The sequence below is a fragment of the Glycine soja genome, chromosome 17, assembly GCF_004193775.1.
Source record: "Glycine soja cultivar W05 chromosome 17, ASM419377v2, whole genome shotgun sequence".
NCBI lineage: Eukaryota > Viridiplantae > Streptophyta > Magnoliopsida > Fabales > Fabaceae > Glycine > Glycine soja.
In genome coordinates this window covers 20,411,989-20,484,077 of record NC_041018.1, presented here as the reverse complement: position 1 = coordinate 20,484,077, position 72,089 = coordinate 20,411,989, and the positions used below count along the sequence as shown (strand labels likewise).

The 72,089-nt window shown below is 35.3% G+C and overlaps 2 protein-coding genes across 3 annotated transcripts; both read left to right on the top strand.

The window, feature by feature from the left end:
• The first annotated feature begins 37,969 nt into the window (after nucleotides 1–37,969).
• Nucleotides 37,970–39,070, top strand: LOC114391543 (ATP-dependent DNA helicase PIF2-like). Its single transcript, XM_028352537.1, has 3 exons — nucleotides 37,970–38,123; nucleotides 38,326–38,544; nucleotides 38,637–39,070. Exons 1-3 carry the CDS (start codon nucleotides 37,970–37,972, stop codon nucleotides 39,068–39,070), a joined length of 807 nt encoding a protein of 268 aa, XP_028208338.1.
• Nucleotides 39,071–43,614: 4,544 nt separating this feature from the next.
• On the top strand, nucleotides 43,615–49,026 carry LOC114392232 (probable disease resistance protein At5g66900). 2 transcript variants are annotated; one of them, XR_003662266.1, is made up of 7 exons: nucleotides 43,615–43,871; nucleotides 43,995–44,651; nucleotides 45,479–45,882; nucleotides 46,147–46,505; nucleotides 46,783–47,009; nucleotides 47,133–48,463; nucleotides 48,539–49,026. XR_003662266.1 is itself a non-coding variant. In XM_028353283.1 (6 exons), exons 2-6 carry the CDS (start codon nucleotides 44,036–44,038, stop codon nucleotides 47,957–47,959), a joined length of 2,433 nt encoding a protein of 810 aa, XP_028209084.1. In that variant the 5' UTR covers nucleotides 43,615–43,871; nucleotides 43,995–44,035; the 3' UTR covers nucleotides 47,960–49,026. The 2 variants fall into 2 exon arrangements, 1 of the variants encoding a protein (XP_028209084.1); XM_028353283.1 differs by having other exon boundaries at nucleotides 47,133–49,026.
• Nucleotides 49,027–72,089: the final 23,063 nt, after the last annotated feature.

Below are 72,089 nucleotides of genomic sequence, written 5' to 3'. Positions count from 1 at the left end.
CCTCGCGCTCAGCCCAGGAGGGTTCTGCTCAGCGGATGGCTCGGTAAGCCAGAAGATTGGCTTAGCGAGAAGGTGAAAATCAGCACTTCACAAACTTGCCTAATTAACCTGAAATTGAGAGAAAATGATTATTAAACACACAAAATAGAATTACTAAGTATTTATTACCTATCTTTAACTAAAAGAACTTATAAATTTGATACAAAATAACCATAAATTGGAGGAGTTTGATACAATTTACACAAGTTTTAAACACAAAAGTTAGTCATATTCACCAACTAACACATGCCACTAATGCTTAACAGGGACGGGGAGTCCCGTTTCTCATTCTACTGGTAGTCTGATCCCACCAAGTTCAAGTTGTATGACGAGGATCTGTTGACCCTTGTGGAGAGGGTCAACAAAGCAATATTAGAGCAGTTGTCGGCCTCACTAGAAATGTGGACCATCTTTTCTCTTCCGTCAGTGAGCGATCCTCTCGTTGCCTTAAATGGTAAGTGTTAGATCAAGTGGCCTCAGAATAATTAAGAAGGGGGGATTGAACTAATTATTCCTAAACCTTTACTAATTAAAAATTTACTCTTCTAAGGCTTTTACTATGTTGTTAAGTAAATGAAGAACAGAAAAGAAACTTAACCAAAAGTAAAAGCTGAAATTAAAGTGCACAGTGGAAATTAAAAGAGTAGGGAAGAAGGAGACAAACACACAAGAGTTTTTTTATCAAGGCCGTACCCGAATCAAATAAACATGAAAATGCAGTAACTAGGAAGTCATCCTAGGTCGTTTCCCAGCGAGCAATGATAGACCAAATGTTCATAATATACTTGCAGTAACAGTAACGATTAGAGGGGTTGTTTGTTTTGTGAAATAAAGAACAAGCAAACTAGAATACGAAATTAATAGTATTGAAAATGGGTTGTTTCCTCTGATTCAAAAGCCACTCTTTTGTCCTAGGTTATGGAGAATTCGTCCCTAACAGTTAACCACTTAATCCAACCCTATTTTAATTTACTAAGCAAAAACCAACTTAGGGTTGTCAATACGTGATTAGGCAACACATACACCAATTAACCCTTCGTCCATTAAGCATGAACGCAAGTTAGGCTGCGAGGCAATTAATCGAACATGAAGCATGCACAGATTAATATTAACAAATGTGGGTTAATTGGTGAAGGGAAAACTGCCAGGAAGCTACATTTTAAACAGAACCTCGAAGAGAGTTGAGCTTCATCCTCAGAAGGAAACAACACCAGAAAACTTAGCCTTCCATAGATTCAATAAAAGCATAAAACGTAAATGAAACTAAAAGCAGAAACATAAATGAAGTAGAAACGTAAATGAAAGTAGAAGAAGAAACAAGAACGAAATTGTAATTAGAAGCAGAAAATAGAAAATTGCATTACGTGCACAGTAGCCTTAGAACAGAAAAAACGTAAAACCATAAACCCTATGCTCTGAATAATAGTCTAACAGAATGGCCTTGCACGAATCCCAAGGCTACTATTTAAAAGAGTCACTCAAAGTCACTAGACCCTATTACATTATTCTAGCCCAAAACGAAATAAACACTGAACCACATAAAATAAAATTGCAATCTCCTAATTAGAAATTAACTAAGGTAAGCGCTGTTTTATTTGCCCTCTTCAAGTCCACAACCAAAATCCGGATTAAGCCCAATGTTTCATTAATTCCTGAAATTAGATTAAAAACATCAAATTAGCTGAATGAGCCCAAATAATAAAACTGTCTAATTAATTTGACAATTAAGACTAATCAGTAATTAAAATGGTGCGAAAAGGGTTTAAGAAATAGAAGAAAATGATGGCACATCAAAATCCCCCATATTTAGCCTTTTGCACTCCTGGGCAAAATGAAACAAAGAACAAAATCCAAGGATATCAAAGAGAGACAAACAAAAACATTCACATATTTCTCAATGAACATCAAGGAATGAAAGGAATGGGTAACATCTAACATAAGGAGATTCGAAAAGTCAAGACATTCATGAAAATCATCCAAGCAACCCAATCATGGCAAAAAAGTTAATTAGCTCAAGAATGAAAAGTGATAAAGCCTCACAAGATATATGTTCTATCTCTCAAGTGTCTACTCAAGTGTCTAGACTACTATTTACCCTCAAAGCACCCATGAAAACCAACACCACATAAACTTGGCAAGATTCTAAAATTGACAATCAACCCATAAACACAAGCACATGAGGATCAAAAGGTCTTTTAAGGTTGTAATGGGGCCAAGGACAAGGTATGGAAAAATATGGAATAAGTGGCAAAATCCCAAAGGAATAGAGGAGCAATGGGGAATAAGTGCATATTAAGAAAAAAAAATAAGAAGAACTAAAGATAAAATTTAAACATAAAGAGAAGAACCAAGAGTCTCATCATTCTTTTGCCAATTAAGATCTTATTCACTCAACTTTATTGCTTTTCTTTTTCTTTTTTGATTTTTTTTTACTTTGTAGCATTTGAGAAACAACATCTCATTCAGCATGTCCAACATTTAACCAATATACAATGTACATCAAGTATGGCCCAAAATACATCATGAAGCATAGCCAACAAAACATGTTATCCAATGAAACAAAAACCCCCCACACTTATTCCTAAAACAATTCCAAAGCTCCAAAATTCCTTAAGGATATGGTGATATCATGGTTTTTCACTTAAGGCTTGTAGTGAGCTTCAAAACAAGGAAAGGGAAACAAGGCTCAAAAGGGTTAACAAAGGAATTAATTCAAGGTAAGTCCATTTGGCTAGAAGCTTATAAGAACAAAATTGCCTCAATCATTTCCAAATATGCATGTGAAATAGGAAGCATCATCAAGAATCAAGCCAAGGCTATTGTGCAAGCAATCAATGGGGCAAAACACACCAAATGATTATGATGAAGGATGGCTCAAATTCTCACAAAGGTAAACTCGTCGTCACTTTCAAATTAAGCTTTCAAAACTATCATGACATGTAGAGGAAAAACAAGGATTTCAAATCACAAAATGTCAAGAGGCTTTTTTTTTTCAAAACAATTACCCATTTCTTGAACATATCCTATAATTCAAAGAAAAACATGCAAAGTCGTACATGCACACAGAATCCAAAATATTAAACTAGAAACCCAACAAAACTAACAACATTAACAAATTAACACAACTAACAAATTAACAAAACCGACAAAACTAGCAAAAACCAAAGAACACTACCCCCCCCCCCCCCGATACATAAACAACACATTGTCCTCAATGTAGGATAATTAAAAGATTAAAAACAATTAAACCATCAAATAGAATTGGACAAGTGTAATAAAAGCAAAGAAGGAGATGGGAAAAGAAGAACTCCCTAAGTTATGGTGGAGGAAGAGTAGGGTGGAGTAGTCTCTTCCACCACTACGTCCACTAAAGAAGGGTTTGTGAGGAATGGCTTAAGTCGGTGTCCGTTGACCTTGAAGCCCTTGTTTGTGGAGTCGCTTTTGATCTCAACTGTACCATAAGGAAAAACATTAGTAACAACAAAAGGACCAATCCACTTAGACCTCAACTTACCACTCATGAGCCCAAGCCTAGAATTATACAATAACACTTTTTGCCCAACCATGAAGTCCTTCTTAATTATCATGCTATCATGGAACTTCTTGGTCTTTTCTTCATAGAACTTGGCATTCTCGTAGGCTTCTAGGCGAATCTCATCTAACTCACTCAGTTGCAACTTTCTTTCCTCACCAGCTTGATCCATAAAGAAGTTGCAAGTCTTCACTGCCCAGTATGCTTTGTGCTCAATCTCTACTAGAAGATGACATGCCTTTCCAAAGACAACCTGGTAAGGAGACATTCCTATGGGTGCTTTGTAGGCAGTCCGATGTGCCCAAAGAGCATCATCAAGCCTGGTACTCCAATCATTCCTGCTTGGCTACACAATCTTCTCTAAAATTTTCTTGATCTCCCTGTTAGAAATTTCTGCCTATCCATTGGTTTGGGGGTGGTATGGTGTGGATACCCTATGTACAACCTCGTACTTTTTAACCAAGGCATGCATTGTTCTGTTGCAAAAAAGGGTTCCTTGATCACTAACGATTGCTTTAGTTACTCCAAACCTGCAAAACAGATTAGATCTGACAAAATCTGCAACAACCTTAGCATCATTAGTTCTAGTTGGCTTGGCTTCCACCCATTTTGAAACATAGTCAACTGCAAGGAGAATGTAAACATAGCCAAAAGAGACAGGAAAAGGGCCCATGAAATCTATACCCCAGACATCAAACACCTCACAGAATAGCATAGGTTGTTGAGGCATTTGTTGTCACCATGTAAGTGTACTTCTTACTCTCTGACACTGCTCACAATTGTTGCAAATCTTCCACGCGTCTTTAAAGATGGTGGGCCAATAAAAGCCACAATCAAGAACTTTGCGAGTTGTCCGTTGAACACCCAGATGACCTCCCGATGCGGAAGAATGACAGAACTTCAGGACTGAGTCAATCTCATGATCTGGAATGCACCGTCTAATTACCTGATCACTGCACAATTTCCACAAGTAGGGGTCATCCCAAATAAAATTCTTAGCATCACTTTTAATTTTATCTTTTTGGGCCTTAGATGCTAAGGGAGGAAAAACAGAAGCAACTAAATAATTGACAATGTTAGCAAACCAGGGAGTAGAAAGAGAATCAGAAATACTATACAGTATATACAAATGATCATCCGGGAAATCATCCCGAATGGGGGAATCCGCATCAGACACGCGTTCGATCCGACTCAAATGATCAGCAACTAAATTTTGTGCTCCGCTCCTATCACGGATCTCCAAGTCAAACTCTTGGAACCAGAGCATCCATCGGATCAACCTAGGCTTAGAATCAGCCTTCTTCAACAAGTACTTTAGAGCTGCATGGTCAGTATAAACAATAATGCGGGTACCAAGCAAATAAGATCGAAATTTTTCAAGAGCAAAAACTATGGCTAGCAGCTCTTTCTCAGTAGTAGTATAATTCGCTTGGGCAACATCTAAAGTCCTTGAAGCATAATATATCACCTTGGGCAATTTATCAATTTTCTGAGTAAGGACAACCCCTAATGCATAATTTGATGCTTCACACATGAGCTCAAAAGGGGTTGTCCAGTCGGGTGCCTGGATGATGGGGGTGGTAGTCAGTGCTCTTTTAAGGCAATCAAAAGCCTCTCTGCATTTATCATTAAAGTCAAACTCCACCTCCTTTTGCAACAAGTTGGATAGTGGGAGGGCTACTTTGCTAAAATCTCTTATAAAGCGCATGTAGAATCCTGCATGACCAAGAAAAGATCACACCTCTCGCACATAAGAGGGGTAAGGCAATTGTGATATAACAGAAATTTTTGCAGGATCTACTTCAATGCCCTTATTGGAAATAATGTGGCCTATAACTATACCTTGCTCAACCATAAAATGACATTTTTCAAAATTTAGAACAAGGTTAGTTTCAATGCATCTATTCAAAACCTTTTCCAGACTATCCAAACAGACATCAAAAGAGGATCCATATACAGTGAAATCATCCATAAACACCTCTATGCAATTTTCTAAAAAATCACTGAAAATACTGATCATGCACCGCTGGAAGGTACTAAGGGCATTTCACAGGCCGGAAGGCATCCTCCTATAGGCAAAAGTGCCGAAGGGGCAGGTGAATGTGGTTTTTTCCTGATCCTCATGAGCAATAGTGATTTGCATATAACTAGAAAAACCATCAAGGAAACAGTAGTGAGATTTACCTGCCAGGCGTTCAAGCATCAGGTCAATGAATGGCAGGGGGAAATGGTCCTTTTTGGTAACCTGGTTCAGCTTCCTATAGTCGATGCAGACTCTCCAACTATTCTGCACCCGAGTAGGAATCAGCTCCTCCTTCTCATTTTTTATCACGGTGAGGCCGGTTTTCTTCGGGACTACCTGGATGGGACTCACCCATTGGCTGTCGGAGATAGGATAAATTATTCCAGCTTGCAAAAGCTTGGTTATCTCCTTCTTCACTACATCAAGAATCACTGGGTTGAGTCTTCTTTGTGGCTGTCTTACTGGTTTAGCTCCATCCTCTGAATTTATTCGATCCATACATGTGGATGGGCTAATACCAGGAATGTCCGCCAGGGTCCAGCCTATAGCATTCTTATGCTTCTTGAGAACATATAACAACTTCTCCTCTTGCTCATCAGCAAGGGATGCAGATATAGTTACTGGAAAACTTTTTCTATCATCCAAGTAAGCGTATTTTAAATTTGATGGCAGAGGCTTCAGTTCTGGTGTGGCCGGCTGGATAATGGTAGAAGGAGATGGTTTCTCAGCATGTACCTCATAAAGAAAGTCAGAGGTATGTGTACTCCCTGAAACATGGTTAGTTCTATCTTACTCTATTAAATCAATCTCAAGAGGTAAAACACCACCAGACATGCAATCAATATCAATTTCAGATTCACTCTCAACATCAAATTCAGACCTATGATCAAGTACAATTTCAGACTCAATGCATGAAGAGTGAGAGGCATGCAGATTAGAATAAAGATCAGTCATGTATTCATCAACAACATGGTCAATTATTTCAACACGAAATACAGAAAGATCTTCAGATGGGTGTTTCATAGCATCCAAAATATTAAAATGAACAGTTATATCACCAAACTCCATAGATAGTGTGCCTGCATATACATCTATCTTAGTTCTAGCAGTTTTCATAAAGGGTCTACCTAGAATGATGGGGACTGATCCTTGAGAAAATCCCTCCTCCATATTCAAAATATAAAAATCAACAGGGAAAATCAGTTCACCAACTCTAACTAAGACATCTTCTATGAAACCAATAGGATAGGCAACACTTCTATTAGCTAAATGAATTACCACATCAGTTGACTGCAAGGGACCTAGAGATAGAGAATTAAAAATAGATAGAGGCATAACACTAACAGAAGCTCCTAAATCTAGCATGGCATTGTCAAACTTACTATTTCCTATAATACAAGGTATGCTGAATATACCTGGATCTTTACATTTTTCAGGGATTTGGGGGACAAATTTACCAATCAATGTGGAGACATTTCTGCACATGCTAATTCATTCACTTCCTTTAAGCTTCTGCTTATTAGTGCACAGCTCCTTCAAGAATTTAGCATATCTTGGAATTTTCTTTATTGCATCCAGCAGAGGTATGTTTACCTCTACTTTTCTAAATGTTTCCAAGATCACTTTCTCTGCCTCCTCCATTTTTTTGTTGGGAACTGCTCTTGGAGGGAATGGAAGAGGGATATGCTGCTTCTGCAAATCAGAATTACTAGTGGAAGATTCACCTGCACAGAAATTGTTAGGTAACTTACTCTTTAAATTTTATGGAGTAGAGTGAAGTTGGGCAGGTTCATTTACGGATGAGGAAGGTGCTACTGGTTGAGGTCCTTGACACTGCTTTCCCGACCTCAATGAAATGGCACTCACATTTTTGGGATTCTGGACAGATTGAGAAGGCAGCTTGTCAGAATTCTGGGACTGTTGTTGATTTAATTGTGTAGCCAATTGTCCCACTGGTTAGTTAAGCTCTAAATGGAGGCTCTGGTCTCTTGTTGAAACTGCATGTTTTGCATAGTCATTTGCCTCAGCAGTTCTTCGAGGGAAGGTTGCGAAGGAGCCTCAACTATTTGTTGTTTCTGGGGCTGTTGCTGTTGTTGGACTGGTGGAGGAATGTATGGTCAGCTTGGGCCAACAGCATTTTGGAAGGAAGGAGCAGGCTGCTGTTGTTGTTGTTGAGGGCTAGACCATCTGAGATTAGGGAGATTCCTCCATCCGGGATTGTATCTGTTGCTAGAGAGGTCATAATTGTTCTATTGTGGTTGATTTTGCTGCTGAGGTTGAGGAGGTCTATTGTAAATGTTTGCAGCATAAGCTTCAGGCTGCTCAATTGCTCTAGGTTGCTGCATGGAAGGGCAAAGGTCTGTATGGTGGTCAGCAGAGGAGCATAAACCACAGACTCTTGCGACAGGTACAGATTTCTGATTCAAGGCCAGCTGGGTTACCAAGTTAACCAAGGCATCTAGTTTACCTTCAAGCTTCTTAGTTTCAGATGATGCAGATGAGTTTGTAGCTACCTCATGCACTCCTCTAATGACTATAGCATCATTTCCGGCGCTAAACTGCTGGGAGTTGGAAGCCATCTTCTCAATTAAATTTTTGGCTTCAGCAGGGGTCATGTCTCCAAGGGCTCCACCACTGGCCGCTACTATCATACTTCTCTCCATGTTACTGAGTCCTTCATAAAAATATTGGAGAAGAAGTTGCTCTGAAATCTGATGGTGAGGGCAACTGGCACATAGTTTTTTAAATCTCTCCCAGTATTCATACAGTCTCTCCACTGAGTTGTCTAATACCTAAAATATCCTTTCTGATGGTCGTGGTCCTGGAAGCAGGGAAAAAATTTTCTAAGAATACTCTCTTGAGGTCATCCCAGCTCGTGATGGACCTTGGAGCAACGTAATATAGCCAGTCCTTTGCCACTCCCTCTAAAGAATGAGGAAAGGCCTTCAGAAATATGTGATCCTCTTGGACATCTGGTGGTTTCATGGTGGAGCAGACAATATGAAATTCTTTCAGGTGTTTGTGTGGGTCTTCACCTGCAAGGCCATGAAACTTTGGAAGCAAATGGATCAGTCCAGTTTTAAGAACATATGGGACATCTTCATCAGGGTATTGGATGCACAAGCTTTCGTAGGTGAAATCAGGTAAAGTCATTTCCCTTAGAGTCCTCTCACGGGGTGGAGGTTGTGCCATGTTCTCAGAATGTTCAAAATCAGAATGCTCAAAATCAGGATGTTCAAAATCACCAATAACAGAATGCACAAACTCACCAGTAATGGAATGCTCAGGATGATCAAAAGGTACAAAATGATGCCTAACTAATCTATGAAATGTCCTATCTATCTCAGGATCAAAGGGTTGTAATTCAGATGCATTGTCTCTAGTCATACACTACATTCAGCATGCACAACTAGTTGCCTTCTCATGTAAACAAAGGTGTAGGTTTGAACTACAGCTACCCTCAAATGATATCCAAATGACCTGAAATTTTGTGAGCAACTTTATAAAATGATGAGAAGATAGCACATAAAATTTCAAACAAAAATTCAAAGTCTAACTATGGAAGCTAAAAATGGTAGGTTAAGAAAAATAAGTGAATAAAACTTGAAAAATAAAAAAACTTTTGACAGAATCACTTTTTTTGGATGATGGAGACCTCAGCCAGCCTATGGCAGGTTGCCACGGTGTAGGAAATTTTTTTCTACCCCAAATACATATATAATAGGCGATTCTGATAACCGGAGCAAAAGTTATGGCCGTTTGAAGTTTTGACAAAAATAAAATTTGCTACTTTTTTGGAACTTTCAAATCTGACCAAACTAAAGGCTCTAGCTATTTTGCCTACAAAATATAGATTAAAATAAGTTACCACAAAAAAATTCAGCCAAAAATAACAACTCTAGCTACTAAAACAAAAAATCTCAAATAATTCAGCAAGGGTGGTCGCTAAAATCCGTCGCTAAAGGATTTCCACTACTACTCTGTTTTGCCGCAAGCAAAAGTGGTCGCTAAATTTGTCGCAAAACACTATTCACAGCAAAACACCCAAAACTGAAACAGGGGAAGCGCTTAACAGAAAAACTAAAATAGAACACACACTAAACAAAATATCAAGACACTAAACAACACTAACACAACACTAACAATTAAACATAAAACATGAAATAATTAAACACTAACACGACACTAGCTATTATGAACCTTTGGACACTGCTCCCCGGAAACGGCGCCAAATTTGATCAAGGCCGCACCCGAATCAAACAAACATGAAAATGTAGTAACTAGGAACTGATCCTAGGTCATTTCCCAACGAGTAATGATAGACCAAATGTTCATAATATACTTGCAGTAACAGTAACGATTAGGGGGGGTTGTTTGTTGTGTGAAATAAAGAACAAGCGAACTAGAATACGAAATTAATAATATTAAAAACGGGTTGTTTCCTCTAATTCAAAAGCCACTTTCTTGTCCTAGGTTATGGAGAATTTGTCCCTAACAGTTAACCACTTAATCCAACCCTATTTTAATTTACTAAGCGAAAACCAACTTAGGGTTGCCAAATCGTGATTAGGCAACACATACACCAATTAACCCTTCATCCATTAAGCATGAACGCAAGTTAGGCTCAGAGGCAAATAATCGAACATGAAGCGTGCACAGATTAATATTAACGAATGTGGGTTAATTGGTGAAGGGAAAACTGCCAGGAAGCTACATTTTAAATAGAACCTCGAAGAGAGTTGAGCTTCGTCCTCAGAAGGAAACAACACCAGAAAACTTAGCCTTCCATAGATTCAATAAAAGCAGAAAACGTAAATGAAACTAAAAGCAGAAACATAAATGAAGCAGAAACGTAAATGAAGCAGAAACGTAAATGAAAGCAGAAGAAGAAACAAGAACGAAATTGTAATTAGAAGTAGAAAATAGAAAATTGCATTACGTGAATAGTAGCCTTAGAACAGAAAAAACATAAAACCATAAACCCTATGCTCTGAATAATAGTCTAACTGAATGGCCTTGCATGAATCCCAAGGCTGCTATTTAAAAGAGTCACTCAAAGTCACTGGACCCTATTACATTATTCTAGCCCAAAACGAAATAAACACTGAACCACATAAAATAAAATTGCAATCTCCTAATTAGAAATTAACTAAGGTAAGCGCCGCTTTATTTGCCCTCTTCAAGTCCACAACCAAAATCCGGATTAAGCCCAATGTTTCATTAATTCCTGAAATTAGATTAAAAACATCAAATTAGCTGAATGAGCCTAAATAATAAAACTGCCTAATTAATTTGACAGTTAAGACTAATCAGTAATTAAAATGGTGCAAAAAGGGTTTAAGAAATAGAAGAAAATGATGGCACATCATTTTTATACTGGTTTGACAACAACCCGTGCCTACATCCAGTTCCCAAGCGACCTGCGGTCCTTGAGATTTCTTTTCCAACCTTGTAAAAATCCTTTTACAAGAAAAGATCCACAAGGGATGTACCCTCCCTTGTTCTCTTTGAACAACCTAGTGGATGTACCCTCTCTTGTTCTCAATCAACAACCCAAGTAGATGTACCCTCTACTTGTACCATAAAGGATGTACCCTTCAATGTGTTAAGACAAAGTTCTCAGGCGGTTAAACCTTTGAAACTTTTTTAATGGGGATACAAAAGAATTCTCAGGCAATTAGTCCTTTGAAATCTTTTGTATATGGGAAAGGGAAGAATCCAAAGAATTCTCAGACTGTGTCGTTTTGAATTCTTTGACAAGGGAGAAGGGAGACACAAAAGAATTCAGGCGGTTAGTCCTTCGTTCTTTTGGAAAAAGGAGAAGAGAGACACAAAAAGAATTCAGGGGGTTAGTCCTTGGCGAATTCTTTTTGGCAAAGGGAGAAGAGATTCAAAAGGATGAATAGCACAAGTTTTCAAGGTTTAGAAAACCAAAAAACTTTGGAAAGCTTTTGGCAAAAGGAAGAAGAAGAAAAAGTTCAAAGAGACTCAGAAATCAATGTGGAAAAAATTGCTTGTGTAAAGAATGAATTGGAAAAGATTGATGTCTGAAAAGCAAAACAAAGCATTGCTTTTATAGACTCTTCATGTCTGGTCAAGAGAACCATTAGAAGAGTTATGACCTTTAGAAAAACTTAAAACCAATTTGAAAAAGTCAAAAACTATTTGAAGAGTTACATCTTTTGATTTGTTCAGAAACTATCATTGGTAATCGATTACCAAATCAATGTAATCGATTACACAAAGCTTTTTTGTGAAAGGATGTGACTCTTCACATTTGAATTTGAATTTCAATGTTCAAACACACTGGTAATCGATTTCCAAAACATTGTAATCGATTACAACATTTTGAAATCAATTGGAACGTTGTAAATTGAGTTGAAAGCTTTTCTTGAAAACCATTTTTCTACTGGTAATCGATTACAATAATCTGGTAATCGATTACCAGAGAGTAAAAACTCTTTGGTAAAAGGTTTTGAGAAAAATTCATGTGCTACTTAGTTTTTGAAAAACTTTTTAATACTTATCTTGATTAAGTCTTCTCTTGATTCTTGAATCTTGAGTCTTGAATCTTGATCTTGATTCTTGGAAGCTTGAATCTTGATTCTTGATTTTTGAAATCAAATTTCCTCTTGAACCTTTAAGTGTTCTTGATTCAATCTTGAACTCATTCTTTGATTCTTGATTCTTGAGATCATCATCTTTGTTATCATGAAGTGTTCTTGACCTTTGAGCTTTTTTTCATCACCTTTGTTATCATCAAAACTTCTTTGAATCAATCTTGATTCATCATGAATCTTGCTTCTACAATCTCCCCATTTTTTATGATGACAACTTCTGAAATCAAGAAACACACACACACACTTTTTCCTAGTCGATCACTCACATAAATTTCCATTCTCCCCCTTTGTTTTTGAATTTATGCTTCTCTTAAAATTAAGTTGATTACTCATGTGAGTTCTTGATTTAATCCCTATTTCTCTCCCCCTTTGGCATCAACAAAAAGCCAAAGTGCATAACAAGTTTGAAGCATACAAATACAACTAAGCATCTATACAACATTCATGGAAAAATATAAACCAAATCATGAATCAAGAACCATGAAGCAAGAACCATAAATAGATCAAATATATAAAAACCACATAATTAATATTTGTTCAAACATACCATGCAAATAAAGAAATAGTAAATTGTTCAAATATCATAATAATATAGCCAAATACACGGCTGGAAATCAAAGTACTAATAATATTAAAATAATAGAAAACTAAGATGATGGTGGCGGCGATGGTGGTAGATCAAAGCTTGAACGAATGTAAGACATATCTTCTTCAACCTTGGTGATTCTTGACTCCATCTCATTGAAGCGCATATCCACTTGTAATTCCAAAGTGTCAAACTTTTCACCAACAAAGGTTTGAAGACCATCAAACCTGTCCAAAATCTTTAAAAGAAGAGATGAATCTTCTCCATCATGTCCTTCTTCACCAACATGTCAAGCACCCTTTTTCACCCAAGAACCATCATGCTCTTTTTGATAACCAAAGGATGCAATGACTGAAGCGCCTATAAGGAAGGATCTCTTGATTGGAACATAGGGTTCATAATCAAGAGGGATGTTAAACTGTTGAAGGAAAAGGGTGACTAGATGAGGATATGGCAATGGAGCATTCAATCGCAATGCCTTATGCATGCGATATCTGACAAAATGTGCCCAATCAATTTTTAGACCTTTATGAAAGGCCCACATAACAATGAGATCTTCTTCAGAAACTTGTGCAAGGTTTGAAGATCTCAGAAGCAAGATGCGGACAATTAGATAATGAAGGATGCGGCTTTCGAAAGCCAATGAACCGGCAAGAAGCCTTCCGGTCATGTTCGCTTGGTTGGTGCAAACCAACCGGCGGGCATCATGCACAGAAAAATCAAACTTTCAATCGTCAATTAGTGCACCTTCAAATGGTACACCTTCACTTGGCAATTGGGTTAAATCATAGAATAGGGATTGGTCAATGACCATCTTAATCCCATAAACTTCAGACATAAGGGTGCCTTCTTGGATTTCTAAGTTTGAATAGAAAGCTTTGACTGAATCAGAATAAACAGGCAATTTTAAAGACATGAATGGAATAAGATTGGAGTTTTTAAATGCTTGAAAGCATTCAAAACTCTCATTTGAAAAGAAATCCATATCAATGAATTTTGGGTCAATAATGGAACGAGACAAAAAGAGGCTTGTGTACCGTATCCGTTGTTCCTCATATGAAAACAATGATCCAGAGGGAATGGAGGAAGGAATCGGCGTTTCCTGTGACCCGAAATGTCGTTGACTCCAACTCGAAGTGCCCTTTCACTTCTTTGATGGTTCCGCCATTTGAAGAGATTTTTCGAAATTTCAATCGGTTCAAATGAAAGAGAATGAAAAAAGATGAAGTTTGGGCTTTGTGGGGAGTGATTTGGACAAGAAATGAGTGAGATATGGCTAGAGAAAGATTTGAGAGCGAGGGTTTTCGAGAGAGAGAAGAATTGCAGGTTTCCGAATTTGAAATTTGAATATATAGATGCAGGGACGCGTTGTAATCGATTACACAAATATGGTAATCGATTACCAGAGAGCAACATAGCCAAAAATAACTGCTTGTAATCGATTACACTATTATGGTAATCGATTACCAAAGGTTATTTTAGCCAGAAAACAAAAGCTAATAGACTTTTTAGGAGAAAAGAAATTTTGAGTGATTATCAAAATACTTTTTAAAGAAAAATATATTAAAAATACTTTATGAGTAATTATCAATCATGTAATTCACATATCATATCATGCAAAACCATTAAAACATGTAGATAATCAATTATATCAAAGCAATCAAACATAAGTATGAAGAATATTAATTATAGATATTATTGAAATATTTTAATGTAAGTTTCATGCAAAGAGGATAGACTCAATCAAGAACACATATTGATAATTTCAAACATCAAAACAAACAAATAAAAAAATATTAGTCATCATAATCAAATTGATTGAAGAAAAAATTCAACTTAAAAGAAATTTTAATAAGAGAATGGTTTTGATATTACCTTTTTTATGATTAAGGTGTCTAGATCTTCAAAGATGAGGATCATACTTTTTCTCCTTGTTTTTCATTCTTGAGAGATGTTCTCATCACTTTCATAATCCTTAGTTAGAAGATTAATCTCCTTTTCTAAACCATCGAATGAATCATTATCATCCCATGCAATGTAGGCTTTCTTAGTCCTTCTTTCATCATACCTTTTCTTTTCACTTTTCTCATACCATTCTTCATTTTAAGGACAATTGGTCTTGATGTGACCAATTTGATTGCATTTGTAACACCTAAGGACTTGAGAATCATCTTGTGATTTTCTTCTATTGTTGAAGTTCAGATGCCTATCAATTCTTCTTTTCTTGATAAATTTTAGAAATTTCTTCACAAAGAAAGAAAAATCTCCTTCATCATCTGAATCTTCTTCTTCGTTTTCTTCTTGCATTGATGATGAGGCTTTAAGGGCTATACTTTTCTTCTTTTTGTCATTTTCTTCATTTTGATTAAGACGTTGGAGTTCCATCTCATGTTCCTGCAATTTTCCAAATAGAGTAGCAAGAGACATGGAAGATAGATCTTTACTTTCAGAAATAGTAGTTACCTTAGGATGCCATTCCCTACTTAAACATCTTAAAACTTTGTTAATTAAATCTTTGTTAGGAAAGATTTTTCCTAAAGAGGCAAGGTGGTTTACTATATGTGTAAATCTTTTCTGCATGCTATGGATATTTTCATTAGGGTTCATCCTAAATAATTCATATTCATGGGTAAGGGTATTGACTCTAGACCTTTTTACATCAGTGGTTCCTTCATGTGTTAATTGGAGAGTATCCCACATCTCCTTGGCATTTGTACAATTTGACACTCTAAAATACTCATATATTCCTAAGGCTGAAGTAATAATGTTTTTGGCTTTGAGATCATACTGGATTCTTCTTCTATCTTCTTTTGTCCACTTATCTCTAGGTTTTTGTGTTGTAGTGCTTGTGCTTACATCTACTACAGTGGGTATGTATGGTCCTATTTCTATTGCTTCCCAAATATTTAGATCTATGGCTTCAATAAAAATCTGCATACGGGTTTTCCAATAATGGTAACCCTCACCATTGAAAATGGGTGGTCTATGAATGGAATTTCCTTCAGGAAACAAAGGATTTGAAGAGGCCATGAATCTTGAAGTGGTTAGACTTTCTACAAGATAATTGCTCTGATACCACTTGTTGGATCAAGTGGCCTCAGAATAATTAAGAAGGGGGGTTGAGAAAGATTCATGTGCTACTCAGTTTTTGAAAAACTTTTTAATACTTATCTTGATTAAGTCTTCTCTTGATTCTTGAATCTTGAGTCTTGAATCTTGATCTTGATTCTTGGAAGCTTGAATCTTGAAACTTGATTCTTGATTTTTGAAATCAAATTTCCTCTTGAACCTTTAAGTGTTCTTGATTCAATCTTGAACTCATTCTTTGATTCTTGATTCTTGAGATCATCATCTTTGTTATCATGAAGTGTTCTTGACCTTTGAGCTTTTTGTCATCACCTTTGTTATCATCAAAACTTCTTTGAATCAATCTTGATTCATCATGAAGCTTGCTTCTACAGTAAGTGCCTAACCTTGCCCTCGCTTGTGTCTAAGGTTAGGGTCGACCAATGTCTAACACATGTTTGTGATATTTTCTTGTTTGTTTTATAGGTATTATGGGTGACTTCGCTTAGAGGCCACTTGTAAAGCAAGTCGAACTCGCAAGTGGGATCGTGCCATCGTCTGTTATTGCTTCATCTGCTGGAGAAAAGGGTCATCCTGCTAGCGAGGTAGGCCCTATTGTTGTTGTTGTTGAGGTCACTCCTAGCACTTCTTCCTATGTTTTGGTAAAGAGGATGAACGATGAAGCTACTAGTCGTTAGGCCGTAAGAAGTCGAATGCCCCTATGAGCCTCTGTGCCCTGAGGCAGCCTGCAGAGCTAAGGCCACTTGGGTCTCCTTATGATTGTGTAAGATAAGCCTTTGGCTCCACCAACCGTTGAGGCTCCTACTGCTGATGTGACTCATGTTACTCCTGTTGTGACTCCTGCTACTCTTGCTCATTCACCTCCTCCTGCTATTGTTGTTCAGGAGGTTGCTCCTGCTGCTACTGAAGTTGTTGCGCCATCCACTAAGGCTGACTCTGTTGTGGTTCGTCCTCCATCATTGCGGCCCCTTTGCTAAGTGCCGGTGAGGCAACCACTTGATGCAATCCTAGCCCCCAAGAGCATTGGATAGAAGACTCCAAGAAGATTACTCTAGAGATGCAAGAGAAGGCCATAGGGTTCTCATGAGCCTTAGGGTAGATTTTGGGCCCATGGGCTAAGTATGAGTCCACTTATCTTTGTAAATATTAGAATAAGTTTTCCTTCTTTTTGGCCTTATATTTTGGCCATTATAGGTTTGTAGGGTACCCTACAAAGTAAGGGTACAAGTTAAGGATACCCTAGTAGTATAGGGTTTTAGCCTTGTATTTTAGGGCATTTTGAGTAGTGTTTGTAGTAAGGACTTTTTTGTATTTTCATGTATTTTGGCACGGGGGTGAGCTTAGCTATTGGAAGGGTATGAGTAGCCCCCCTCTAGCTTCTCAAGGAAGCTACCTTCCTTGCTTCTCAAAGAAGCTTCCTATTGTATTTTGTATTTTCATGTATTTTGGAATGGGGTGAGCATAGCTATTGGAGGGGTGTGAGTAGCCCCCCTCTAGCTTCTCAAGGAAACTTTCTTCCTCTTTCTTCCCAAGGAAGCTACCTTCCTTGCTTCTCAAAGAAGCTTCCCATTGTATTTTTATATATTTTGGCATGGTGGTGAGCTTAGCTATTTGAGGGGTGCGAGTAGCCCCCCTCAAGCTTTCCAAGGAAGCTACCTTCCTTGGTTCTCAAGGAAGCTTCCTATGTGATAGGCTATAAATAAAAACATGTGTAAACACTTGTCATAACTTTGATGAATGAGAAACTTGTGAGACACACTTCAAAGTTCAATTTCTCTCCCTAATCTCCTTCAATTTCCACCCCCCCCCCCCCTCTCTCTCTCTCATTCTCTTCCCCCATTGAAGCTTCCTCTCTAAGCTTTTTATCCAAGGCACTCTCTTGCTGGTGAAGCTTCTCATTCCATGGCTTATTCTCTAGTGGATGGCGTCTCCTCTCTCCTCTTCTCCTTTATCTTCCGCTGCAACTCCATGACTGAAAATCACCATTGAAGGACCTTATGGAAGCTCAAAGATACAGCTTCCATTGAAGCTTCTCAACCAAGCTTCCATCAAGTGGTATCAGAGCGCAAAAGCTTCAAGTAGGTGCTCTTTAAACCTCCATTAATTTTCAACTTTACCTTTTCCTCCATTGTTGTTTCTTCATTTTTCTCCATGTATCTCCTCAAATGTCTTGTGTTGAATGTTTTTAACATGATTGTTTAGAATTTTCACCGATTAAACTTGCTATTGAAGCTAGATTTGATTTTCTATGGTTCAAATTTCTTGTTCTTGTTCTTGTTCTTGAACCATGAATTGTCTTGAGTTTAGGTTCCTTTGAGTTTTGTATTGCTATTTTTTGTGACTGAAACCTAAACCATAAAATTCTTACAAAAACATTAAAGTAGAAGAAAACCTCAAAAATCTAGAGTGACATGTTCACCTATTGTAGTTTTGTCATAGAAGTCATGTCTAGTTGTGAAACTTGTCACATAAGATTCCTTATGTTGTGCTGAATTTTATTTTTCTCGTTTCTTTGTCTAACTCATTTGTTCATGAGTGTATGAAATTTTTTAGCCTATTATTTGATTTGAGTCAAATCTTGCATGTTAATTAGTCCTTAACATGTTCATGCATAATTCTTAGAAAGTCTTTGATTGTGAACCTTTTCTTGAACTTTTAGGTTTCCTTATGATTGTGTCTATTATGAATTTGAGTTTTGGTGATAGAATTGTTGGCTAAAATTTTGATCCTAAGTGAATGTTGAACTCCTAAAATAGTGATAAACAGGCCTAGTAAGTTTAACATACATAGGAAATTTGAAAGTAAACCTACGGCAATCAATATACCATGCTTAAAAATTTGAAGTCTGAAATCGCTGGTCCTGGCAGCTTGAACATACGAACTTGTAAAAATTATTGGGAATTTTTCAGTACGAATTTTGAGCTAGAACTTTTACTGAATTTTCTATACATCTAGAAAAAAAATTAGAAAAAAAAAAAGAACCAAGTGATTTGGACAAAAGTAAAAAATAAGAAAAATCATACAAGTTGGAAGAAAAATCAGTGTCCAGGAAAAATTAAAAAAAAAAGTGTAAGGGAAGTGTGCTTGTTGTTTTGGCTCCAAATTTGTTCTACAATTAGTGCCTATTTTAGAACAATCTTAGTTCGGAAATTTCAATTGAAAAGTAGTGTGAAAACAAGTGTGAAAACTAGAGGTTTCTTGTGTCTTTTTTTATAGTTTTTTTACTCTACTTTGGAGTCATTCTAGGTTTCTATTTGAATCCTAGCTTGATTTTATGTGTCTTTTATTGCTTTAATTGTTGAATAATCCTTGAAAATTTGTCTTATTAAAACTCTATTGGTTTAGCTTTCATTTCATTTTTTGGTCTTTGGTTATTGCTTGTCTCTTTGTTTCCTTGTTTGTGAGTTGCCATATAGGGAATTAGAAAGGAGGATTGATGCCATCAATTGAAGAATTTGAGTCAAGAAGCAAGGGGACAACCACCTTAAGAGCTATTAGACTAAGAAGAACTCCAAATTGAGTGAAACATCAAAGAGAGAAAAGTCACCAAAATTGAGGACTTTTCGGTAATTTTGTAATTTTCAATTTACTTGGAATTGGACACTTATATGTTTACCTTCATTGCTTTCAAATTTTGTAACAAAAAAGTCTTTCATGGGAAGTGTGTTGGGAGCCTCCAATGTTGGATCAAGTGGCCTCAGAATAATTAAGAAAGGGGGGTTGAATTAATTATGAACGTGTCTTGACTAATTAAAAATCTATCCTTCTTAATATTACTAGATTCAATTAGGCTTTTACTACTAAGTTAAGAAAGTAAGAGACAAAAACATAAACTTAACCAAAAGTAAAAGCGATAATTAAAAGTACACAACGGAAATTAAAGAGTGTAGGGAAGAAGAAGACAAACACAAGATTTATACTGGTTCGGCCACAAACCGTGCCTACATCCAGTCCCCAAGCAACCTGCGGTTCTTGAGATTTCTTTCAACCTTGTAATATCCTTTACAAGCCAAAGATCCACAAGGGATGTACCCTCCCTTGTTCTCTTTGAAAAACCAAGTGGATGTAACCTCCACTTGAACTGATCCACAAGAGATGTACCCTCTCTTGTTCTCAGTATAACAATCCCCAAGTAGATGTACCCTCTACTTGTACCACAAAGGATGTACCCTCCAATGTGTTGGGACAAAGAATTCTCAGGCGGTTAGTCCTTTGAATCTTTCTAAGGGGAAACAAAAGATATCTCAGGCGGTTAGTCCTTTGAAATCTTTTGCTTAAGGGGAAGGGAAGAATCAAAAGAATTCTCAAGCGGTTAGTCCTTTGAATCTTTTGTACGGGAGAAGAGAGACACAAAAGAATTCAAGCGGTTAGTCCTTCATTCTTTTGGCAAAGGGAGAAGAGAATGAAAAAGATGAATAGCATAAGTTTTTGAACAAAGAACTTTTCTTGGAAAAGAAAGTGCTGAAAAAAAAACTTTTAGAAAGATGAAGAGAAATGAATCATAAAATTTTGTAGAAAGAGTTGAAAGATATTGAATGATGTTGAGAGAAGATTGGAAGATAGATTGTTATTGATTATTTTTGAAATTCATGCCATGGTCACATATTTATAATCCCTTGATGTCTCAAGTCAAAGCTCGTGACTCTTGGCAATTTCTTTTAAAACTAGTCACTTAAAAAGTTGTGACTTTTGAAAAAATCTTCAGAAACAAGTCACTTGAAGAATTGTGACTTTTGGAAATTTATTTTTCAAAATCAGTCACTGGTAATCGATTACCATTAAGGTGTAATTGATTACACATCAACAGATGTGACTCTTTATTTTGAATTTTGAAAATTAAAACGTTTAGAAGCTCTGGTAATAGATTACAAGTATTGTGTAATCGATTACACAAGTTGAAAATGTTTAAACACAAGTTGTAACTCTTGAAATTTGAAATCTTAACATTTTAAAGCACTGGTAATCGATTAATACCATCTGGTAATCGATTACCAAAGAGTAAAACTCTTTGGTAATGATTTTGTGAAAACTTCTTGTGCTACTCAATGTTTTGAAAACTTTTTTAGTACTTATCTTGATTGAGTCTTCTCTTAATTCTTGAATCTTGAGTCTTGAATCTTGATCTTGATTATTCGTGAATCTTGAATCTTGAAACTTGAAACTTGATTCTTGAATCTTTGCTTGAAACTTTGTTTAACTCTTGATTATTTGGCATCATCAAAATAACCTTGGAAGGCATTGCTTCCACATCCAATAGGTTACCCTACTTCCATTTGTGTGTAATAATTTTAGGCAATTTCCCCTTAGGATAGTGAGTGTTTTGTTGGGAACCTTAAATGTGGTCATCCGAACACTCTTAGGATCCGCCTAGTTTACATTTTTTGCACTTTAATTTCTTGCTTACTTTCATAGCTTATTTTCTTTACTAGTCACGCCTAGTTTATCTTGTTATTGCATAATACTTTCTTCTTGCTTATCTCGCTTATCTTGAGTTCTTTTGAACCCTAGCTTTTACCTTTTGCAAACTCCCAACAAGAAAGAACCACAACTTAGGAACCAACATGAGTTATCATTCATCTAGTGTTAATGGTGAGGGTACTAGTCATAAGGACCCTCTATCTAGAATATTAGATGAGTTGAGTTCCCTCAAGTTAGGGAAATAAAAACTAGAAAGAAAAGAAAAAGGAAAAGAGAGGGTAGAAATAAGTCAAGATGAGAGGGAACAAATAAGGGAAGAAGAAAGAAGGAAAATACTAAAAGAGTTAAGAAAAGAAAAATATGTCTCCTATAGTAGTCATGACTCCTGCAAGAGCCTAAGTGAAGAACTTAGTGACTATTATAGAGGAAGGCATAGGTCACATCCTATACCTCACTCCTATAGGAGAAAAAAAGGAAAGAAAGCCTCAAGAGGCTAACATTAACCTCTCATACTTCCATGGGAAGGACAATGTAGAGGCTTATTTATATTGGAAAATGAAGGTTGAGCAACTCTTTGCTTTCCATCATACAAATGAGGAAAGGAAGGTTCCTTTGGCTACCCTTAGCTTCCAAGGGTATGCCCTCTATTGGTGGACTTTCCTTGTTAGCAAAAAAAGGATTCATGGGGATCCTCCAGTAAAGTATTGGAATGACTTGAAAAGTGCCCTTAGGAAGAGGCACATCCCCTCCTACTGATGCAATCCTACCCCCCAAGGGCATTGGATAGAAAACTCCAAGAAGATTGGACTAGAGATGCAAGAAAAGGCCCTAGGATTCTCATGAGCCTTAGGGTAGATTTTGGGTACATGGGCTCAGTATGAGCCCACTTATCTTTGTACATATTAGATTAAGGTTTCATTATTTTTGGGCCTTGTATTTAGGGTTTCATAGTGTAGGGAGGGTACCCTAGTAATGTAGGATTTTTTAGCCCTTGTATCTTTGGGCACCTAGACTAGTTTTTGTATTAAGGGTAGTTTGGTAATTTCATATGCATTAAGTGCACTATTTGATGTGTGTGTGTGTGTTGGGAGATAAATTTAATTGAATTGGGAGAATCCTAGTCCAATTAAATTTTGGACTATCTTAAGGGGGAGGTGAGCATTTGCATGTTACACCACATTGTCACATCATATAGTCACACTTTGTGCATGTCCTTCATGCTTTACATGTCTCATGACACCTAAGCACACTTAGTAGAGAATCTTGGACTTGATATTGGATTAGTAGGCTGAACCATAACTAAAATTCACTAATAATAATTAGTGAAATTTTGGCTCCAAATTTGACTCCACCAATTCAAATACAAATTCAAGTGAAATTTGAATAGAAATTCAAATTTCTCTCCAATTTTATGTGACACTTAGGCTATAAATAGAGGCTTTGTGTGTGCATTTTTTCAACTTTGATCATTTGATAATTACACTTCAAAGTTCAGACCTCATTTGAGGCATAAAATTTCGTGCTCCTTCTCTCCTTCTCTCTCCACTCATCTTTTCCTACCATCAAGCTCTTATATGTGACTTCCTATGGTGGTGAGCTTGTTCTTCCCTCATCTTCTCCTTGAAGTGGCGTCTCAAATCACCTTTTCCTCTTTCTCTTTTTTGCTGCCATTGATCTTCAAGAAGCAAAGGACTCCATTGATGAAGAAGATCCAAGGCCTACAAGCTCAACATGGAGCTACATCACCTACTATGAAAGGGAGCATATGGACAAGCTCCAAAGGCTTAGACAAGGGAGTATGAGTGTTGAAGAGTATAGGCAAAAAGTTAAACTACTCCTTTTGAGAGTTGGGCTTAGGGAGGAGGAAAGAACAAGTATTGCTAGGTTCCTTAGTGGACTTGATATGGAAGTGAAGGACAAGGTTGAGCTCCTTTCATATAGGGACCTAGATGACCTAGTCCAACTTTGCATAAGGGTAGAGCAACAACTTAAAAGGAAGTCTACTTCAAAATCTTATGGCTCTCGCCCTTATCCAAAGAAAGACCAAGGTCAAGTCATCTTAGGGGTTGCACCTTCTAAGCCCAAAGATGATAAGGGAAAGAATAGAAAAAGAAAAAAAAACAACCTTTAATGGTTAAGAAGGAGTGTAATGAGGTAAGTGTCTCCTCCAAGAGATTAGCAAAGAAGGAAAGTCATTTTGCAATAAAGAAAAATATTAAAGAAACTTCTCTTCTTAGAAAACCTCCACATCTTCTCCTTTCTAAAAGAACACTTGTTAGCACTGTCATACCTCTTGAGCTTAAGGTTATTCCTCAAGTAAAGGAGTTGTTGGATAAGGGTTTGGGTCATAAGAGCTTAAATCATTGTACTTTGTTGGTGCCCAAAATAGGTATTATGAGGCACCAAATCCATATGATAGGTGGTATGATGAATGTGTTGAGTGGTGCAACCCTCTTTTATAAAATCACCCACACATCTAACATATTCATGATTTTCATACATAGGGACTCATTAGGTAGGTTTGTTATTATTTTTTGTTTCAATACAAACCTAGGTGCTCATATAGGACACCTTAGGTTTGTCCTAATTTTTGGTAGGAGTAATCAACATGAAAATACAAAAAAGGGTATGTTTTATTGCATTATTTTCATTAATTTTTTAAATAGTGATCAAGGGGTTCCCATGAACCCTAAGAGAATAAAGGTCATTCCTGAGTGGCCCACTCCACCAAGTATAAGGGAAATTTGGGGCTTCCATGACTTAACAAACTTTTACAAAAGGTTTGTCCCATATTTTTCTATACTTGTAGCACCACTCTTTGAGTTGGTGAGGAACCATGTTCTCTCATGGGAAGATGCCCAGGAAAGGGGATTTCAGAACTCACCCTACTCTAACATACCCAACACTACTAATATATGTGTTTTTATTCTTTTTATAGGTGTTAAGGGGAGAAGCCCAGAGTTTCAAGAACCTATGGATTTGAGGTCAAATCCTTTTCAAGGGGGAGGGGATGATGCAATCCTACCCCCTAAGGGCATTGGATAGAATACTCCAAGAAGATTGGGTCAGAGATGCAGGAGAAGGCCCTAGGGTTCTCATGAACCTTAGGGTAGATTTTGGGCCCATGGGCTAAGTATGAGCCCACTTATCTTTGTAAATATTAGAACAAGTTTTCCTTCTTTTGGGCCTTGTATTTTGGCCATTTTAGGTTTGTAGAGTACCCTACAAATTAAGGGTAAAAGTTAAGGATACCCTACTAGTATAAGGTTTTAGCCTTGTATTTCAGGGCATTTTGAGTAGTATTTGTAATAGGGACTTTTTTGTATTTTCATGTATTTTGGCACGGGGTGAGCTTAGCTATTGGAGGGGTGTGAGTAGCCCCCCTCTAGCTTCTCAAGGAAGCTTTCTTCCTTGCTTCCCAAGGAAGCTACCTTCCTTGCTTCTCAAAGAAGCTTCCCATTATATTTTCATGTATTTTGGCATGGGGGTAAGCTTAGCTATTGGAGGGGTGTGAGTAGCCCCCCTCTAGCTTCTCAAGGAAGCTTTCTTCCTTTTGCTTCCCAAGAAGCTACCTTTCTTGCTTATTAAAGAAGATTCCTATTGTATTTTCATGTATTTTGGCATGGAGGTGAGCTTAGCTATTGGAGGGGTGCGAGTAGCCCCCCCTCTAGCTTCTCAAGAAAGCTCTTTCTCTAGCTTTCCAAGGAAGCTACCTTCCTTGCTTCTCAAGGAAGCTTCCCATGTGATAGGCTATAAATAGAAACATGTATAACACTTGTCATAACTTTGATGAATGAGAATCTTGTGAGACACAATTCAAAGTTCAAATTCTCTCCCTAATGTCCTTCAATTCCCATGCCTCCCCTCCTCTCTCTCATTCTCTTCCTTCATTGAACCTTCCTCTTTAAGCTTCTTATCCAAGGCACTCTCTTGGTGGTGAAGATTCTCCTTCCATGGCTTATTCTCTAGTGGATGGTGTCTCCTCTCACCTCTTTTCCTTTATCTTTCGCTGCAACTCCATGGTTGAAAATCACCATTGAAGGACCTTATTGAAACTCAAATATCCAACCTCCATAGAAGCTTCTCAAACAAGCTTCCATCACCACTAGTGCTCTTACGGTGCTGCCTCATTCTTCGTCGGCTCCGGTGGTCCTCCCTGCTGTTGTTTTGGCGGCTATGGCGTTGCCTTCTTCGTCCTCACGCCCTTGAGTCTCCCTTTATCATATGTACACCTCTAGTGATGTTGATTCATTGTGAGGTGCAACTTAAAATCGAAGCAAAAGAACTCGACAGAATTTGTGTTAGTTTTCGACAGGAACCTTATCAGGTCGGCTGGGGTGCATAATGCTACTCAATTTGCCAAAGTTTTCTGTAAAGGATTTTGGCAATTCTAGAGGGGAACGAACTGTAACACCAAGAGGTGGTGCAAAAGGTTGCATCCTTGGAGGCGGACGTCGCCAATTGGAGGGCTACTGCTCGGACTTTGTGGTGTGTGGAGCACCCTATGGTGGCCAATGCCATCATTGCTTTTGCTGAGGCTGTTAGAGCAAACCGCCAACTGTTTTCTAAAGTTGGTGGTGCACTGGCCAAGTTTTTGTGCACCCAGTTAGATGGTGATGACATATTTAGACGCTGCAAGAGTTTACAGGGTGAAAAGATGGACCTAGGTGGCAAAGTGGAGAGCATGGCGGGTAAGAAGGATGAGCTTGCCAAGAGGATTGCTACGTTGGAGGCCCGCCTTAAGGAGTCGGAGTCCAAATTGGAGGAGTCCAAGCTGTGAGCTACCAAGAAGAGAGAGGCTAGCAAGGAGCTCGAGGAAGAGCTAATTATGTACAAGAAGAAGGTTGTGGAGCAACATGAGAAAGGCTTTCAAAAGGCTGTTAAGTAGGTCAATTTCTTTGCGAAGGACCTTGACTTAGGTCTCTTCGATCCCTGTAAGGATGTGAAGGAGGGTGTCCTGCTTGATGAGGAGGAGATTGATGTGAAAGAGGAGACTGCTGATGAAGGGTAGGGTGCTCCGGAGCAAGGCGATGGTGTCTATGTCTAAGCTATCTTTTGTCTTTATCTTTTTTCTTCTTTGTTGGAATTTGGCTGTATAGGCCTTGTAACTATGACAATTTTTTTTTTTATTTTCTTCAATGCACAAGCTTTCCTTTGGTGACGAATTTTGAACTGTGTAAATCTTATGTACATGTATGTTGCCTTTGTCTTTAAAGCGCTCCGTACTTGTATCCGTATGAATACATCGTCGTGATGTAGATAACGTACGAAGCGAGACCTTGTTGATATAAAGGTAGGACAATGGTGGTCTTATAAAGAGTAAAATGACCTAAAGTCATCTTAGGTTTGATTTTAACAACTGGACTTGCAACTTGAGGGCATCACTTTCATAGGATGAAAATGATATGATTGTGATGTTTTTTTTAATAATTAGAGAACTTATTAATTTTTTTTAATAATTAAAGAACTCTGTTCAACTATTAATATAATTTACAATGGCATGGGGAAAACATAAGATCTAACTTTGGCATCATGTTATTTACCACTCCGTTGCAAAGACTCATTTGAGAGATCTACGACACTAATTGGAGGGCATGGAGAAGAAGTAGAAAATTTTGCTCCACTTCTTTGAAAAGGCTCTTCGCAATATCAACCATAGAGGAACAAATTTCATGATAAAGTGGATTCTTTGAAAAGTAAGCAAATTTCTCGCCAAATTGAACACATGGTTTTGCAGAAATTATTGTCTCAGAGAATGGAGGATCCGTTGTTGGTAAGAACTCTTACGAGGGTGCACGAGAGATTTCGGCAGCGGAGATAATGACGGTTGAAAAAACGAAGGTGGAAGAGAGATTTTGGTCCCGTGGAAGAGATGAGAACAAATGAACAAATTAGGAAAGAGGAAACAAGTAAATAGAAAAAAAAAAAAAATCCAAGTCTTTAATTAATAAAGAGCAGTTCTACTAGCTCGAAGGAAAGAGTGCACGAAACACACGAACACTTACGTGGATGTATATTGTTTTTTAAAAATAAGTTTGAATTAAAAAACTAAAAAAATGTTAAATATGTTTTTGTGGAAACTTTTTCGTGCAAAAAGCAATTTCCATTAATAAAATAGTAAATCTAACGAATATAAGTCCGCTTCTCACCGTGAGAGAACAAGTGGACTTGGGCACATAGCTTCCCTCAAGAAAACGTTCATATTATATTATTATTATTATTATTTTAGGAGAATATTATATTATTATTATACCGTACAAAGTAGAGAATCATTGTTGTTTATAAGCCACATGTTAAAATCTGATAGATTGAATTAATCCGTTCCGATTCCGTTCAAAATCTTGTAGTCCGTCGCCCGAGGTCTAAGATAAATCGAAAAAGCATCGCAATTATCAATGCCTTGCGAACCCGACAAAGACACTACGTTTTTTTTTTCTTTTCTAAATGATAAATATTACAAGACAAATGTCCGTTCAAAATTTAGAAATGACAAATGCTAATTAAATACTTTTAGTGTATTAATAAGAAGGTTTAATTATATTTTTATCCCAATTTTTAATATATTAATTTTAATATTTAGTTTGGTGTATTTTATTCTCAATCTTAAAAAAAATATTGTTTTTCATTTATTCATTAATAAGCCAATACTGAGATATAATTTACCAAAAATTAAAATTAGTGGTAAAATTCATAAAAAAAATTAAAAAAATTGTCAAAAAAAAAATTAAGAGTAAAAGGTGCAATTATATTATTGGTAGAATAATAGAAGATAAAATTCACATAACTCTTAAAAATGGAGATAAAAAACACCAAATTATAAAGATCATGAGGAAAATTCATAAAAAAAAATTAAAATTTAAAAATAAAAAACGTAATTAAGCATAATAAAAAACTTAAAAACGACTTTAATATAAAAATAAAAATTAGAAATAAAATTATATTATTGATAACCTTTTTATGTATGATTTTATATATATATATAGGTCCCGACTACCGGAGCTCTGTCCTTTTGTCACCTGTCCCACTTTTGGACTCTGTCATGTTGACACCTGTCCAATTATAGACCTTCTTTTATGTTTTTTCTTTGTTCATTGTCGTGTTTTATGCTTCTTCTTTGCTCATTGTCGTGTGTTGCCACCTGTCCAATAATAAATCCTCTTTTATGCTTCTTTGCTCTTGAGTCCATGTGTTGCCACCTGTCCAATAAAAAACCCTCTTTTATGCTTTTTTGCTCATTGCTCACTTCAGTCCACATGTCCTGCCCCTTTGTTTATGTTCGTCCTGGCCGTTTTTGCTTCTTCCCTTTTCTGCTTTCCATTTTTTTGCCCGTACCTACAGCTGTCCTGTTGGGATTATTTTCCCATTTCTTCTTTTCTCATTTCCCAATATTGTCATTGTTTTGCCATTCCCATCCCGTACCTTCACCTCACTTGTCCTCACTCCGTTCACTGTTTCTCTCCTTTGGGCTTGCTTTATGAACTTTTGGTTTGTGTTGCATTTGCTTATTTTTTCCGGTTATGTGTTCATTGTCTGTTTACCTTTTTCGGTTTCCTTTGGACTAAAGTGCTGAAAACATGCGTGAGCTTTGCCTGATTCTGATTTACATTGCTACTGTTTATGTCTTTCTGTTCGTTTTGATGCCTACAATTGTTTCTATTTTGTTCTTTTTTTTTTACACGTTTGTATGTGGTTCGTTTTGACCTTTATGTTCGTTTGCATGCATGTGTTCGTTTTGGCCTTTATGTTCGTTTGCATGCATGTGTTAAAAAACATTCACCTTTGTCTTTGTTTTTTATGTGTATTGCTTTGGACTCTTCATTTTCATTCATGTTTAAAGCTTTACCTTTGTAGTTGGTTTTTTTGTGTATATTTGCTTTGTACTGAAAAAAAAAAAACTTGAGCTTTGTCTCATTTTGATCCTCATTTAGTTTGGTTGTATTTGGTTGTATATTGCTTTGGACTGAAAACAAGTGTTGTCTCATTTTGATTTTCATTTGGTTTGGTTGTATATTGCTTTGGACTAAAAACAAATGTGACCTTTGTCTGATTGTCACTCTCATTTTCTTTAGTACTGTTTAACTATATCCAGCTCTGGAACTGTCATTTGGTTCTTCTTTTTCCAGGTTTGTATTTGGTTTTTGTGTTTCTGTCTGTTTTCATTGATATGCAAAAATCTTTTATTACCTTTGTATTTGATTTTTTTTATTTCCTCTATTTTTGTCCATCCTTCTTTTCTATTACCCTTTACCTTTTTGTTGGGCTTTAATGACGTGTGTTGCTATTTTCTTCTCTTATATGCAGGTTTCTATTTTCGTCCAACTTTTTTTCCCGGATTGCTCCTGTTTGCCACTGTTTGCAAAACCAAAAAGGTTTGCTAATGTCTGTTGTTGTTTTGTTCTAACAAAAAGATTTTCAATGTTGGTATTGTTCCCACTATTTGCTCTTGTTCAATGTGATTCATATTTTCTTTGTATTTGTCTCTCTTTTTGTCATTCCTAGTGGTCTTTATTATCTGTGTTGTAGCCATGTCTCGGAAAGAAAATCTGATATGTGAGTTACACACCAGAAAAGGAACATGGAAAATAGTTGTCTGTATCACTGATGTTTGGCAAGCTCGAAAGCAAAATAGTAAACATACAATTGAGATGGTGTTGATGGACCAAACGGTTATTGTTGTGTTCTTTCTGATTGTTGTTATTACTCATTTGTATTGTATGTCATGTCACTTCATTTTATGGTTTAAGTGTTTCAGGGTTCAAAAATTGGGGCTACTCTCTGGCAAGAACTGTTCACTGAATTGCGGGACGAGTTACAGTGTGGTTCTTCGTATTTGATTCAGAACCTGAGGATTGTTGACAACCAATCTGAATACAGAGTCAGCCTAGTTCCATATTTGGTTTATTTCCTAAAATCTACATCTGTCAAGGAAATCCACCGTCCAGAAATTCCTTTTAATATTTATCTCATTGCTCCTTTTACTGATATAATCTCTGGCCTCGCACCCCGCCATACTTTAGTGGGTCAGTTTGTTTAGTTTTTTGTTTAACCAACAATTTGATATGCATCTTTGTCTCAGACTAACATTTGTCTTATCTGGCCATCTTTGACAAGATATTGTTGGTGTGGTTGTTGATCTGATCGATGTTAAGACAGTTAATCCCCCTCACAGGATGACAGTCAGACTCAGGGATAACAGGTATTCAAATCTCCTAATTTTACATATATATATATATGTGTGTGTGTGTGTGTGTGTGTGTGTTCTCACACTAACCAAATCAGACCATTCCAGTTTGTCCTTATTATTTTATATGATGATATATGATATGATGAATAGGTTAACAACAACTAACATACTGATTGTGATTGTTTGGTCATAGTAACTGCGACATTCTAATAACTGTTTGGGAGGACTATGCCATTCAGCTACATGATGTTATTGACAAAAACCTTCTGCTTCAGGAACCATTGATTGTTATGTTGACCCTAGGTAAAATCAAGGATGCTACAGGTGTGTCTGGTGTTGGTTAGTCTTTATTATGTAGATTTATTCACTTTGGGTGATAAATATGTATGCTGTTGATGATATTGATGGATATCATTCCAGACAAGTATCCCCTGAGCGTGCAAAATATCAAATTTGGATCTAAATTGTATGTCAACACTGACATTACAGAGATACACCAATTTCGTCAAAGGTTTGTCATTAAATTTACATTTTTACAGTGACATTACAACGTTCATGTTTTTTAGTTTCTTTGCATTTTTTATACGCTTTAATGGTCGGATTCTAATTTTTTATATTGTCGTCCAATCAGTTTGTCTGTCCCATTTTATTCTGGTGGGGTAATCCATGATAAAGATGGTTCTTAGTCCCAATCTAGCCAGAGTAATGTGGTGGAAAATTTTTTGCAGAATGTTCATGTGGTCAGTATAGGTGAAATCAACAATCTCACACAGGTAAATAATTGAACAATGCTTTCGTTAATATTGGCTTTACCACATGTTTTTTTCCTCATCTATTATTTACCATGTTACAAGATTGTTACTGCTTAACTGTTGGAACAGTTGACGAAATCATCATTGATGCTCCATGGAGTTATGACAGTTGTCCTAACTGTACAACCACATTTGATCTATCAAAAAGTGGCTCGGCTTGCCGTTCTTGCCATACCAGTGTGATCGATATAGTTCCACGATTAGCCATGATCATTTTTTGTACTAATTATTTACTTACACGCTTTCCTATTTTAGCAAATTTCCCTGAAACTTCTATGGATGTCAAGGTATAAATTAAATGTTAGGATGGAGCATAATGGGGACAAAGGAAACTTCCTTCTCTGGGATGCAACATGTATCAAGCTGTTTGGTAAGACTGTTGGAGAATGTCGAGATGAGTTGATAGCGGTATGTTCTACACTATACAACCATAGATTAAATAATGATTCTGTGATTTGTCATTCATACCATTTACTTCACCTGTCTAGGCTGGGGATGATATTAAGGTGTTTCCAACGTGTGTTGATGAAATCCTGTCCAAAACTTGGGCTGTCAGATTTAAGTTCTGTTCACAAGTGCGCCAATCATCTGTGTTGGATGTGAGTGAAGAACTCCATCATATTCAATCATTGATAGCCACCCTTGGGTTGAAGGTAATAACTAAATAAGTTTATCACAATATAAGGTCAACAACAATAAATGGTGTTTCTCCTGTGCTAATATTTTTCATGCAGGAGCAATCAAGTAAGGGAAAAGCAATAGCTGTTGATCAAGAAAGTTCACCACCAATTTTTGTTCCCACGGTGGGTCTTTTGTTTCAATATTGCATGATGCCAAATATTTACTTATGATATTGTTCTTAATATATATATTGCTAAATGTGTTCCCAGCCATCGTTGTCACAGTCTTCTGATTACGATCTCGGAAACTCCATCTATTTAACTCCAACCAAAAGGATTAATTGCCAGCAAACCAGTTCTGATTTCGATTCTGATGAGCATACACAGTATCAGTTATCAACTAACAAACATATCAAAGTTGAGTAATTAGGGCTTCCACAATCCTGTGGTGTCGGCTTCTATGTTTTGTTTAACATCAATTTGATCGTATTGAATCTGCTAACTGAGTACATATGACAATATATTTTGTGCGGTCCACCATCATTTCATAGAAAATGATGTATAAACAATCGAATATCAAATATGTATGATAATATTTAATTAAAGTTTTACTTTTGATTGGTATTCATCTATCTTATACTCTTTACTATCGCGAATACCATTACAATTATTAAATCAATAACATACAACCATATCAATTAACTATTCAAATTGTCATACGATAACATATAAATCGATTCGGTTTGCTTTATTTGCATGTTACTAAGTCAAGTTTGACTGTATGACGAACAAAATACTTGGTTTCATGCAATATCCTCCTGTCATATATACCATTTTATTATATATTCAATATTCAAATGTTGGGATATATCCAAATATTAGCTTATGTCATTTAATGGTTTAATTTTTTTATTCTTATATTCATATTTATTTATGTTTTTATATATAATTATATATAACAGGAAAGACATAACACTTATAACAGTGTTTCGTTCCTTTTTCAAGTATATAACAGGGAAACAAAAATGTTAATGCATGGTTATACGTTTTACAAACAATTCTTTGTTTTTTGCTTTCATATATGTTGGCATATTACACTAGAATCAGTATTATTATATATTTATATATGGTTTTAAATTTTAATTCAATTAGTATTAGTATTAGTATTAATATTATTATTAATATTATTTTAATAATTATAATGAATAATAAATAATAAATAATAATAATACTAATTATATTATAATAATATTTTAAAAAAATAACCCATGCTTAACGTATCCCAGACTTCCAAAATTTATTATTATTCATATATACAATATACAATACAGTGACAATAATAGCATTAATATACGTCTATTGTTCTCTGATTTTAATACTTACAATTATTATTATTTTGTTACTGACCTCATTATCTGCAAATGCATTTAATGTGTACAGCTATAAAAATATATGGTATGATTGTTCTATGTTTTATAGGCGGCTATTTTTTGGGATGCCACGCTCAATGCATTTAATGAAACAAATATAAATACACCTTTATCAGCAACACTGACTAAGCTTCATTCGTTAGCTGGATTCACCAACTCTATAAACTTATTTCCCTCATTCGACGGCCTTTGTCAATCCCCCATTGATGTCAATCAATCAATATCAATATCAATATCAATATTAATGCTATCAAAACAATTGTTAAAAAACTTTTGTTACATCCAATTCATCTGGCAATGCACCATTTATTTTCCAACATTTTGTTTCCTCCCTCATCAAAAATTACATGTTTTCGACTTCAATAAGAAAAACGATGATGATAAATGTTCAGACAACAGAGAATTTGCAAACCTAACATTTTAGAGCAGCAGACTATTCGTACTTCAGAATCATTTATAGACAACTTGCAGTGTATCTCACAATGTAGTCCAACCATTAACCATGATAATAACCCCGCTACAAGCTTCCAATGTACACCACCATCACACAGGACTTTATCTATAAATGATTCTGAAGATTGCTCAAAAAGACATACAGTCAATGTTTCTTCCATCCAGAAAAATTTGATGTCATCTTATGACAATAAAAAAAATAGAACAACTGCTTCTACATCCACATGCCAACCTAGTAATGGTTATTCCAATATGACACAGTCTCACATTGATATAGGTAATTTTTATTGTTATGCTATTATCAGATATATCTACATACACACATTTTATTTATTATTACATCCTTTTGAAATTTAATGCTACAGTCAACTTATATATAGGATGCCAAATTGTCTGTTTATTATGCAGATAAACATCAGACAACAACTAACACTACACAGGATAATCAATTTGTTGCCAATGACAGCTCACGTTCCACCGATAATGATGTAAATATGACACAGGAAAACATCAATATAGGTATTTAGCAACTTATTTAACACAATTTCAACGTTTGATTTTGGTGTTGTTTGCCAATTATAAGGCAGTTGTTGCAGAAATCAAACTACTCATAGACAAATATGTTGAACAAAGGAAGCGTAGGAAAACTATTTTACAACAACGAAAAAGACAACGTTCAGCTACTAATGGTAATACTTAATACAGATTTGTAATTTGTAATTTGTGATTCATTTATACATTACTATTCTTCATATCATATTAATATTATATTATACTTACAAAAATTATTGTTATAGACAACTTGTAGTGTATCTCATAATGTAGTCCAACCATTAACCATAATAATAACCCCGCTACAAGCTTCCAATGTACACCACCATCACACAGGACTTTATCTATAAATGATTCTGCACATTGCTCAAAAAGATATACAGTCAATGTTTCTTCCATCCAGAAAAATTTGATGTCATCTTATGACAATAAAAAAAATAGAACAACTGCTTCTACATCCACATGCCAAGCCAGTAATCCTTATTCCAATATAACACAGTCAGGCATTCATACAGGTAATTTTTATTGTTATGCTATTATCAAATATCTACATGCACACATTTTATTTATTATTACATCCTTTTCATATTTTCTTCTATAGTCAACTTATATATAGAATGCCAAATTGCCTGTTTATTATGCAGATGAACATCAGACACCAACTAACACTACACAAGATGATCAATTTGTCGACAATGACAACTGAGATTCCACCAATAATGATGTAAATATGACACAGGAAAACATTAATATAGGTATTTATCCATTATTTATATTTATTTATATTCTGTTTCTTCCATCATCAAATAAATAAATCGAATATTTTCGGCTGATGTGTGTTATACCATATCAATATATATAGAATACTCATTAAATGACCCAACAATAGATGATCTTGATGATTATGATGAATAGACCTTTCTATCTGCCTCATCTGCATACCAAAATACAGGTTTGATCTTCCAACTATAAAATGTATTCAAATGTGTTTGATATATTTAATTATTATTCATACCTTATTTATAGGTGGTACTTACATTGATATTGGAGATCCTGTATGGGAATGCCCACATTGTAAAGCTATGATGTAGTATGATGAGAGGATAAATAAAGACAAACGAACAAACCAAGGTTTTCATTATGTTGTTCTGATGGAAAAATACAATTGCCTCTGTTGCATGAACCACCTCATCCATTGAATCACTTACTTTTCAATAACCAGGATCCTAAAGCTAAGAATTTCCTGCAGTACATACGAACATATAATCTAATGTTTGCCTTCACATCTCCCGGTATCAAATTTGATAGATCCTATAACACTGGAAAAGGACCTCCAAATTTCCGTATACATGGACAAACGCATCATCTTATTGGAAGCCTCCTCCCTATGCCTAATAACCCACCTAAGTTTGCACAACTATATATTTATGATACAGACAATGAGATCATCAATAGACTTTCACAAAACCCGTTAGTATTCATACTTATGTCACACATATAAAAATTTACATATTCAAATAGCTGTCTATACTGTTCTGGCTAATTTTTTATTTACTGGATGCACGATATGCTTGATGAACAGATTATCATTGCAATCAAAGACATGCTTGATCATCACAATCATTATGCCCAAAAGTTTTGAATGGCAAGGGACAAATTGCATTCTACTGCAGTTCCAGACCTAAAGATCAAACTCATTAGTCAAAGAGAAAAAGACGGAAGGTTGTATAACTTACCAACTACCACTGAAGTTGCTGCTTTGATTGTTGGTGATGAACACTCAGCTGATAAAAGAGATATTATAATAGAAAAACAATCCGGACTTCAGAAGAGAATACATGAACTTCATCCTGCATATTTTCCTTTGCAATATCCACTTTTATACCCAAAAGGAGAAGATGGTTACAAACTAAATATACCTCACAAAGATCATGCCAATATACATACTGCAAAGAGGAAACATGTCACATTGCGCGAATATTTTGTTACCGGCTACAGTCAAGAACCAACGAAGCACAGACTATACTTCATTCCAGAAGATTATTTCAGCAATGGATTGTTGATGGATATTGTATGATTGAATCTCAAAAACTAAACTATGTCAGACAGCATCAACAACAACTCAGGGTTGACAAATACATCAATTTAACTGGCTCTAATGATCATCCTAAAACACTTGGTAGGGACAAAGGAAAGAGAATCATACTGCCAAGTAGTTTTGTTGGTAGTCAAAGATATATGGAGCAACTGTATTTTGATGGCATGACAATTTGTGGACATCTTGGATTTCCAGACTTATTCTTAACAATGACATGTAATCCAACATAGCCAAAAATACAACGCAAGGTCACAAAATCCAATCTGACCCCCAATAATTGCCCTGATATTATCACATGAGTTTTCAAAATAAAACTCAATCAATTGATGAATGACTTAAAACATGGCAATATCTTTGGTAACATTATTGGATGTAAGTGATAAAAAATTCTATGACCTTTTCCCTACTTTCTAAATTGATGTTTATAATATCACTGATGCAAGTTTACTACAGATATTTATACAATTGAGTGGCAAAAAAGTGGATTGCCACATGCCCACATTTTAATCTTTTTGCACCCTTCAAACAAGTTACCAAATCCAGACGATATTAATCAAATCATTTCAGCAGAAATACCTGACAAACTCACCCAGCCACAATTATTTGAAATTGTCTCCAACCATATGATGCATGGACCATGTGGGTTTGCAAATAAAAAATCACCATGTATGGTCAATGGAAAGTGCATTAGATGTTTTCCAAAAAAATTCCATGGAGCAACAATTGTTGACCAAGATGGATTCCCAGTTTATAGGAGAAGAAATGATGGATGTACAGTAATGAAAAATGAAATTGAACTAGATAACAGATTTGTTGTGCCATACAATCCACAACTCTTATTAAAGTATAAAACACACCTAAATGTGGAATGGTGTAATCAAAGTACATCCATTAAATATCTGTTCAAATACATCAACAAAGGTTCTGACCGTATCACAGCTGCTCTTGGAAATCATCACAACAACAATGGTAACAACACTCAGGTTCAAGATGAAATTAAACAATATCTTGATTGCAGGTATCCTTTTATTCTCTCCTGATTCAATTAACAAAATCATTTAACATAAATTCATTTATTTGATCTTATATATTTAACTCAAACTTACCAACATCTGATTCTATCTTCAACAATATATGTATGCTACTTGAATCATTAGATATGTATCTCCGCCAGAAGCATGTTGGAAAATTTTTGCATTCCCAATGCATGCGCGATCCCCAGCAGTAGAGCGGCTATATTTCCACCTTGAAAATCAACAACATGTTTACTGGACAGATGATCAACAAATAGGTGAAGTCCTATCAAAAAACACAATCAAAGAATCCATGTTCACAGCCTGGATGCATTCTAACAAAATATATTCTTATGGACGGGATCTTACATATCATCAATATATCTCAAGATTTGTTTATGTCACCCGCAAAAGATGCTGGCAACCAAGAAAACAAGGGAATACAATAGGCAGACTCATATGGGTCCCACCTTCAGCTGGTGAACTGTTTTACCTTAGAATGATGTTATCCACTGCCAAAGGTGCACAGTCTTACAATGACATTAGAACAGTCAATGGTGTGGTATATCCTACATTTAGGGAAACATGTTTTGCAAAAGGCTTTCTAGGTAGTGATCAAGAATTTATTAGTGCTTTACAAGAAGCTAATAATTGGGGTACTGCACATTACCTAAGAAAATTATTTGTCAAGCTTTTATTTATGAACACCATGGACAGACCAGAATATGTTTGGCAACAGACATGGCAATGGATGGCAGATGATATCACATTCAATCATAGAAAACAAGGTCATTTTATATATTCTAAATAATTATTGTTTACTCATAATCATTATGTTTCTTATTTTACTAATCACAGGTATTCGCCTTACTGAAAAGGAAACAATTCATTTATGCTTGACTAAGATTGAGAATATGCTACAAGCCAACAGAAGGAGCTTGCGAGATTTTCCATCCATGCCATACCCAATAGGATATGCACGCAACCAACAACATAATAATCTGATCCATAATGAAATGGCATATGACAAAGAAATGCTAGCAGAACAATACAACACAGCATACCAATTGCTCACAGGTATTCATAAATTATGACATATTTGATTCAACAACTACTCAATCACAATAGTGTATATTACTATTTGTTACTATGTGAATATATAATTACAGATGAGCAAAAAACTATTGTCGATACCATTATGCGTGTAGTTAACACTCAATCAGCTGCAGTTTACTTTCTCTATGGATATGGTGGAACTGGCAAAACATTTGTTTGGACAACTTTATCATCTGCTACACGCTCCAATGGTGGAATTGTTTGTACAATTGCTTCGAGTGGAATTGCTTCATTACTCTTGCCTGGTGGTCGGACCGCACATTCCAAATTTGCTATACCAGTCGCTGCAACACAAAATTCAACTTGCAATATTCATCAAGGCAGTGACTTAGCTGAATTATTAAAGGTTACAAAACTAATAGTCTGGGATGAAGCTCCAATGTGTCACAAATTTGCATTTAAGGCACTAGATAAAAGCCTTAAAGACATCATGCACAACAATCTGCCTTTTGGAGGGAAAATTATCGTTTTTGGTGGAGATTTCTGACAGATCTTGCCAATTGTTCCAAAAGGTAAAGGTAATCGCTCAGACATCATCCATGCAACTATAAATGCATCATACATTTGGGACCATTGCCAAATTCTTAAACTTACAAAAAATATGAGATTGCTATCAAATGCTCCCCAACAGCCCAACAATGAAGAGCTCAAACAATTTTCAGATTGGCTACTTGACATAGGAGATGGAAAAATTGGACAACATAATGACGGATTTTCATAAATCACTATTCCAGATGAGTTTCTTATCAAGGATTATGATGATCCTATCCATGCTATTGTTGAAGCCACCTATCCCAACTTGATAGATAACTATAGTGACACAGATTACTTGCAAAAAAGAGCTGTTCTTGCCTCTAAAAAAGAAATTGTTGACAAAATAAATGATTATGTCCTATCACTTATACCCAATAATGAAAAGGAGTATTGCAGCGCAGATAGTATTGATAAATAAGATGAAATGCTCAATCCTGCTTTCACATTATTGTCACCTGAATTTCTGTATTCATTGCAAACATCAGGTATACCTAATCATAAATTAAAACTTAAGGTCGGAACTCCAATCATGCTAATACGAAATCTTGACCAGACTGATGGCCTGTGCAATGGAACTAGGCTCATTATCACCAAACTTGGATCTAATGTGATTGAGGCTGAAGTAGTTACTGGGCCTAATATAGGAAATAGGACATACATACCCAGAATAAATATGTCTCCTTCTGAATCTCCATGGCCATTCAAACTTATCAGGAGGCAGTTTCCATTCATAGTTTCTTATGTTATGACTATAAACAAGTCTCAGGGACAATCATTACACCACATAGGACTGTATTTACCACACCCAGTTTTTAGTCATGGCCAACTATATGTTGCACTTTCAAGGGTTAAAAGCAAAGATGGACTTCATATTCTCATACATGACAATGACCGTAATCCAAAAAATATTACCACTAATGTTGTTAACAACGAAGTCTTTGCCAATTTATAAACAGACATCCTTCCATCGTACAATACAATTATGTTGTTGCATTAATTACACCTTTCTGTTTGTTTGTTTTATTCACTCTGACATATAACACATGTACCATGTATCCTGTTGCATTCCAAAATTGCTATGCTGACTTCGGGGAATTCAAAGCAACTTTAACAAATTTATTTAATTTATATTACATGGTCAATATCAAATTGTTTATTTCTTTGTAATTTATTTATATAACTACAAATCATAGAATTATTTACGAAATACACATACAAATCCATATTATGGTTAATTAAATTGAAATCCTTTTTTATTTAATGTGATTTAACGAAAATGTTTTCGAACTCCCTGGACCACCCCCGCACATTTTGTATTCGTGCTTACACTCCTATACGATTGCTTTCTCAACTTCCACTTAGTCTACAAATAATTACAACTTCAATCCTTTTTTTATTCAATGTGATTTAATGAAAATATTTTCCAAGTCCCTGGACCAACCCTGCACATTTTGTATTCGTGCTTACACTCCTATACGATTGCCTTTTCAACTTCCACTTAGTCTACAAATAAATACAACTTATCCACTGCCAAATTAAAATTACTCCAATGATTTCGTATTCCTAATAAATACACTGCACAATTGCTGCTGAACCCTTACTTTTCCCAATACGTACACACTTCTTACAAGCTTTGTATCCCTGCTTACTCTGCTATTGGATTGCCTTCTGAACTTCCACTTTGTCTACCAAAAAATACGACTTTGTCATCCCACATAAAACTTACACCACTGAGGCACCTTTGTAATAAATGCACTAAGACAATTATTGCAGTTGTATCTCCCTATACTACATCAAATGTAATCATTATCATACATTTGTACTCTAAAATAATAATATCGGGAGACGTCAGCGCTATATACGGTTGTGACTCTTCACAAGTCTTTTTTGCATCCTTCAACAACAGAGAGTCACCATTTAATTTGCTAATTAAATCGGTCATTATATCGATATAACACCACCGCCACTTACAACACTTCTATACACATATATCTATCTATACTGCACTTCCTATTCATCTTCTTCGCATCCTGCCAAAACAAATTACACTTCCTATTCATCTTCTTTGCATCCTTATGGCCACTTCCGCATCCCGCTCCACTATTGTAATTTATTTCCTCTGCTTCTCATTTTCATCTTTCTTATATCTGTTTGCTCTGTTCCTTTGGTTACTTAATATTTTCACATTATTCGTATAGTTCCCACGCGATGCAATGGACAACATAAGATTCACGACACCCTTTAGAGTTCAAAAGGTAACATTTCACATAAACAACCATTTTCTACTTAACTGCATTTCCATTTTTTTAACTACCTCGCTTTACTTTCTTTGCCTGCAGAACCTTCTGCAAGTTCCTTACTCTTATCACAGACAATGGCTCCGGAATTACCCAAAATATGTTTTATTCCACTGCGATGGCGATATGCATTTCATTCGGGTAAGAACACATGGTACTAAATGTTTTTTTGCTTATGGCTTAAATGATTTTAGAAAGGCACACAACCTAAACGAAAGCATCATTCTACGTTTCGTTGTTGCTGACAAAAATACCACTTTCACGGTTCATATTGATGGACCTATACACCACCACTCCAGCCTAAAGCCCATTATATATAGAAGAAGATACATTTTCACAGCTGATATCACACATGATATGCTACAGAACAACCTTCCTTTGGTGCATTATACTACACTTTTTAAAATCTATGATAATTTGTCATTGTTTCCTCATCAATTTGTTTAACCATTCCTTGTCTTGATCATACAGATACTTCCTGCAGCGGCTTCGAAATTTGTCTATGGCTAAAAAAAAAGTATTACCATCCACCGCGGACTTCCAAAATCTACCCAATGGCAACTCAACATCCACAATGACATGTCAGCTATTACAGAACCATGGTTCAACTTGATCCATGACAAAAATTTGACGCCCAGAGATGAGGTAGCTTTCTACTACCGTTTTCACGAGCATGCATGGGAACTGCTCATCAGGAAAACTATTGAATGGGACAACAATGACACCGACTTTGACTTCGACGATTGAGTACTTTTATATTCATCTTTATTTTTAAAAAGGTTGAATATTTTGTGGTTTTCGTTTCCTCCTATTACCAGACAATTTCTTGACTATAATTGCACCATTGCTATTTTAATATTAACCATATTTACGTTCTCTTAATTTTGCTTAGCCCTATGTTTGTGTTTTGGTATTTATATTGATTTACTGAACTTTGGCTTCCAAACTACGTTGAAGGCCATGCCTTTTGTTGGTATTTATACGAAAAAAGAGATAGCTCAATATTGGCTTCTAAAAGATTATGTTTTTTTACATTATAATTTTTTTTTTGCTCAATTAGATTAAAAATTATTTAGGATAAGAAAAGGTTATTTTTACAGATTAAATGAAATCAAATGATCGTTTAAGTTTAAATTATATTATTCCATAATATATTGGTTTGTGTTGCATTTGCTTCTTTTTTTTTTTTCCATTTCTTCTTTTCCCATATTGTCATTGTTTTGCCATTCCCATCCCGTACCTCTCACTCCGTTGACTATTTCTCTCCTTTGGGCTTGCTTTGTGAACTTTTAGTTTCTGTTGCATTTGCTTTTTTTTTTACGGTTATGTATTCATTGTCTGTTTACCTTTTTCAGTTTCCTTTGGACTGAAGTACTGAAAACATGTGTCAGCTTTGTCTGATTCTGTTTTGATGCCTACTACTGTTTCTATTATGTTTTTTTTTCACACGTTTGTATGTGGTTCGTTTTGGCCTTTATACGAAAAAAGAGATAGCTGAATAGTGCAACCACTAAAATTGTTCTAAAACATTATTTTTTATACATTATTATAATTTTTTTTTGCTGAATTAGATTAAAAATTATTTACGATAAGAAAAGGTTATTTTTAAATATTATCTCACATTTATAGAGATTACAAAATTATTTAACATAACAACAAATTACTTTTATAGACTGAAACATTTTTTAAAACAAAGACTAAAAGATTATTTTATAAAAGAACTTTTTTTTTATAAGTGTAAATTATCTTTTATAATAAAAATATTACTTTCATATGCCCACTAATTATGCGAATTTAGTCCCTTTTCACAATAATATACATCTAAAATTACAAAATTATTTAACATAACAACAAATTTAAAACATTTTTTTAAACAAACACTACAAGATTATTTTACAAAAAAACTTATTTTTTTTATAAGTGTAAATTATCTTTTATAATGAAAATATTACTTTCATATGTCCATTAATTATACAAATTTAGACCCTCTTCACAATAAAATACATCTAAAATAAAAATTTTCTTGCAAAATCAAAATATTTTTTAATTTATTTTCTATGATTCTTTTGTATAATTTAAATCAATTTCAAAATATTTTCAACACAAATTCTCTTTATGTTATATATAAATAGCACCTAATAAATAATATTTATGTCACTTGGCTGGTTTCTCATATATCTTTCTTTTCTCCCCCTTCCGTGTCTTTACCTTTCATTTATAAGAGTGAAGTTTCCTCAGATTTCACTTTTACGCGTCGGAGAAAAACCCTGGAAGAGAGCGAGCAGTGGCAAGGAATCTTCATGGTCGATGCTATAAAAGCGTCCGTTGTTTGAGATTCCATGTTTCGAATCGTCCAACTTGAGATCCTCACAAAAACTTGAATCAACTCTCCTCCGAACAAAAAAGAGAAACACGAAATTCATAGGAAGCATCCTTGGTTTTATATCAATTTCAAAGGTACACAAACTGTCTCTTTTCTTGTTATATAAAACTTGTAATTTGGGATACTCGTAAGCTGCAACGTTGACTTTATTTTCCTTTCATAAGTTATAACTTGTTCCTTGTTTGGTTGTAAAATAGGAACGAGAGAAAGAAAAAAAAAGCGCTTAAATTGGTTATTCATGGAAGAGACTAAACAGCGTGTTGCTCTTCAAGAGAGATTGAGGATGGTGTCTTCTGAAATTGTTGAAAAAGGTCAAAGCAGTGAAAGCAACAAGCAAATTCTGAGGTCAACCCTTAAGGATAACGCTGCTGTGGTGCAAGAGATCAAGCAATACAACGAGCACTTGAATCCACCCAGAGAAGAAATCAACACCCTTTTTGGAGAAAAAGAAAATGCAGATGAAGAATTTGTTTGTAAATGGTTCTCCAAGTGGTGTCTATCTTTGTTTCTGTGCAGATTTGGGCAGAAGAGGGATGATTCATTTGCTGGTGGTGCTGAGAAGCAAGGTCTTGTGGCAAAAGATATTGAAGAGAAACTTTACAAAATGAGAGAAATTCTTGAGCTTCTGAGCAAAAGGAGTTTTGAGAAGAATCTTGGTGGTTTTGGAACACCTTTGAAGTTTCCTTTTGGTGTTCCAGAAAACCCAAAATTCACTGTTGGGTTGGATGAACCGTTGAGTAAGTTGAAGATTGAGGTTCTTAGAGATGGAGTGTCAGTTGTTCTGCTCACTGGTTTGGGTGGAATGGGGAAAACCACTTTGGCTACTAAGCTATGCTGGGATGAACAAGTTAAGGGTAAGTTTTACCTCCTTTTTGTTTCTTTGGTGGATGATGAATGTTTTGACTTGTTCTTCTTTTAGATGACGTCATCATGGCTCATCAATCTTTTATAACTTCTTCACATGTTATCTCTTTCCTGTGCAATATTTTGTCATCAACTACTAGTTGATGTCAACCATGTGTTAATATTGAAAGAAAACTAGTAACAGAAACAGATGCCAAAAAATTATTCAAAGTTGCAAACATGGCATGCAAGTATGTCTTGAAAATTTATTGGTAATAAGATCTAGTAAGTGATGACTTGTGAAATATTTTAGATCCACATTTCTAAAGGTAGAGAGAGCAGCTTAAAAGTCCAAGCTTAAAGGCTTTGTGCATGTTTAGTTTGGCTCATTTTTTAGTAGTTATCACTTATCACTTCTTGTCTTCTTCTGTCAACTTTATGATGCAGTTTTTGAAAAAGGAAAAGAGCTAGTATTCCCCCTATATTGTTCCAAACATTGGCTAGTTATCCTTTAAGAAGTTAATATGTGAACAAAAGGGTTCATTTTAGTCCAAATTTCATCATAAGGGCATAGCCTAGGAATCTATTCTCCGCAAATGATGCTTTAACATATTAAAGAAGCATTTTCTTATTTGCCATAAAAAAAAACGAAGTATTTTCTTTTTATCTGTATTGTTTTTACGTACAGTGTTATTTACCAGAATGTTATCTGTAATAATAAATTATTCTGTTGCAATATATGCTCACAATCGACTGAAAATCATATAGATAATGCATTCTAAATAGTCCAAGACATCGAATACTCTGTGCTTACAGATCTCTTTGGTTTCACACCTAGGTAAATTTGGGGAAAATATTTTATTTGTTACTTTCTCAAAAACGCCCCAGCTGAAGATTATTGTGGAGAGATTATTTGAACACTGTGGATGTCAAGTACCTGATTTTCAAAGTGATGAAGATGCAGCTAATCAATTGGGACTTTTGCTGAGGCAAATTGGTAGAAGTTCAATGTTGTTGGTTGTGGATGATGTTTGGCCTGGCTCAGAAGCCCTTGTCCAGAAATTTAAAGTCCAGATACCAGATTATAAAATATTGGTGACTTCTAGGGTTGCATTTCCTAGTTTTGGCACCCAGTGTATATTAAAACCCCTTGTTCATGAAGATGCAGTAACCCTTTTCCGTCATTGTGCCCTCTTAGAAGAAAGCAATTCAAGCATTCCTGATGAAGAACTTGTACAAAAGGTGCGAATCATATGCGAGTTATCTGTATTTGTTTTTTTTTTCTGAAGTCATTCTATTGAAGTAGACATCACAAGATTGGATATTAGCACTTGGAATCTTTTTGTTTCATTTTGAACAGCGTATCATTGAACTTCTAAGAAAAATAAAATATAAAAAATCATGTTTTGTTCTCTCAAAATAACATGATACATTATATGCAGGTTGCATCTTGGGTGCCTAAGTCATATCAATTTGGTTACTGACTATTTTTTGTTACAAGTACAGGTTGTTAGAATCTGCAAGGGTTTACCACTTGCCATCAAAGTAATTGGGAGATCACTCAGTCATCAGCCTTCTGAGTTGTGGCTAAGGATGGTGGAGGAATTGTCACAGCATTCTATACTTGATTCTAATACTGAACTGCTTACATGCCTCCAAAAGATCTTGAATGTTTTGGAAGATGATCCTGCCATCAAGGAGTGCTTCATGGACCTAGGGTTATTTCCTGAAGACCAAAGAATTTCTGTTACCACTCTCATTGATATGTGGGCAGAGTCGTGTAGTCTAGATGACAATGGTACAGAGGCAATGGCCATCATCAAAAAATTAGACTCCATGAATCTGGCTAATGTCTTGGTAGCAAGGTACACTTACTGCTTGTTTTTTCCTCTAGATTATGTACTTATATACAATAAATAACATGAATTTGTGCACTATAGAACAAATAATTATATTGCTTGTATAGCTTATGTGAGAAGCATACGTTTATCTCGGATTGAAATTAAGCACCTCACGTTTTTGGAACTGATTTAATTTATAGGACAGAAGTTGAAATTCATAATTATTGTTCTTAATAGAGAGCATTTTTTTAATCTTGTGAGGGTTTCTGTCTTAAGGAATTAAATTCTGCTTCTTTACCAGGAAAAATGCTAGTGACACAGACAATTACTACTACAGTAACCACTTCATCATCCTTCATGACCTTCTGAGAGAGCTTGCAATTTATCAAAGCACTCAAGAACCAGCGGAAGAGAGAAAAAGATTGATTATTGAGATAAATCAAAATAAACCTCATTGGTGGCTTGGGGAGAAGTCAAAATTGCTTAAGCCCCAACAGGCCACTGCCCAAACATTGTCTATATCAACTGGTGAGTTATATTTTTTCAAAAAATGGTAATATGAATGTTGTGATCAACTGGTGAGTTATATTTTTTCAAAAAATGGAAGAGTCATCTCTTCCACAACTAATGCCATATGGGGTGTATTTGCAGATGAAAATTGCTGTTCAGATTGGCCCCAAATACAACTAGCTCAAGTTGAGGTTCTGATTTTTAATCTTCGAACTAAACAGTATTCCTTTCCAGATTTCATGGAAGAAATGAACAAACTTAAAGTTCTGATTGTCACAAATTACAGTTTCTATCCTTCTGAAATAAACAACTTTGAGCTACTTGGCTCTTTATCCAACCTTAAAAGAATCAGACTAGAGCGGATTTCTGTCCCTTCCTTTGTTGCAATGAAGAATCTTAAAAAGTTATCCCTCTACCTGTGTAATATAAAACAGGCTTTTGAAAACAATGACATGCTAATTTCATACATTTTTCCAAATCTTGAAGAGTTGAATATTGACTATAGCAAAGATATGGTGGGATTGCCTAAGGGGCTCTGTGATATCATCTCCCTAAAGAAGCTCAGTATTACTAATTGCCACAAACTCTCTGCACTGCCGCGAGAATTTGGGAAGTTGGAGAATTTGGAACTCCTAAGGCTGAATTCCTGTACTGATTTGGAAGGGTTACCAGATTCTATTGGAAGGCTTTCAAATCTACGACTTCTTGACATCTCAAATTGCATAAGCCTTCCTAATTTACCAGAGGACTTTGGTAATCTGTTTAACCTACAAAATCTCTACATGACAAGTTGTGCGAGGTGTGAATTGCCACCCTCAATCGCCAATCTTGAGAATTTAAAGGAGGTGGTATGTGATGAAGAGACGGCTGCATCATGGGAAGATTTCAAACCTATGCTTCCCAATCTAAAGATAGATGTTCCTCAAGTTGATGTTAACTTGAATTGGCTTCATACAATTTCCTCCTAATACTTGCTTCATGCAGTTCAGGTTGTCTTTCCAAGAAGTCAATGAAAGAACTAAATACACTTTTCACATTGGATTGGATTGTGGTAAACGGAAACGTCCCTTATTAATCAGTGCTGAAGGGGAATCTCTGTTAAGGAACTCATCAAACACAAAACCTTTATGAATCCCAAGTTCAACAACGAAATTCTAAATGTTGTGATTAGCAGATATCCATCCTTTTATATATCCATCAATTTGTTGGGTGTCAACTCACTACCATGCCTGAAGTATCTACTGGTATAGCATAACTGAGCAAGAATTCTGGGGTCTCATTCAAATCTTCATTCTAGTAGCGATGTGCTTGTTTCTATGTAAAAAGCTGGAATATTTTGGAACATATAATGCCATTGAGTGTTTTAGGGACCTATGTATTTTTATTCCCGAAGACCAGATGATCTCAATCATGCTGGTGCAACAGAGAAAATTTATGAACAGGTCAAACATGGATGATTTTGTTGTTACAAGGTATGGTGGAGGTTCTTAAATAGTTTGATGCATTGTGTGATAAATCTTGTAAAGAAACTTATATTTGAAAAACAGGTAAGGATTCCGATCAATGGCAGTGCAAGAGAAAATTTATGAACAGACAACTGAACATGGCTGATTTTCCTGTTACAAGGTATGGTGGGGAAAGGCTCGTAACTTGATGAGCTATGTGTGATAATCTTTTAAAGCCACTTATCATTACAAACAGGAAAGTTAGCTCTGCTAAATTTGTTAGACTTTTAGGCATGGGAGCAGCAGGCAAATGAATGCTCATGAAGAAAGAAGCTTCTAACCTTGTGTGGAAAAATCCTTGTGTGGAAATGGAGTAGAAGCAAATAGAAAGGAAGGAAATGACTAATTGGATCAAGATATCAAATTTCTACTGCTTGTGAGAGGAGAAATAGGAAGTCATTTTCATGAGATCCACCTGAAAATACTTCCCTTTTAATTAGTACAAATATTTTTATATATATATAATCTGTTGGTTTATTTGTATTTTCTTTTCCAATCAATATTCAAATTTCTCACGTTTTTTCTTTCTACCCATTCATTTAAAACTTCAAATTTCTCATTCCATTTTACTATTTTTATGTATCTTATTTCATTTCTTTTCATTATATATGTCACTCCTGACTCAACCAAAAAGTTAGTCTTGATTATTGAACTTAAAACTTTAAATAATAAAAAAGTTTAATACATTTTTAATTCCTGTGATTTAGTATTTTTTTCATATTTGTTTCTACAATTTTTTTTTTCATAAAATCTTTGCAAAATGTATTTGTTTTTTTTTTTTTTTTCCATCTTTGAAGTGTTTTAGGTAGTGAAAAAAGTATTCCCTAATGTCCCCATTTGAGGTGGTTTTTTGTTTTTCATTTAAAAAATTTAAAAACTGCAACCAGATTTGGGTTTGAGTTTCCAATTTCAGTTATTATTTGGTTTCAGTTTTAAACAATTATAGTTTTAGTTTTAAAAAAGTTTTAACGGTTCAATCTCCAGGAGGAGTGGCTCCTACTCAGACCAATAAAGAAGACAAAGCTTTTTTTTTTTTTTTAATCTCAAAAGCATTAATTTCTAGAAGTGTAAAGATATGCTAAACTGATTCATTGAGTGAATAGGCATTTTGGTTCCGATCTTTGTAATCATTTTCTACATTAGTCCCTATCTTTTTAAAATATAAAAAATAATTTATATCTTTGCATATTAGTGAGGTGCATTGTTGACAATTTTAGTGTCACGTAGACTATTCAACGTGGCACTAAAGTATGACGGGGCATAGATAAAAAATTGAGATATAAAGGGAGAGTGAGTTAGTAAACAAGAAAATCTTTGATAACTTATCAGATAATACATCAAAGGTTCAGCGAATGCAAACAAAGAGACAATAGAGTTAAATTAATCCTTTATTACGTTTTTCAATTAATCCTTTTTGTTATTCACTCCCAAATATGAAGTAGTCAAGGCTTCCGTTAACCATGTATTCTTAAACTAGCATTTTCTCTTTTTTTTGAATGCAACAGCGAAGAAGCTTTACAAGATTTCTGTGTTGAACTCTTGCAATCAGTTTTACTTCGTTTACAAACTCACTAATTCCTTGATCCGAGTTCTTTGAGAGTCTTTTCACAGCAATTTCTAGCCCATTGGCTAATTTTCCCTGCATAATCACATTCATGAGTAGATTCTCTTTATACTATAATTATATAGATATTTTACTTGTGGAGTATTTGAGTATTATTATTAGAATCCAAATATTGAATTACCCAATATACAGATCCAAAGCCACCTTCTCCAATCTTGTTTCCCTCTGAGAATTTGTTTGTGGCGGCAATGATTATTGACAAATCAAGCAATGGCAGATCCAGATCATTCACATAACTTTCATTGTTATATTCGGCCATTGATTTCCCTGGAAAAAGAAAACAAGTATTATGTGAATATTTTTTATGCCTTTGCATTATTAAAATATAAAACTATGAAATTCTGTCAAGAGACACAGAACAGAACCATGCTATAAGGCCACCAAACCAATTTCACCGCATACTCTGAAAACCAAATAATTTGAATAATAGCACTTGTCAATGGAATTTAGTAATTGACAAATAGCATAATTCTATTTAAAAGATTATGTGCAGAACTATTCTATGCACTTGTCAATGGAGCTAAATTTGCATTCTCAAAGCTTAACAATTATCACGCCACTAATACTCATGAGAAAACTCCAAAATTTTCCATAAGCAAACAACCTTATAAGCATCAATGAGTTAAAAAAGGATTCATTTCACCCACAAACTAAAACAACAAAGTGATGCTAATTCAAGCCTTTTAAAAGCCCAGAACAAGAAAACAGAAGATCAAGAGTTTCCAAACACCCATTAAAGCATTCTTCACACAATCACAAAGTTGGGATTCTTAGCAGATACCCCAGATCAATTTCTCCAATTCCATCACAAAGTAGGAAGCTACCCACAAAACAAGGGGTTCTTAGAAACAAATTCCAAATCAATTATTCATCTGCGTATAAATTAATTTCAGAAAAAGCCATGCACAGAAAATAAAAAATGGATTTTTAAGCGAAATCGAAAAAGAGAAAGAGAAAGAGAAAGGTCGTCGGCACCGCCGCAAAAGCTCGACGCTCTTCGCCACTGTGTCACTCCCCAGGTACACGTGCTCCATGATCCTCAAACATTCCATGTCGTAGAACGCGTAATACTCTTTCTTGAACTGGAAAACTTGACCTGAACCCGAATCTGGTGTTTTGGAGGACCCTCTTGGGGTCGGTGGAAGATACCAATCACCGAGATCGTCGCAGCCGACGCTGGGCCACTCCAAAACGTTGTGTTTGTGGATGGCGAGAGGCTGAAGCGGACGCGACAGAGGGAAGTGAAGAAGGCTTTGAAGTTTGCTGAGAAATGGAAATAAAAGTGGGGCTGGGTGGTCATGGTCATACTTTAGTGCCACGTTGGATAGTCTACGTGACACTAAAATTGCCAACAATGCACCTCACTAACGACGTTACTTTAAAATTTAACAGAATGACTATTTTGCAAAACTTATGTAAAGATAGGAACTATTTTTTACATTTAAAAAAAATAGGAACTAATGTGCAAAATGACTACAAAGGCAAGGACCAAAATGCATATTCACTCCTGATTCATTTCTCACCTTATACAATGGATCAGAAAGTATGCCAAGAACAAATATTCAAAATAGTGAATACGTGGTTATGCAACCTTATTACGAACAAGACAAAGCTTTATTCGGTGAAGGAGTGAGACAAATTTGATAGGGGTCGGACATGCAACGAAGATGAAGAGGAAAGAAGTGTTTCTTTGTGTTGGGTTCATCGGAGGAAGAAGAGGACAACAATGATGAATAATTTTCAGATCTGCATCTATGAAACCCTCCGCACTATCCTCTCGCCGCTAACTTTGTTGTTGTCGGCAACACGTAGGACCTTCCAGCCAATGTCGCAAATCATGCCCTCCGCTGCCATGGTGATTTTTGACAACGGTCCTTTTCATCTTATCCTTCGCTTGTCTCCCCTTGTCCTATTTTCCTCTTCCATGTGTTCTCCTCGCTTGCACCATCTCCACCACCACCCCTTTTTCCCCCTTTCTTCATCAACAAAAACACAGACAACCCCAAACACAAAATGCACACCAAAAAACAAAATAAACATGATAATGACCTCCTTGTCGACATTAGTGACAAAGCTGTTGAAGAATCGAGACATAAGAAAATGGCGTGGAGGAAGAGTCCCACGGTGGAGTAGATCTCTCATATCTAAAAAAAAAAGACTCCAGATCAAGGAGGCCAAGCTCACTAGGGAGACGGTGGTGTCGTTCTTCAGCGATGTGCCGAGGTCGACAATTACTAATGTGGGTGGTGGCGTTGTGGTCTGTCACAGAAAGCATAAGGAGAGAAGGAAGTAAGGGTGGATGAGATAGACATAAACTGAAAACAAAAATTAGAAAACCTATTTTAATTGTTTTCAAAACATAAAGGAAAGTGTTTCAAAATTTAGGAAAAAATAATCTCAACAAACACATTTCTATTTTAAAATTGTATTTCAAAACCAAAATCTTAAAACTGACAACAACCCAAATGTGGCTTAAAGTATTTTAAGGACAAAAAATAACATAAACGCGTTTTTAAGAATTAAAACAATTTTTTTGCATGGATGAAAATGAAAAAAATATACTAAATTGTAGGGACAAAAAATGTATTAAAGCCTAATGAAAAAATCATAACATCTACATGTAAACATCGATAATTTCTTGTTGTTTAATCATCTTCTATCAGATCTTAGATGAATTAGATTTGGGAATGTATCAATACCTTGTCTTAGCAAGAACAGTGTGTAGCGGGAAAATTTATAGAAACTTCTTTTTCTAATGTACAAGATGAATGAATCATTTAAAATTTGGTGTATCTAAGACTCGAATATGATGCGAAATTTTGTGGAGACAAACATTGACTAGTGTAATGTGAGTTAGGAGTGACTCAAGCTGATCCCAACTTCAAGGCATTTATTTCATGCACTCCAAGTATTGCATCGGGCACCTCCCATTGCATTCTAGAAAGACCATTCCAGAATGCAAATTTACATTTTGGAATAGGGTTTCTGGAATGCAATAGGAGGCGTAAGATGCAATAGTAAGGGTGTAGGATACAATACCCCAACTTCAATCCACTTTTATATTTTGCATTCTTAAAACTTGGTTTGTCATCACTTAGTAATAAAGTGGGAACAAAATAAGAACAATAAAAATCATAAGGTATATATGGTGAAAAAAAATAAGTCATAGAAATCTAATTTATCATGTTTTCGCACTTGATTATTATTAATCACAAATAACTTATTTTGTTTAGTATGACAAAATCGCAATAGTAAGTTCTTTTTATTTAAACTAGTCATTGTTATAACTTTTAAGTAAAAGAATTATGAGATCAATCAAATAAACATGAGAAGTTAAGATAATTATGTATTTTCAAATTCGAAAATAATCATTTTGATGATTAATATTTGTATGTAATAATAGTTCAAAATTTAACAAATAATTAGACTATAAACTGAACTATATTCCTTTCGAATATAATTGAGTCCTTTGAATAAAGTTATAGTTTTCAATAGTAATGGTGTTTTGAACAAGTGAAAATATGTAAATTGACTGATAAGTAAATTTAAAATATAAAGAGAAAATAAGACTTGTAATGTAAAGTACTCTTAAAAAAATCAAATTGAAATGAAAAATAAGATAAAATTGAAATGCAAAACAAGATAAAATTGCAAAATGTAAAAGACAATCAAATAAATGAGTTTTCAATAATAATGATGTTTTGAACAAGTGAAAATATGTAAATTGACTTGATAAGTAAATTTAAAATATAAAGAGAAAATAAGACTTGTAATGTAAAGTACTCTTAAAAAGAAATCAAATTGAAATGAAAAACAAGATAAAATTTCAAAATGTAAAAGTCAATCAAATAAATGAGTTTAAGTTTAGAGAAAAAAATGGTAATTGGAAGGAGTTAAGAGTTTGAAGAAGAAACAAAAGAAGAGATTTGTAGAAATGTAAATCAACCAATGAAACGAAAGTGCAGAAATTGTAAACCGCATTAAAGTATGACTTCGAAGATATATGTTTTCCTAGTAACTAGTAATCATTTCCTTGTGCAACATGTTCGTGTAATCTTCACAGTCTTCGTAACCAAGGAAAATAACTATCGTTGTGCCTATTTATAGAAATAGCCTAATTCGACTCAATGGTTAATTTGCAGGATTTGTACAAGTTTACAACTTATTTAAATCATCTCTATCTAAGATGTTGGCACTTGGGTCTTCACACCTCTTGTCAAAAAACCATTGTTGACTACCATTGAAAACCATGCATCTATGTTAAGCCTTCGCTCACATCTTCGAGGAGCATGCAACTTCATTGACTTGTCTTCATAAATTGACTTTATAAAAATATTTACCATTTTAAAACCTTTTGATGAAAATATGGCTTGATCTTCAAAGTTTTATTATTTCGATCACCTCGTCAAATTTTGCATTATGCTTGTATACCCTTTCAATCAACCATTGAACACAACATTAGTATTATGCTTTTTAAGTTTAATTAATTCAATAAAACTTCCAAGTTTCCATTCTTTGAAATTTTTACTTGCACCCCTAACAGAAGGTAAGGGTTGTTTTGCAACTTTAATTCATAACCATTCATTTGGCATAAAAAGGAAATCATGTTTTTTAGGTCAAAGTTTGTATATAGAAAGTTGTGTATGACCAAAGACATGATGTTGGGAGTAGATTAAGTCAAGAGGTAGATATCATAAGCACATGACTTAAGGATCATCAGAAGTTGTGTTGCAAGTTAGTTCGTGATAACGAATGTGTCTCACTATCCAAAAGCACACACCAGTCAAGACATGTGTTGAGTCATAATACAAATAAGGACTCTCAATAATTTGGTCACATGAAAATAATTACAAAATTTAAAAGTTGTGTCTTATATGCCATCATACAAAAGCATTATATCTGCGTTAGATGAAGCAGACAATAACAAGCAAATACTATGTTTCATAGAAGCATTTAAGAAAGAATTAATGCTTTGTGTTTGTGATCTTTGTTGCAGACAATGTTCAAGCATCCTCCTAGGATCTATCGAAGCCAAGGAAGTAAAATATGCATCAACTATTGCATGTGTTATGAGCAAACCTTCTCTACGCTAAAGTCGATTTGACCTCTGAAGCTCTCTACTAAAGTGTGGCTCAACAAAGATAAATGGTGGTGTATTAGCATAGATTGGACATGCATTTAATGCACCAACAAACATCCTCTTCATATGCAAAATCAAACACAAAAAGAAGACCGTTTAGAGATAACGACTACTTGTTAAAGAAGTTTATAAATACTAGAAAATTTACAAAGAACAAATTATTTTTGAATTTCTTATTCTCTCTAAGCTTTATTCTATACATTCAAAGTTTGTAAAAAAAAAAAAAAACTCTCAAAACACCTTGTATATCTTGAGAGTTAAAAAATAATGTGCTCAAGTTAGATATCCATCTATAAGATGATAGCCTTATCTGTGCGTAATCAATCTTCAACAAATATGTTAATTTGTTTAGGGCCAGAAGTTGCTTGGTAGATAAAGAATACTTGGGTTGTAAAAGCTTGAGGATAAACTTGTTGAAGAGTCAGAAGTGGTAGTGAACAATAGTTGCAACTTTGGTGAAAGTTAGTGGAAACTATGTGGGTTGCCAATGTAATGCCTCAATTTCTTTTTTTAAAAATATTTATTTAAAATTGTATGTATAAATAATAAATATTATGGAATATGGGCCATTAAATCTAGTTTTTATTTCTAAGTTGATAAAATATCTCAATATATTTTTTTTCTGAGAAAAGAAGGAACACATATACATATATATGTTGCGCTTGATTAAAACATGTACGTATGATTAAAATGCTCATGAATAAAGGATATTGTCAAAACATGTTTTCTATTTAAAAACCATTTCAAAAGTTGTTGTCACTTTTCTTCCACCTTTACACAATGCTATAAAAAAAAGCTTATAAAGAATTAACATGTACAAAACTAAATACTGATAAACTGAAAGAAATACATAATCATAAATAATTATCCTCTGTGGCCCTTAAGATATAAACATAGATGAACCAAAGTCATTACAATTGTTAACAAGAAACACATGTTTTCTATTTAAAAACCATTTCAAAAGTTGTTGTCACTTTTCTTCCACCTTTACACAATGCTATAAAAAAAAGCTTATAAAGAATTAACATGTACAAAACTAAATACTGATAAACTGAAAGAAATACATAATCATAAATAATTATCCTCTGTGGCCCTTAAGATATAAACATAGATGAACCAAAGTCATTACAATTGTTAACAAGAAACACATATTCATCGCCGCCCCCCCCCCCCCCCCCCTCCAAAACATCACATAGTATCACCAAAATGTTTAATACAAAAAAATATTACGACATTGATATAGAAAAGGGGAAACAATAATACAGTCAAAGAAGTCACTATCCAAGACCTACAAGTGATACATAGCGTGTGCCCCTATGGTGATTTGTGGTATCCGAGGCTCATTTAATAGCAAAAGGTGTGCTTCTTCCTCCACTGTGTAACTGTAGTGGTAGCTATTGATCCAAGTGAACATCTTTTGTGGATGCTCCATGTCCTCCCTCTGAAATGGTGGTTGCAAAGGTGAGTCCTCCGCTCCTTAAACACCACAAACAACATGCAATAGCAAAACAAAACTAAAACATACAATCTATGTAACTACTACATGTGGTTATCTAAACAAACAATACTCTCGCATCCTAAACATGTAACTATCACGCTTATTTCACTATAGGGCCCAATCACTACCACCAATCCTCCTAGGTCTTGATGGTCTTACAAAATCATGTGAATGACAGTCGGGAGCAATCGCTACATATGGATACATTGTACACTGACCCTTCATCTCCCAACTCAAAAAGCATAGTCTCGGAGCCCGTCGGGAGTAGCAAAGTAAGGCCTATGAGTTACCTGAGCTAAATGAGTGCACCAAATGTTAGGTAGTCACCACTCGCTAATTCCCCTAGGTTCCTCGAACCTCTCCGCCCACTATACCCCAATGTATCTCTGTCCATCATCCACTTTCTCAACGCAACCTCACATTCTCATAGAAGGAAATAGAACCAATGATTCCTTAATCTCTATCCAATCCTCTTGATTGTTGCTGCTGCATCGCATGCGTAGCCCTTGTGCGATGTGCATCAGCAAATGTGTACAAACAAACAAACAAACAAACAAGAAAGAGAGACGAGGCTCAGGCCTACGTACTACTCTCAAGGAACCAGTCGTGGCCCCTTAAGCGGTAAAATCACTTGCCACACAAAATAATTGAACAACATTATGGCTATAATTATAGCTATCTAAACAAACATAACAAACAATTTATCAAGGGCCAAACACTCCTAGACCCAAACCACAATGCGTACAGATAAAAAAGACAATATGCAGATATATATTATAAAATAAATTCGCATGCCACATATATAATTGTCGAAGTTCACACTCTACCAGTCTTATCATTTAATAATCTTAATAAAAGACAAGCACACATTTTAGTAATTTATCCAGTAGAGAATTATCACAATTTTAGAACATGCATCAGTCATCAGATCTTGCATTTATCTCAACAATGTAATAGTAAATAAATAGGCAGTTGCAAAAAATAACTAATTCTAAGATAATTTATATGAAAGCATAAATTCCAAAGTTAAGTTATCTACTATCTAAAATCACTTTGTTGCTCGGTTTTTCACAGTTTTGCTCCTAACTTACTTTTAGCATTCTCGGTGTTTCGAGAATTGGATTTTTCACAAATCTTATATGTTACCCTACATTTTCAAGCTTAAAAAACTCATTTTTGAACCCAAAACTTCAATAAAAATAGCCCATACTTTTGTAACTCAATCCAAATTTGTGACAAATTCTTTATTTTACTAAAGGTCCTTAAACTTTTTTTATTTGTAGCTTTTGCTAGGGAACTCCGATTTGGGTGGAATTTTAATCTAACTCTACGTTTTAATATGCAAAGAAATCATTTTTGTCATACAAAAACTCAAGGTAAAAAACTCAGTACACAGATTCAAGACATGACAACAAGCTCGAAAATTTCAAAGCAACAACATGTTCAAGGAAGTTCAACAACTAGCATATGGTTCAAGAGTTAGAGAGACCCCCCTTACCTCTTGTAGACTCCATGAAATTTAGAAGGATGAACGAGGGAGTTTAAATTCAAGTTTCCAACCTTCAAGAGTGCTAAATAAGGTTTTGAAACTACAAGCGAGAATAGAGCAAGAAAATGAAGTGAAAATCAAGCCTAGAGTTGAAAATGGAGCTCACTTACCTAAGCTTGATGGAAGAAAGACTCAAGAACACTTGGTAAAACTTGGAGGAAGAAAAAAAAAATGGTCTCCTCTTTCTCTTAAAGCTTCAACAAAATGGGAGAACTGGCCTAGACTTTTGCTTTTAAAAACAACACTTATTTGTAGGTGAAATGCATGGATGAATGAGATTGCAAAGCCTAAACTTCTTAATTTAAGCACTTTGAATGACCATTAATATGACTAATTGGAAGCTTGGACAGCCCTTGAGGTGCTCTCCACGAGCTCAGTTATGCCCTATATGATTTCTTGTACTTTCCCAAAATTAACTATAAAAGGATAAAGTAGAGTTTTGTCAAAAATGGTAAAACTTATCTTAATCTTCTAGATGAGTGTGTTAACTTCCTAGATTAGTGTGCTAACCTTCATTAGGATATCACACACACACGCGCACGTGCACACACACACACACACGCGCGCGCACGTACGTACAAAATTCTATGATTAAAAACATATAACTACTAAAATTAAATTCATACATACACAATTGATACAACACAAAGTTTTTTCTGTCAGTTTGAGTTGTAATTTTTCAGGGTGTTACAACTCTAACTTATTTTAATTATTCTACATCATATAATGAAACACTTTAATTAGTCACCAACTAGTTAAACTAAAATTCTTTTTTTAAACTAGTTATATAGTCATTTACGAAAATGTCTTCCACTTTAAACTCTAATGGCTTAATTACCCATTTTTCTAATTCTGTTGAATTCGATCACCGTTAATCAACCTTAATTATTCCCACTTAATTTATAACTTTACTTACATTAATTACTAATTTTTCTTTCAAGCTTCTAATTTCTATTTCTAGACTAAAATCCAATTATTAACATCTAAGTCATTAATAAGTTGATCATTATTTGACTAAATAATTTTTTCTAAATAATCCTTATTCTTTCTAAACTTTAACTTAAAAACTTAAGAGTTTAACCATGCCTATGTATCCTATGGTAGCATCTCATTTTTTTTTACCATTTCAACAATCTAAAAGCACTATCCAATCGCATGACAAAACAACAATAACACTATCTACCACACCCAGATGAAAAATTGGAATGTTACAACCAAGAATTTGAAGTAATCTCAATGGTAGAGACGGACCAATATAAATTCATGTGTGGCTTTACTTCTATCTCTTTTTAGTTTTAACTTATAGGAATAAAAAAACACTAACTTATGGAAACAAAAATATATTTAAGTCGTATTTTATTTTTATGTAAGAAAATTATTACATCATGCATAATATCATGGTAAAAACATCTAAAATGCTTGTACTAGAAATTATAACTGTTATTTACATATTTTCAAATTTAAAAAATATTGTATGATTTTTTATTTTCGACACTATAAACTTTAGAAAAATAAAATGATAAAATTAATATGAATTTTTTTATATTTTATAACTTTTATATTCATTTTAACAAACTATTATGTTACGGGAGCAACATTTATTTTTTACAGGAGTAAAAATAAAAATTATCATATATACTCATGTAAAAAAAAAATCTTTTGGGATCAATTGCCCTCGTAGCCTTCTAAGTAGATCTGCCACTGGTTTGTAGTAGATATTAATCTAAGGAGTGTTGCTAGGTGCACCCAGCATTATTACTGGTGCACCCAACATTCTTAATAAAATGGCAAAATTGCCCTTGCTTGGTTTTTCTCCTACGGATCAAGTTGAAATGTAAGAGACTTACGGATCAACTTGATCCGTAAGAAGAAAAATAATTATAATATACTTTAAAGATACAACATATTTATTTATAATATAATTAAATATATATTTTTTATTTTATTAATTATAATATATTTATAAATATTGATTTATTATGAATAATTAATTTTTTGATATATTTTTTTAGAATAAATTTGTTTAGAATATGATATTAAAATACTTACTCAGTCCCATTATAATTATTGTTTAAGGTTATTTTATACATATTAATAAAAATAAATAAATACATAAAAGATAATATTATAAAGAATTAATCATATCATTAATATTATAAAGAATATAAAAAAATAATTAGTATTATATTAAAAATTAAAATACTAACTAGTTTATAATACATTTTTTTACATGATCATTAGTATAAGTGGGAAAATAGTAATTATAAGAAAATTTAAAAATATTAGTACGTTATATAAAATAAGGATCTTAGATAACAAATGATGTCCATTTTTTGTTTAATTTTTTTTACACCTTTTTCAACTTCTTTATTTCAATTATATTTAAAGTCATATTTCAAATTATTTTTTATTAGTTGGTAAACTAAGTTAACTAGACCATTTATAATAATTTACATATACTATAACTAAGTTAACTAGACCATTTTAATAACACGCATGTATATAGACACAAATGGAATACACAATCAATGAAAATAAATAAAACTAACATCACTAATGAAAATAAATAAAACCAACAATACTCATGAAAGAGTTCATGTACAATATTTGTATATACATGGAATATCAATATAAAATATGTACATAAACTACGCCTGATCCGTGCGCCGCCTGCGTCTAGACCTAACATATACAAGATGGTCCTGTGTCACACTCCTGGCCAACCTGAGACATTCTTTGATCACCTCATGTGTCGATGAGCCAGGCGTGACCACCCCTAGACTCAGATGGCGCTCCAACCTCTCAACAATGTCATCACAAACTTCCTTTTACATACAAAATAAACTAATTACACAAATTATTATGCAAATATTGAGGTAAATGACGTAAATTATTAGTATTACTTACCACTGCATGTCTGGGCTCCTCCGCAGATGTCGACGATGCTCCTGGCTCCGGCACGCGAGGGATATCCGTCTGTGGGGCCTGAGGGACGACTCGGGGCTGCGGGGCGTGACCATGAGGCAAAGGATCTAATGCGTGGCCTAGTGTCATGAAAGGATGAGAGATGCGAAAGAACCAGTTCATGTAGTCACTGGAACACGCCCCTGGCACAACGCACACCTCACCTGTTGGTACGATATGATTCTTGTAGTGCATCCACCTGTAATGTATGTCATCATACGAGACCCATGAATCGACAGGAGGATCAGGAATGGTCTGCATGTAGCCAAACTGCCGCACGACCCTCTCCGGTCGGTAATAAACAGCAACAGGCCCCTAGTGCAAGAGATCGGAATAACATGATTTGATGTGGAAGTCCTGGACCTCTCGGTGCTCCCTATAAGGGATCCAACAGACATCCGGAATCTGGAGTCGATCCAGGCGCTCCCTGTACGACGGCGTACGAATGCTCTTCACGGTCTTCTTGGTCGCAATCCACCTACATGCATGTAGAGAATCCTTGTCGTACTCCTGATCAACAGTGGAGTCCACGACCGACGGAAAGTGCTCCTAAATCCAACACTACAGATGTAACATCAAAATTATAAACATTAATAATGAAAGTGTAACATAATTTAAAGTTGAACATTGTTGAGGCTGAACGAATAAAAAACATATTTGTTACCTGCAGCAGCGTGATGTAACCGCCAAGCTGTCGGCTGTGACTCATAGATGCATCATTCAATTGGACGTACATATGCACCAAAGCAGTCACTCCCCAAGCGTACCTCTCCGTCATACTGAGGTCATGAAGGGCCTCCAAGTAGACAACATGGACATTGGTTGCACTCTTGTTAGCAAACAGAGTGCAACCCAGAAGGTGAAGAAGATATGCGCGAGCCGCAGTTGTCCAATGACCTGCCTGGAATCGACGCTCATATATATCACGTACCCATTGCAGGCGTACGTACGGTCCGTGACACTGGACTGTCTCAGCCCTAGCAGACTCTGGAGAGACCATCAACAAGTCCACCAGCATCTGAACCGCATCGTCCACGTGCAAGGGCTCAAATGCGTGTAAGTCACCAATAATGGGAAGATGGAGAAGAGAGGAGACGTCGTCCAATGTGATGGTGAGCTCTCCCACCGAGAGATGGAAACTAGACGTCTCCCGGTGCCACCGCTCCACAAACGCGGACAAAATTCCCCGATCGCCGGTGTCTACGGAACACGCGATCAGAGGACTTAGTCCTGTACCAGCAACAAGTCCCTCAATGGCAGGGACAAGCCTGCCTAAACTGTGGACCTTCCTCCCATGAGAGGATAGCTTCAATTTAGGACGCTCCTGAATTGAAGTATAAACGAATGCAAAATTTGTTAAAATCATCATTTAAAGGAAAACTAATTACAAGTAAATAAAATTAAATAGTATAAATACCTCTCCCGTTCATACGCTGCAAGCAACGTGATCCGCATACAGGGTCAACACGGATGGGTCGCTCGGACCACCCGGAAATTCCTCATGCGCGTCCTCAGCAGGCTCTGCGCCTGTGTCCGCAAGAATGTCCTCTACAGCAGCTGATGCCTCCATCGGGTCATCCTGAACATTGGGCGTAAGGATGATTGGCTCATCGACGTGATCCGCAGTCACAGTGACTCGCTACCTCCGTGCGGATGCAGTAGGTCGTCTGATGGAAGCTTGCTTGTGGAGCTTCTATGGAGGCTGGATCTTTGAGCTTCAATGAGGTCCTTTAATGGTGATTTTCCACCATGGAGATGCAGCGGAAGACAAAGGAGAAGAGGTGAGAGGAGGCGCCATCCACTAGGGAATAAGCCATGGAAGAAGGAGCTTCACCACCAAGATGAGCCTTGGATAAGAAGCCTTGAGATGAGAAACTAGAACTTAGCTACACACCCCCTATAATAGCTAAGCTCACCCCCATGACAAAAAACATGAAAATACAAAAAAAAGTCCTTACTACAAAGACTACTCAAAATGCCCCGAAATACAAGGCTAAAACCCTATACTACTAGAATGGCCAAAATACAAGGCTCAAACGAAGGAAAAACCTATTCTAATATTTACAAAGATAAGCGAGATCATACTTAGCCCATGGGTTCGAAATCTACCCTAAGGCTCATGAGAACCCTAAGCTCTTCCCTTGGATCTCTAGCCCAATCTACTTGGAGTCTTCTACCCAATGCCCTTGCGGGATAGGATTGCATCATTCCCTCCACCTTGGAAAGGATTTGACCTCAAATCCCGAGGTTCTTCATACTCTGGGCTCCTTCCCTCAACACCTGTAAAAAGAACAAAAACATATGGATTAGTGGTGTTTGGTATGTTGAAGTAAGGTAAGGTCTGAAAACCCATTTCCTGGACATCTTCCCACGAAGGAACATGGTTTCTCACCAACTCAATGAGTGGTGCTACAAGTATAGAAAAATATGGGACAAACCTTTTGTAAAAGTTTGTTAAGTCAAGGAAGCCCCAAATTTTTCTTATACTTGGTGGAGTGGGCCACTCAGGAGTGACCTTTATTCTCTTAGGGTTCATGGGAACCCCTTGATCACTATTTGAAAAATTAAGAAAAGTAACGCAATAAAACATACATTTTTCTGTATTTCCATATTGATTATTCCTACCAAAAAGTATGACAAACCTAAGGTGTCCCATATGAGTACCTAAGTTTGTATTGAAACTAAAAATAAGAACAAACCTACCTAATGGGTCCCTATGTACACACACCATGAAGATGTTAGGTGTACGAGTGATTTTACAAAAGAGGGTTGCACCACTCAAAACATTCATCATACCACCTATTTTAGGGACTTGGTGCCTAATAATACCTATTTTGGGCACCAACAAAGCACAAGGATTTAAGCTCTTGCGAACCAAACCCTCATCCAACAACTTCTTTACTTGAGGAATAAACTCAAGCCCAAGAGGTGTGGCAATGCTAGCAAGTGTCTTTTTACAAAAGAGAAAATGTGGAGGTTGTCTAAGAGGGAAAGTTTCTTTAATGTTTGTCTTTATTGTAAAATGAGTTTCCTTCTTAGCTAACCTCTTGGAGGAGACACTTACCTCCTTACACTTCTCTTTAACCACTAATGGTTGTCCATCTTCTTGGGGGTAGATTTCTACACTAGATTCTTCCCCTTTTGCTTCTTCACTTTCACTAGAGGAAGGTGAAGTAGTAGCCTCATCTTGGCTATTATAAATGTCTTGGTCCCTCATAATCATAGTTTTTGTGGTGGGGCATTGAGAAGTAATGTGTCCTCTTCCAAGACATTTAAAGCACTTTATAGAGCTAGTTTTCTCTTGCATACTAGCCTTAGGGGCTTGCTTTTCTATTGCCTTCCCCTTATCATCTTTGGGCTTAGAAAGTGTCACCCCTAAGATGCCTTGACCTTGGTCTTTCTTTGGATAAGAGTGAGAGCCATAAGATTTTGAAGTAAACTTCTTTTTAAGTTGTTGCTCTACCCTTATTTCCCAATCTAAGTTAGCCTCTACATTGTCCTTACCATGGAGGTATGAGAGTTTAATGTTAGCCTCTTGAGGCTTTCTTTCCTTTTCTCTTCTATGGGAGTGAGGTCTAAGATGTGACCTATGCCTTCCTTCGTAATAGTCACGAAGTTCTTCACTTAGGCTTTTGCAAGAGTTATGACTACTATAGGAGGCATGTTTTTCTCTTTTCATTTCTTTCATTATTTTTGTTCTTTCTTCCTCTCTTATTTTCTTTCTTTCATCTTGACTTATTTCTTCCACTTTTTTTTTTTTCCTTTTTCTTTTCTCTCTTGTTTTTCTTTCCATAACTTGAGCGAACTCAACTCATCTAAGATTCTAGATAAAGGGTCTTTATGACTAGTACCCTTGCCATTAACACTAGATGAATGATGACTCATGTTGGTTCCTAAGTTGTGGTTCTTTCTTGTTGGAGGTTTGAAAACAAAAGGTAAAAGAAACTATGGTTGAAACTAGCCAAAATAAACACTAAAAGAGGTGTGAAAGATAAGGTAAACAACTAATTGGTAAAAGGAAAGCTATCTAGGCGGTTTGGCAAGAAATGTAAACTAGGCGAATCCTAAGAGTGTTTGGATGACCACATTCAAGGTTCCCAACAAAACACTCACTATCCTAAGGAAAAATTGCCTAAAATTATTACACACAAATGGAAGTTTGGTAACCTATTGGAGGCTCCCAACACACTTCCAATGAAAGACCTTTTTGTTACAAAACTTGAAAGCAATGAAGGTAAGTAAATTGCAAATTACAAAATTACAAAACGGTCCTCAATTTTGGTGGTTGTTCTCTCTTTGGTGATTCACTCAATTTGGAATTCTTCTTAGTCCAATAGCTCTTAAGGTGGTTGGCCCTTTTTTTCTTGACTCAAATTCTTCAAGGGATGGCACCAATCCTCCTTCCAATTCCCTATATGGCAACCCACAAACAAGGAAACAAAGAGACAAGCAATAACCAAAGACCAAAAAAAATGAAATGAAAGATAAACCAATGGAGTTTTAACAAGACAATTTTTCAAGGATTATTCAACAATTAAAGCAATGAAAAGGACATAGAAGCAAGCTAGGACTCAAAGAGAAACTTAGAATGGCTCTAGAGTAGAGTAAAAAAAAACTGAAAAAAAAAGACTCAAAAAACCTCTAGCTTTGGCACTTGTCTTCACACTAATTTTCAATTGAAATTTTGAAACTAAGATTGGTATAACATAGGCACCAATTATAGAATAAATTTTGAGCCAAAACAACAAGCACACTTCCCTTTCATTTTTTTTCCTGGATACTGATTTTCCTGCCAACTTGTGTGATTTTTCATATTTTTTCCTTTTATCCAAATCACTTTTTTATTTTTTTCTAACTTTTTCCCAGATGTCTGGAAAATTCAGTAAAAATTTCAGCTCAAAATTCGAAGTAACCAATTATCAGTAATTTTTACAAGTTTGTATGTCCAAGCTGCCAGCACCAGCGATTTTGTTTTTTAAGCATGGTATATTGATTGCCTTGGGTTTACTTTCAACCCTCTTATGCATGTTGAACTCACTAGGCTTGTTTACCACAGTTTTAGGAGTTCAATATTCACTTAGGATCAACATTTCAGCCAGCAATTCAATCACCAAAACTCAAATTCACAATAGACACAATCATAAGGAAACCTAAAAGTTCAAGAAAAAGTTCACAATCAAAGACTCTCTAAGAATTTTGCATGAACATGTTAAGGACTAATTAACATGAAAGATTTGACTCAAATCAAATAATAGGCTAAAAGAATTTCATACACTCATGAACAAATGAGTTAGACAAAGAAACAAGAAAATAAAATTCAGCACAACATAAGAAATCTTATGTGACAAGTTTCATGACTAGACATGACTTCTATGACAAAACTACAATAGGTGAACAAGTCACTCTAGATTTTTGAGGTTTTCTTCTACTTTAACATTTTTGTAAGAATTTTATGGTTTAGGTTTCAACCACAAAAAATAACAAGACAAAACTCAAAGGAACCTAAACTCAACACAATTCATGGTTCAAGAACAAGAACAAGAAATTTGAACCATAGAAAATCAAATCTAGCTTCTATAGCAAATTTAATCGGTAGAAACTCTAAAGAATCATGTTAAAAACATTTATCACAAGACATGTGAGGAGATACATGGAGAAAAATGAAGAAACAACAATGGAAGAGAAGGTAAAGTAAAAAATTAATGGAGGTTTAAGGAGCACCTACTTGAAGCTCTTGTGCTCTGATTACCACTTGATGGATGCTTGCTTGTGGAGCTTCTATGGAGGCTGGATCTTTGAGCTTCAATGAGGTCCTTTAATGGTGATTTTCCACCATGGAGATGCAGCGGAAGACAAAGGAGAAGAGGTGAGAGGAGGCGCCATCCACTAGGGAATAAGCCATGGAAGAAGGAGCTTCACCACCAAGATGAGCCTTGGATAAGAAGCTTGGAGAGGGTGCTTCAATGGAGGAAAAGAAAGAGGGAGAGAAAGAGAGAGGGGGGAGCACGAAATTGAAGGAAAAAAAAAGGGAGAGAAGTTGAACTTTGAGTTGTATCTCACAAGACTCTCATTCATCAAAGTTACAACAAGTGTTACACATGCTTCTATTTATAGACTAGGTAGCTTCCTTGAGAAGCTTTCTTGAGAAAACTTCCTTGAGAAGCTAGAGCATAGCTACACACACCCCTCTCATAACTAAGCTCACCTCCTTGAGAAGCTTCCTTAAGAAGATTCCTAAAGAAGCTAGAGCTTAGCTACACATACCTCTCTAATAGCTAAGCTCACCTCCTTGAGATGAGAAGCTAGAACTTAGCTACACACCCCTTATAATAGCTAAGCTCACCCCCATGACAAAAAAACATGAAAATACAAAAAAAAGTCCTTACTACAAAGACTACTAAAAATGCCCCGAAATACAAGGCTAAAACCCTATACTACTAGAATGGCCAAAATACAAGGCTCAAGTGAAGGAAAAACCTATTCTAATATTTACAAAGATAAGCGAGATCATACTTAGCCCATGGGCTCGAAATCTACCCTAAGGCTGATGAGAACCCTAGGCTCTTCCCTTGGATCTCTAGCCCAATCTACTTGGAGTCCTCTACCCAATGCCCTTGCAGGATAGGATTGCATCACTGTCAATGCTGCGGAGCATCATCGGAATCATCACGATCTCCTCTGCCCACACCTCTGCCAGTGACCTGACCTAAGGCACGACCTAATTCTCTAGTCCTAACCATGATCTGCAAATGAGTACCGCAAAATCCATCACTCATTTCATTCTCTCAAATTTTATGCGTGAGTCTCACAAAGCCACCAAAGCCAGATGACAAATGAAAATGATTAAAATCATTGAAAGCATTGAAATCATTGACTAAATCAATAAGCACACACACTTGTGTGTTCGAAATCATTGAACAAAGATGGAATATCCAACTTCATCACCTATTACATGTGGTTGTCTAGTTTTCGAATGCAGAGTTCAATCACAATCCTCAGATGCAATTTGATAGTGAGGTTATAAGGGAATTATGTACATGCATCAATAAGTTGAAAGCATGGTTAAGTGGGTGATTAAAATCATTGAAAGCATGGTTAGGTCACTTTAGGATTTTAGAAACTTTCTCATATGTTGACTAAATCAATAAGCACACACACTTGTGTGTTCGAAATCATTGAACGAAGATGGAATATCCAACTTCATCATCTATTACATGTGGTTGTCCAGTTTTCGAATGCAGAGTTCAATCACAATCCTCAGATGCAATTTGATAGTGAGGTTATAAGGGAATTATGTACATGCATCAATAATTGAAAGCATGGTTAAGTGAGTGATTAAAATCATTGAAAGCATGGTTAGGTCACTTTAGGATTTTAGAAACTTTCTCATATGTTGACTAAATCAATAAGCACACACACTTATGTGTTCGAAATCATTGAACGAAGATAGAATATCCAACTTCATCACCTATTAAATGTGGTTGTCCAGTTTTCGAATGCAAAGTTCAATCACAATTGAATTTATCTTATTATTTTCAGTAGTTAGTATCTGTGATAGACCTGCTATTTTGTATCTGATGTTGCTTCACATTGAATTTATCTTATTATTTTCAGTAGTTAGTAAGAAATTGGAAACATGTGTCTATGATAATTGTGAAAACATCCAAATTTGATATCAATCTCTATCACAATCGTAGTTACATTGTTAACCATAAACAACGGGAGATGGAACTAGTGCTAAGAAATAAGAGAGTGAGATACATATATATATAGTTAAGGAAACGATTTTTTAGGAATTTGGGCAAAGTGAAAGAGTATTTATGCTTTGTTCTATGCTGAGATTTTGATGTGATTAAAGAAAGCACATCAAGCATGAGGTGCCCTTTGTTGGCCTCTGGCAATAGAGAGAAGTGCTAAAGAAATGAGGAAGAGGAAGGACAAGCCAATGGGACTCATGGTTGTTTCTTTGGTTTTGCGTAAATGACTTGGAAGCAGAAAAGGAGGTAGCTTTTGGATAAAACTTGTAGGTGATTTCTAAGAAAATTATGTCACCAATGGATTGTCCTATAATCGAAAGTACTCACATGACCAAAAGGACCACACAGGCAATCGACAAAATAATACTTATACTTGAGTAAGAACTAGAGTACTTATTTTTTTCATGGTTGTGCTCGAGTGTCTTACTCTAATGCATACAATACTTGGTAAGCAATAAGCAGGGACTAGTGGATAAAATCATGAAACATTAATTTCCATCCTTACACAATTAGAGCATTAATCATCCACCTTGACAGACAGGGAGAAATCTGCATATGTGCATAGTATTAAAGCTTTATTTGTAGTGCATTCAATTGCCAACGTAAATGAAGTGTCTATGAGGAAGTAATTTGCTTTTTTTAAAGTCAATAATCAATTCCAAATCTTTCTTATAATTATTTCTTAGTTATTTATCTCAATGTTAAAGATTATGTTAAGAAAAGGAATAGGTTTGAGCATAAAAGATTGCATGACTTCGTAACCAACCCTTAAGCAAACCATAAGGATGAAGTTGATGCAATTAACCCTTAAGCTCTCTCTAGTTGTGATTTTTATCTTTGTAATAATGAGACTAGTTTTAGTAGCAATATATGGTTTGGAATATTTGGATAGTTTCTGACAAGCACTAGGTATCTTTTGGAATTTTTTAAATGAAGAAGAGGATACTATTTCGATAATCAATATATAATCATAATTCATGCTAATCAATCTAATCAATATAATAATAATTCATGCTAATCAATATATACTATTTCGATAATTCCCTGAAAGAGGATACATCTATATATAATCATAATTCATGCTAATCAATCTAATTCATCCCTGAAAGAGGATACAATTTGTAAAATGAAGCTGTGACTATTTACGGATCAGGTGATCCGTAAGCATTTTCCTCTTACGGATCAACTTGATCCGAAAAATGCTTATGGATCACCTGATCCATAAACTATGTTTGAGTTGTGTACGGATCAAGTGATTCGTAAACTATGTCTGTGTAGTTTACAGATCAGGTGATTCGTAAGCATGTGTCCGGATCAACTTGATCCGGAAAATGCTTACGGATCACCTGATCCGGAAAATGCTTACGGATCACCTGATCCGTAAGCTCCTCCAAGCTTCCCTACTCCGACATCAATGGCGGAAAGGATAGTGGTGCTTACCTCGACGACCGACGCTGACAATGCTCCCTCGACAGTGGACGCTGGTTCGTGGTTCGTGGCTCCTCTTCACGGCAACACGGCTCCTCTTCACGGTGGTTCGTGGTTCGTGGCTGCTCGTGCTTCGTCGTTCATGGCCGAGGAAGAAGAAGAAGAATCAAACGGAGAAGAAGAAGAAGGTAGCGCGAGGAAGAAGAAGAATGGCTCTGGGGAAGAAGGTAGCGCGAGGAAGAAGAAGAATGACTCTGTGCGAGGAAGAAGAAAAGAACTGTTGGGTGAAAGGAGAGAGAGAGTAGCGGGAGAGAGAGAGTCAAACCTTTTTTTTTTAAAATAACCCAGGGGCATAAAAGACTTTTCATCTAAAGTGCTGGGTACACCAGCAAAAATGCTGGGTGCACCTAGCAGCACTCTAATCTAAGTTAGGCATCCAAATGTCCGCTAGCCATATAGGTTGGGTCGGTTTGTATTTTACCCGCTTTATTTAGTCTTTGGGCTTGACCTAATGACAACTGGAGGTACAATAATTATGTTTATTTTTTTTTTATATAAAATACATGTTCATATTTTAAAATATTGTCTCATAAAAAGTTATGTCTAACCTCGGTGGTAGACCTACCCACAATGAGTAAATGCACTCTCGTTTTAATAAAATTACAAATATTTATCTTAAATTTTTATATCTTGCACCCATTTTTTTATTTGTTTGAATCACTAACCTATTTTTGTGTGACGGTAATTAAATGCACCTCTTTATTTTAATAAAATTACAAATTTTTATCTTAAACATTTTGTACTTATTGTTATGTGTTTGAACCCACTATACTATTTTTTCACTTTTTTATATCTTTATTTTTATATATATGATTCTTATTATTAAAAAAAATTAAATAAATTGTGGTCACTGACTCAGGTTCCAATGTCACCCAATGTTTGACCTGAAGCTTACGAGTCTTTCTTTTTCTTTTCTTTTTAAAGGTGAAGCTTACGAGTCTAACACTAGGAAGATGTGCTTGCAATTTTCATCAGCATAACGTAGAGTATCCGCATTCACTTAATTTTTTTTTAAAAAAATTCTGTTGAAAAACTACAAACAAAAGAAACTAAAGTCAACATATTCTATTCAGTATAGAGACAAGTAATACTTGCTTCACAATTTATGAATGTAGGCGGATCAGAACGCCAACCAAACATGATGTATGTGCTTGCATATTGTAGGTGAGCTTTGATAAAAGGTAGTTGAAAATTGGAAAATTTTAAATACTGAAAAGTTAATGGTAGTTAAAAACTTATAAGAAAATTAGCGTTGAAAACTGATAATCCGAAGATACTTAGTTTAATAAATGTAAGATAATAAAAACAAATATGTATAGATAATACTTTTATATAACTTTTAGCTTTTATTTATTGATGATAATGTATTTTGTGGTGTTTTATAATTTTTTTTATTTAATTTCAAATTATTGTATTTTTATTTCAATTATTAAATTTTTTATATCGTGTATTCAATTATTAATCATTTACTATATCTTAAAATATTTTCAATCAAATTTAAAATAAATTAATAATAAAATAAACAGTACTTAAATAGACAACTTAATTTTATCTTGAAGTATAATATTAAAAT

What these genes read in the sequence shown, in the direction of transcription:
- LOC114391543 (XM_028352537.1), top strand. Translation starts at nt 37,970, where the DNA reads ATGTTATCCACTGCCAAAGGTGCACAGTCTTACAATGACATTAGAACA. An exon ending in ACAAGAAGCTAATAATTGGG is followed by an intron (nt 38,124 to 38,325) that starts GTACTGCACATT and finishes TACTAATCACAG; the next exon opens with GTATTCGCCTTACTGAAAAG. An exon ending in AGCATACCAATTGCTCACAG is followed by an intron (nt 38,545 to 38,636) that starts GTATTCATAAAT and finishes ATATAATTACAG; the next exon opens with ATGAGCAAAAAACTATTGTC.
- LOC114392232 (XM_028353283.1), top strand. Translation starts at nt 44,036, where the DNA reads ATGGAAGAGACTAAACAGCGTGTTGCTCTTCAAGAGAGATTGAGGATG. An exon ending in CTGGGATGAACAAGTTAAGG is followed by an intron (nt 44,652 to 45,478) that starts GTAAGTTTTACC and finishes TTTCACACCTAG; the next exon opens with GTAAATTTGGGGAAAATATT. An exon ending in AACATTGTCTATATCAACTG is followed by an intron (nt 47,010 to 47,132) that starts GTGAGTTATATT and finishes GTGTATTTGCAG; the next exon opens with ATGAAAATTGCTGTTCAGAT.